This window comes from Microplitis mediator, chromosome 1, assembly GCF_029852145.1.
Source record: "Microplitis mediator isolate UGA2020A chromosome 1, iyMicMedi2.1, whole genome shotgun sequence".
NCBI lineage: Eukaryota > Metazoa > Arthropoda > Insecta > Hymenoptera > Braconidae > Microplitis > Microplitis mediator.
In genome coordinates this window covers 12179552-12240499 of record NC_079969.1, presented here as the reverse complement: position 1 = coordinate 12240499, position 60948 = coordinate 12179552, and the positions used below count along the sequence as shown (strand labels likewise).

General features: G+C 31.7%; 2 protein-coding genes across 4 annotated transcripts in view; both read right to left on the bottom strand.

Annotated features, from left to right (window-relative positions):
- Positions 1–660: 660 nt before the first annotated feature.
- Positions 661–36494, bottom strand: LOC130665793 (AFG3-like protein 2). The gene is made up of 11 exons (XM_057466385.1): positions 36302–36494; positions 36024–36150; positions 35606–35942; positions 35429–35522; positions 23539–23704; positions 18448–18583; positions 16995–17113; positions 16643–16918; positions 7295–7749; positions 3883–4278; positions 661–1087 (listed from the first exon to the last, which is right to left on the bottom strand). Exons 1-11 carry the CDS (start codon positions 36383–36385, stop codon positions 824–826), a joined length of 2454 nt encoding a protein of 817 aa, XP_057322368.1. The 5' UTR covers positions 36386–36494; the 3' UTR covers positions 661–823.
- A 13609-nt stretch (positions 36495–50103) lies between these two features.
- The window catches only part of LOC130665802 (protocadherin Fat 4), a 25995-nt gene continuing 15150 nt past the window's right edge, over positions 50104–60948 (bottom strand). For 2 of the 3 annotated variants that reach the window (XM_057466397.1, XM_057466413.1), the window contains 8 exons: positions 60604–60750; positions 60191–60305; positions 60047–60116; positions 57046–57156; positions 56795–56968; positions 54468–54685; positions 52223–52491; positions 50104–50268 (listed from right to left, as the gene is read on the bottom strand). In XM_057466397.1, the coding sequence (XP_057322380.1) occupies positions 50176–50268; positions 52223–52491; positions 54468–54685; positions 56795–56968; positions 57046–57156; positions 60047–60116; positions 60191–60305; positions 60604–60750 (1197 nt within the window). In that variant the 3' untranslated portion in view covers positions 50104–50175. The remainder of the gene's footprint in view (positions 50269–52222; positions 52492–54467; positions 54686–56794; positions 56969–57045; positions 57157–60046; positions 60117–60190; positions 60306–60603; positions 60751–60948) is intronic. The other variant, XM_057466405.1, reaches the window with a different exon arrangement.

Genomic DNA, 60948 nt, shown 5'->3' with positions numbered 1-60948 from the left:
TAATTTTGATCAGGAAATAGGAAAAAGGAATGTTATATTTTTAAAATGTGTGAGTGTAAAAGGTATAATTATGGAAATTGTCGATAAGTAAATAAGTTGTAATCACGTAGAGGGTCCATGGGATCACGTGAATTAAATATAAGGTTTTATCACATAGAGGGTTAAGGTGACCGCGTGAAATAAGTGTTTTAGTCGCGTAGAGGGTCCAGGGAACCACGTGACCTAGGTATTAGGCTTAAGCCACGTAGAGGGTCTTGTTGACCGCGTGCAGATTAGGTTAATGAAAGTCGCGTGTGTATAAAATAGTCCAGGAGACTTAGAAGTGTGTTTGTGCGTGTGATAGTCAAATGTAGTTGACTTAACCAGTGTATAAGGGTTAAGATTGTTAAAGGTAATTGCCGTAAATTTAATAAAGGTTAAAATTGTTATTTTAAATAAAGTTAAATTAATTTTAAATTATCCTTCCTCATCCTTCTCTTACGAATAAATTTTACAACGACCCTATAATGCATTAAGACCCGGTTCTGGAAGACCGTTAATACTTCCAGGGGCGCCCTGAAAAAGGACGACCAAGGTAGCAGTAACCATGTTATAAGTGAACCACCTTAAACTTATTTCATTCACAAACTCAATTGTAAATGAAGAAACTTAAACTACATTTGTAGCTGACAACTTAAAATATTTATTAGTAGCTTTGTATATTTCAAACTATTGTATAAAATAAGGATATTCATAAGAAGACCACAAATTACTATAAAAAAAAAAAATAATAATAAATACAAACAATAATTACATTCATCATTGACTGGTATTTTATAAAATATTATACATTAGATGAAGGTTTAGTTGAACTTTCTGAAACTGGCTGTTTATTTCCATCATCACTTGTATCTTTCATTGGTTTAGTTCGTTCTTTTTCAACATTCCAATCTTTAAGACCTTCAGGGAGCGTTGTATCTTCCTCAAAAGAGCCAGTGCCTTCAACGAACTGTTCGTACGATGACTTTTCAGGGAATGGTCTCGGACCAAGTAATTCAATCATATCATCTCTACTTAAAATTTCTTTTGCTAATAATCGCTCTGCAACCTAGAAGAAACGGAATATTTCGTTTTAAATAATTATATAACAAAATATTACTTATAATATCCAAAAGTATATTAAAAATCAAACGACTATCCATTTATCAATGAGTATCCCAACAAACGAAAAAGAACTGAAACATGAATCTGAACAATTCAATTCAATCCGGTTTCTCAATTCTTTTTTTTTCGAATTAAAAACACCTAATGCACGGATTCAATCGGATTAATGCGAATTCAAAATCATATTAGGCGTTTTTGAATTTTAAGAATTTTTTAATTCAAAAAATTATTTTCATTTTTAAACAACGGATTCTTCTATTTTATACTAATTAAAAAATTATTCTTTTTCATTAAATGTTTAAGTCTTATGCAATATTGTGAACTTATGTAATCTTATAATGGCAAGTTAAAAGAATTTAAAAATTATCCTCCCCTTCCCAATATCTTAAAATAAATAAAAAATACGTGTATGAAATATTTAAAAAATATATTTCAAGTCCATAAAAAATATGTAATTTTGTTGTATTCTTTTTCTTATGTTGTTGGTTAAATAAACAATATTTTTGTATAATTATATTTTTTATATATTTGAAATATATCGTTCATATAATTTTTTAATATTTTCAAATATGTATTTTTTATATATTCTAAGATATATTTAAATATAATTGAATTACAATTAAAATATGTACAAGAATCGGTCAAAAGATAGCTATTAAAAATATATTTTTTTATACATATTTAATAAACATTAACGCAAAAAATAAAAGGAACAGAAAAATTTTTGAAATTTTTTAGTGATTTTTGCAAGGCTGTAACTTTGTGAAAAATAATCGTATCGAGATTTTAAAAGAAGCATTGAAAAGCTTGAAATGTCTGGTTCCAATATCTTTTGGTCAAAATTTTTTTAGAGCTACAGTTATTGCGCAATCACTAGAAATATCGTGAGACAAAAATTTTCGAAATTTTTTTATTTTCTTTTAAAAGGTCTACGGGCAAAGGAAAATTTTCAACTAAGCCAATGCATAAGTCAATTAGCAAATTTCTTCATCTTTACTTGCTTTTTAACTTCCCGCTAGGAAAATCGACGATTTTCGAAAAATTGGGAAGTTATTGTTTTCACCCCGATTTGCGAAAGTCGAGTTTTCATCAGATGTCGACGTTTTGAGGTCCTAGGAAGCTATTCTGACTATTTTTAGAATGATGTCCGAGTGTATGTATGTGTGTGTGTGTGTGTTTTACTTTAACTTTTTAACTAATGAATCGATTTGGATGGTTGAGGTGGCAATCGAAAGAGCTTGTTGGCCCTCAACTTTCCTGAAAATTTCAGATCATTTGATCAAGTAGACTCGAAAATATTGGCGAATTACGAAAAAAAAAAAATTTTTTTTTTAGTTTTTTAGTGATTTCTCAGAAACGACTTAAACGATCGACTTCAAAATCTAATCAGCTCTAGAACTTTATAACCCGCGTCGAATGCCACCTCAACCATCTCAATCGGTTAATTTGTTTGAGATATCGTTGGCGAAAGAAATGATAAAAAACGGTTTTTTTCGATTATTCTTGAAGTGACTGATCTGATCAATTTAAAAATCTAATCAGCTCTAGAACTCAATAAAACGCGCCGATTGCCACCTTAAACGTCAAAATCGGTTCATTAGTTCAAAAGATATCGGCGCTGAAAAGTTAAAAAAATAACATTTTATGTTATTTTTTCCAGATCAATATATAATGTGCTAAAATGTGTCTGAAATCATACCAACTCTTTCTCAATATAGTCTCTTTCGATCATCAGATAATGTCATGTAACTTTTTCCTTAGTTTTAAACATATTGTCAGCAAAAAATTGAAAAAACCCAGTCTTTAATGTTTTTCTCGGATATTCCATATACTATTGCTCTGACCTAAGTCAAAACTCATTCAAATCTTGATTTTGATCACTGACATTGATTTCTGCCTGAATACATGTACTTCAGAGAACATGATCGAAAATAAAAATTTAAAAGCCGCTTCTTCATTAATGATTTTCGATTCTTAACTTTTAAACTCTAGCATAAAACGTTACTTGTTAGATCTTGAAAAGCTCATAAAAAAATGATTGCATGTAATAGCATTTTCGAGCTCGAAGGGCTCGAAAATATATTCACAGTGATGTTTTCAAGCTCCTTGAGCTCGAAAACAGCGGCAAGTTTTGGGGCTGGCCCGCAGGGCCAACCGACGCCCAGATTTTTTTATTAGCCTTGTACGACAATTTGTCGCAGAGATATCAGCCTTCAAACGAAAAAGGATTCGTGTGGAAGTAGGAAAAAATCATAGTCTGACACCCAACACAAATCACTTTTTTTGTGGGCCTGTGTTATTTATAATTTTATATATCATCACATATTACATGTTGAAGATGCAGTAATACACACACATACAGACCCTTACGCATGCACACACACATGAACAAACACCGGAAGTCCCCTACTACCAGAGACTGACACGTCATACCATATACCGATGTACAGGTTCGCCGCTTACCGGCTATCTTAACTAATTAGCTATCAACACATAGATACATTGTATTGAGTGCTGTGAATAAATCAAACTCTTTAAGTAATCAATTATGCATTAATTGTATCACCCCAAAACTGCCCAACTCCTACATTACATATGATCAGATAGTTTTTTTTGTCTCGGGCCAATAATTTCCAACAGCAAAGAATACATTTCCTAAACATTCTCATCGCAAAGAATTAGATTCTAATGCTCGAACGAATAGCATTAATTTATATTTCATTATATAAAGAAATTTACCTTCACAATATCTTCCTTACGTTCCATCAATAATTTGTGTGTACGGTCGTACGCTCTTTTAACAAGATCTCTTGCTTCTTGATCAATCAACTGTGCCGTCAATTCAGAATAAGGTTTGTCCACTACCATATCACCTGGCTGCGGTTGTTCATAGCTCAGATTGCCTACTTTGGAGCTCATTCCATAAGATGTAATCTGCGAATAGGCCATCTTTGTAATTTTTTGCAAATCATCCTGGGCGCCAGTAGTTATTCTGTTGAAAAATATTTCTTCAGATACACGTCCACCAAGCGCCATACATATTCGATCGAATAACTGTTCTGTTGAGTAAAGGTACTGTTCACGCGGCAAGTATTGTGCGTAACCAAGGCCTTTACCACGAGGAATTATGGATACCTGTTTTAATAAAATGAATTTTGATATTTCATCAATTAATTTAATACCGAACACAACTAAAAGAGAATTGCGATCCCTGATCAAGAAAAGTGATAAAAAAAGATTTGAAAAAACTCGAATATTTTTCAATCTATCTGAATTCTAAATAAAAATTAAAAAGTATTTGAAACGATTCAAAATATTTTTTAGTGATTAAAAACTATTTGGAAGTATTCAAAAAACTTGAGTACTTTCAAATCGTTCTAAGTCTTTCAGGGAATCAAAATTTCACTATCATTTAACGTTAAGAAGAAATTTTGAAGTATTAAAAACGTTAATAATTTCAAATCATTCCATATCTTCCTAAAAAATGGAGCTCAGATATTTTTTAGTGATTGAAAAGTATTTGGAAGTATTTAAAAAAATTTAGTATTTTTGAAATTTCTCTAAATCTATCTATGAATTGAAATTTCAGTATTATTTAGCGATTGAAAAAAAGTTTATAAGTATTCGAAAATTGTAATATTTTCGAATTCTTCTAAATCTACGTGTAAAATGAAATGCAACTATTATTAAGTGATTAATAGTACATTATATGACAACCCGGGTAAAAAAATTATATATAATTATAAATAATTATGTACAATTGTATATGGAAAATGGCCCTATATAATTATATATTAGGGTATTCGTTATTTTCCAAATCGATTTTTATTTATCGATCGCCCCCTGAATCTTTAGTTTATAATCTAAAAAAAAAATATCCAACACAAACAGGCTCTTAATTTTCACATTAAACCGTGCCGAAATCATTTTATATTTCCCATTTAAATAACATGGGATTTTTAGACTTTTAGGATTGAAATTAAATCCGAATTCACTCCGCCACTCGGAGTTCCGGAGTTTTAAAAAAATCACTCCGCATGCGGAGTGAATTGGGAGTTTTTTTTTGCGAAGTGATCTCGGAGTGACGCGGATTTTATTTCACTCCCAATTCACTCCGGTCCAGAGTTTTAATACTTAAATAAATTTATATTAATTTATATTAAACTGTTAAACAGTGTGTATGTGCGAGTGCGTGTGTGCGAGTTTGCGTTTTTTCGTGTGTGTGCGAATGTGTGCGTGTGCGTGTTCTGGTGTGTGCGAATGTGTGCGTGCGTGTGTGCAAATGTGTGCGCGCGTGGGGTCATGTGTGTGCGAAGGTGTGCGTGTGTGTGTCCGAAGATGTGTGTGCAAATGTGTGCGCGCGTGGGGTCATGTGTGTGCGAAGGTGTGCGTGTGTGTGTCCGAAGATGTGTGTGCAAATGTGTGTGCGCGTGGGGTCGTGTGTGCGAAGGTGTGCGTGTGTGTGTCCGAAGATGTGTGTGCATGTGTGTGCGCGTATCAGTTAATCAGCAATGTAATACACGAGTTTTTACTTCGATTTTATTTAGTAGAGTTATTTTTCATTAATAATATCTCCAAAACTCCCCTCCGGAGTGAATTTCACTCTGGGGGAATTAAATTAATAAAAAATTATCTACTCCGCGAAAACTCCCCTGCGGAGTGAGTTTCACTCCGAGGGGAGTGAATAATTAAAAATTCATTCACTCCGGATTTAGTCCGCATTCACTCCGCGAATTTTTTACAGTGTATAGTCATAAATTATTGCTAATTTTTCTCTACAAGTCCCTTCTCGATTTGAAGTATGAGTCCACCGTCTTAACTGACCCACAGATTACACTCTTTCAAATTTGTCACTGCCAAAATGCATGAAAAAATAATTCTCGACGAATTAAAACCAAAGCTAATAAAAATATTGATGTTTTCTTTTTAGTCAATGTAGATAGATTTAGGGGTTGTTCACCCCCTAAACTTGATTTTTCGGAAAAACCGGAAAAGACGTATCCTCTACTTTTTTTTTCTCTTTCGATCACCGTTGGTTTCATTAAAATCCATTGGATAGTTTTTTTTCAATAAAAGTTTTGTGAATTCTAACCCTTAGAACTTTTGTTCAACATATTATTTTATTATAATACCAATGGCACTTTTCATCATTTTTCAACCCGGAAATGATGCTATTGATCCTATTCCATTATTCAAACTGCGAGTATGCAAAACTTGCAAAACACCTCTTTGGAGCCTAGGCTTTGACGGGTGATGTCACCCCATAGATATGTTTTTCCGCCAATAAAAAAACAATACGTGTCTCTTTGGTTTCGAGGAAGAATAACATATCTTAGTTATATCGAAATCGGAAAGAGACACCTGGGAATGTTTTCTTGTCAGTCTGAAATCGTGTTTCATCCTGTTATACAATTTATTTTTCATGATTACCTGCATCGGAACGTCAAGTTTTAGTATCAGCAGCCAGTAAGAGACAAGTTTATTTCAAGTCGTTGATGCAAAGGACTGTTAGAAAATGAGAAATCTGAGTTACATTCACATATTAGATAGTAAATAAGACAAAAATATTATTTTCACTAATTTTTTAGTAATTTTATTTGGTTAATTAAAACTGTCACTTCAAAAATGAAATGAGTAAACTGACGTGACAAAAAAACAAATGAGAGTGTTAAGGCTGCAAATGAACATTAAATACAACTAACACCGGGCAGAAACAATTTTGTTTCTTCTCAAGGGAAAACATACGCATGTTTCTGCCCGCCGTATGCAGGTAATTGTGAATTACGAATTGGCTAGTAGTTGTTTGCAGCATCTGCTTAAAATTAGCTTGTATCGACTGGCTGTAGAGACACTGAAACTTTAAGCTTCGATGCTGGAATCATGAAAAAAATATTTTATAGTGTCGAATTGTCTCAAGTTTTTCATCAATCAGAAATTCCTAGTGTTATTTAGTGATTCAAAAATATAGCGAAGTATTTAGAAAATTGAATATCTTGATATGTCCCGAAATTATTGAATTGCGGATGATTTGAAACTTTTCAAAAGGATTTAATGCTTAAAAATTAGAAGGATTTAAAACTCACGGAAAAATTAAAAAGTATTAAAAATCGCAATTTCTTAATCAGAATATATAAGCTGTTTTAATGAATACCTTTAATATTGGATCTGCATGTTGTAAATACCAACCAGATACTGCATGGCCAGCCTCGTGATACGCGACTATTTTTTTTTCTTCAGGTTGTAATACGTTAGTTTTTTTTTCCATACCTGCAACTACTCGATCTATGGCAGCTTCGAAATTTTTCCATTCAATGTTGTTCGACATATCTCTTGCTGCTATTAGAGCTGCTTCATTACAAACATTTGCTATTTCAGCGCCTGTAAATCCAGGAGTTAACGAAGCCATTTTCCGGGCTAAAGCTTCTTTGTCTAACGTTGTTTTTAAAGGCTGCAGATGAATCTTAAATATTGACGCACGGCCTTTAATATCTGGAGCCGGGACAAATATTTGTCTATCAAATCTGCCAGGACGTAGCAAAGCTTTATCTAAAATGTCGATTCTATTTGTTGCTGCCAATACTACCACATTAGTTGTTGTATTGAATCCTTGATAAAGAAGAAAAAAAAAAATATGTAAAACAAATTTATAAAACTTTAATTATATTATTTTCTTTTTAAAGATATAAGTAAAACATTTCTCTCCAAAAATACTGGACGCAACATAACCGAGTTATGTACAGTAAATTTTAGAAACATATCCTAGAATTAGATTATATTTTTAATATTGAGTAAAATAATTAATTTCTAAACTAACAATTGCGCCGTTTTTGTTAGAAATTTCAAGCATTCAATTTTTCAACTTCCCGCTATGAAAATTGAAAATTTAATAAAAAAAAGGAAGTTATTGGCTTCGATCCGATTTTTGAAAACCGAGTTTTGAACAGCTTTGTTTTGAACACATCGGTTAGTTAATTTGAAGAATATCATCATCAGAAATTTTGAAAAATCATTATTTCTGATGTTCTATTCCGGATGTTTCATATATTAACTCAATGGTTTAATTCAAAGTTCACGTTCATCATTTTGATCATTGCTATTAATTTCTGTCCAAGAACAATGACTTTATTAAGCATAATCGTGAGCAAAACTAAAAAAAAAAATTCTTATTGATTATTTTTAATTTCTTGAATTTTTAGAGATTGAGCTCGAAAGCAGTTGGAAGTTTTAGGGCTAGCTCGCAGGATCAACCGATAGACAGATTTGATTTTTTTGAGCTCGAAGATAGAGTGAAAGAAGTTTTGAATTAAGTCATAACCCCGAAGTATGAAATAACTGAAAAAAATTCAGAGAACAGTAATTATTTATTCTTCATGCCCGGACGAAAGTAAGTACTTTCAGCCTCGAGTTTACGGCCGTACTGGGATTACTCGCGCGCCATCTATAACAGCGGGCGAAAAGAAATAGCGGGACGAAAGTGTTTTTTGTGCGCGCTGTTACCGGTTATACCTATAACTACTGTCACTTCGACAAGATTTGCTGACACTCTCGCTCATATTCATAACCTCAAAATTTGTTTACAATTAATTCAAAATTTTAGATGTCTGTATTTTTAAAAAAGTAAAATTTACTAAAGATTAATAAAAACTAAAAAATTATTTTTGATAAATTTAATAATTTAAAAAAAATTAGGAATTGTTTATGATGCATAAGCTAGCCAACGATTAGTAATTTTTTTTTTTTTTTAGAACGATAAATTTAAAAAAAAAAAAATTCTTTAAAAAGTTGCGCCTACAGGCTTCGCCTCAGACATCATGACGCGCAATGCAGGAATCTCCAATTCTCTGGCCTTATAGCGTAATGTACGAATAAATACCGCGCTGACGATATTTTTCAAACAAACGAACCGATTACAATAAATTATGCAGTGATCAAAAGAGACCGTAAAGATAATGATAGGGATTAATTTTTAAAACATTTAGTAAATTATATTATGAGGTATATCGAAAAAATAACCTAAATTGATATTTTTCAAATGTTTCGGCATTGATATCTCTGGAACAAATGAACCAATTTTCATGTTTAATACAGCGATCGATGTGTTTTATCGAGTTATAGATCTGATAGGATTTAAAAAATGATCGGTTCATACTTTTTAATAGCGCTGTATAATTTGGCCGACTAAACCGGTCAAAAAGTTTAACCAGCCCTCGCAGATTTGAATCACGGTGGAAACACGGTGGGTTTGTTCCATTTTACCACTGTGATTACACGGCGTTTCCACTGTGAATACGCGGTGGATACACCGTGGAACCACGGTGGTGAAATAGCACAAAGCCACCGTGGAATCACAGTAGATACACCGCGTAATCACAGTGGAAACACCGTGTATACACAGTGGTCAAGCCACCGTAGAATCACGGTGGATACACCGCGTAATCACAGTGGATACACTGTGTATACCCGGTGGTGAAATGGAACAAACCCACCGTGAAACCACGGTGGATCCACGGTGTTTACACTTCTACGGTGTTTCCTACGTGATTCAAATTTGCGAGGGAGGTTAATTAGTTCTTCAGCCAACTAGCTAATTTAAATTAATCGGTTAATTTAGTTAACCGGTTAAATTAGTTAACTGGTTAACCGATTAAACGGTCAAACAGTGAAATAGATATTTTGCTATTTCCAAGCTAGGAATTATGAGTAAATCACATATCATAAGGAAAAGGACAATATTTATCAAGTGATTAAATTGACTTAAATTATTTAATTAAAACTTTTTATTATAGATGAATACTTCAACAGAAGGTAACAATTCTATTGATTATTTACTTCTAAAAAATGTTGTTTTTAAGTTTTTATACTGAAGAGTTAACTACTATACTTTGCGGTTATTCGATTCTGATATAAAAATATAAGTAAATTAGCTGAATTCGATGATAGACAACTTCTTTTTGCTGTAATAATGTTTCCTGCTGTATAGAAGACGCGCTCAGACGGAGTACTTAATGAGGGAATGCATAAATATTTTTTTGCTAATCTCGCCAGTGATGTAAATTTATGTTTTTATGAACCACACCAAACAAGATGATTATCATTTCTGGAAATGATTGGTTCAGCTTGATAATCATCTACTTCTTTCCGAAATCTGTTCTCAGTATCATCTTCAAAACTAAAACTTCTTTCAAAACTTTGAGAAAGTGATTCGAGGTTAAAACGATAACCTAAATCTCTTTCTCTCTTATCTTTTTTCGAGAATGATTAGCTGTTAGCTTGAATACCTTCCTTACTTATCATGTCCACTATTGTCGATTTAATTTCCAAACGATACTCAGTAGTTTCTTCTTTCATATCTTTATATCTTTAATTTAAATATAAAATATGAATTAAAAAATGTTAAATTTTAAGCTTTACTCTCTAAAAGGGGAATAATGAGAAGTACTGTGAAGTAGTGAATATTCACTATTTCCTTTTCAGAGAGTATAAATATTAATTAACTCAGATCTGAGAAACAAGCGATTCCAAACAGTTGCTGTGGTTGTTCATTTAAAAATCGTGTTCGTAATTGTTCTTCAAGAGTTTCTTTCAGCAATAAAATTATCTCAGAATCGCGATCATTTAATTTCAAGAAATTAGAAATAATTGAATGTATAACTGGTCGCACCATTGCAATGGTTGAATTTGTTTCACTGCTCATTACATTTGTAGCCCTATCAAACGATTTCCAAACTTTTACAATAGCTTCTAAAAATTTCCAATCTGACATTTTTAAGGATAAATTTGTCTGCATTTCTAAATTTGTAACTGATCTATTATTTAATACCAATTGAATTGCTTTACACTGCTCTATTACTCGTTCTATCATGGCAAATGCAGAATTCCAACGAGTTACGCAATAAGTTATTAATCGATGTTTAGGTAAGTTTAGTTGAGTTTGAGCAGCCTTAAGAGCATCAGTAGCTATATTGGAGTGCTTGGAGTGTCCTACGATAGCATTAACTTTATGGAGACATTCACTAATAATTTTTTCTTTTAAAGCTGTCTCAATCGCACATTGCAACGTATGAGAAAAGCAACGAACATTATCTCCAATTTTTGCATTAACTGAAGAGTCAAACTTCATAGCAGCAACCATATTAGGCGCATTATCATGAACAACACCAGATACTTTATCAAAAATATTCCATTGTTTTAATGACGTAGATAGATGATTGTGTATATTAATTGCTGAATGGCGTTCAGGCATTTCTAAAGTATCTAAGGTGAAAGAGCGCAAATTAAATAAATCATCAACTGCATGTACGGTGATTGTTAGAAATGATTTCGTTGCAAGTGATGACGAAGCATCAGTTGTTATCGATACAAAAGGGAAATGTCTTAAAATAGAAACTATTTCTCCTTTTACAAAATCATATAAGATACTTAAACGATTTTGAATCACTGTTCTACTTGGTAGAATGGTATGATGCAATAATCATTTCGAATTTCGGATTCTACAAAAAATTTATTTTATTAAAATAAATATTTCATATTTCAAATATATACTAATGTGAAAAATTCTATAAAATATCAAAACTAGACAAGTTTTTAAAAGTTAGTGAATTAAAAAAATATAATGAGTGTGTAAACTTTATTTAAAGTATACTCCTTTTTTACTCTCATTAAATATAAACTTTAATTTATTTAATGAATTTTCGTGGTAAAAAAAAAAATTTATTCATTAAATTATGTATTCACCAATATTCACTTTTTAAAATTCTTGTCTTATATAAACTTTATAGTCACTTTTCATAGAGGATTTTGAGTAGGATTAATAATATTTTTAATATTTATAAGAAAAAAATTTAATAATTGCGTACTCTCTTGTTGTAATATGGCTTTTTGGGCACTCGGGCTTGTTTTCTTTGCAACGGGGTGGAATCCTTCCACATTAAATTTTAAATTAAATTTCGACTCGCGCCAAAAGATCCCTCCTTCTTCAACAACTGTAAAAAATGGAGGAAATACAGTCACTGAAGCGCCGGGGTCGCTACGGTCGAGTCCCGACTTTTGGTTTTAGGGGTTGGCCAACCTGAGTGGAGAGGTACGAGGGCCAGAGACGACGAGCTATCGGTCTCTTGGCTCGCAGCAACCGCCGTGGACGGACGTGCCTTGCTACAACTACCACTAACATCTTGGTTTCCACAAATTTCTATCTACTACTACTACTACTACTACTACACGTGCTGCTAGTCAGCATTCAAAATGGGCCAAGAGCATATAAACCCACGACTCGTGGAAGCTTATTCCTTTTATTAAGTTTTATTAAGTTTATTTAAACCGGTATTTATATAATATTTATTTTGGATTGGACCTGGTTGATTGGAAAGGATTGGAATGGTTTGGTGGACTTGGAAGGAAGGACTGGTTATGGTTTTGGTCTAGGAGGAAAAGGATCGTTGGAGTGAAGGACTGGTTGAGATTGGAGATCGTTGGAGTAAGTGAACTCGTTTGTTTTATTGTCGGGTTAACTATTTATTTGTTAAATAATATTTTATTAATTGAGGAGTCGTTATTTGTTAAAGTAGTCGAGTCGTTATAAAAGTAGTCGAGTCAAATTTGTTATTTATAAAATTAGTCGAGTCAGTTTCATCATTCATTTTGGTTATTGTTCATCTTTCATTGATTATCTGTAAAGCGGCTTCGTTTCAATAAATGCCACTGTTTTATATTTAAATTTAGTATATTAAACTAATTTATCAAAACCTTCTTGACAAGTTTAGGTATAAGAATTCTCTCTTCATATTTTAATACTGTGTGGTCCAGTACGGGGCTTACCCTCACCTGGAGATACTGAGTTCAGCTAGACAGGTTTGCAAGACACCTTAAGTTTTGCACATGTGTGGGACACTTATTGTATTGAGAATGTCAAAATAATTAACACAATATTCTAATAATATTAAATTATGAATCAAAAAGTATTATCCGAATTGATTTAAAGAATTTCATCGTATTCAATTTAAACAATATAAAATCAATTATACCTGGAATCAGAATCACCGGAGTCAAAATCTTCAGTTTGATTACTTGATTCTAATTTATCTGCATGCTTACTTTTTAAATGGTATCGCAATGCTGAAGTTGTTTTTCTTGTATTATAACGATTTGGACAGTATTTACATTCAGCTTCAAAACTACTGATCAGAGTAAAATGATTCCAAATATATAACATATTTTTTTGATTCATTATATTAACAAAAAATAATTATGAACCATCTACTTCGAATATGTACACATAATCTATATCTAAGTAAATTGGAAAATGATGCTAGCGCATTCTGCTGTCAGAAGAGTTCATTTTTTTATTTAAAAAAAGCGCGCGTAATTAAAACAAGAAAATTAAAATATTTAATATAGGTTTTAGAATAATGAATTAATTAAAACTATATAAATATTTCCATTGTGATGACATATTATGAAAAGAAAACTTTAATTTAATAATTTAAGTAATTTTAATCACCTGATAAATATTGTACTTTTCAACATACGTTGATGATATGTGATTTAATCATAATCCCTGGCTTGTAAATAGGAAAATATCAACTTCACTGGTTAATCGGTTAACCAGTTAACTAATTTAACCGGTTAACTAAGTTAACCGATTTATTTTAATTAGCTAACTGGCTGATAAACTAATTAACCTGGTCAAACTTTATGGCCGGTTTATTCGAAAAATATCCTCATTATCATTTTTCCCAACAAAGATATCTCTCGAAAAAATAATACGATTTTGATGGTTAATGTGGCAATCGACGCGTTTTGTTCAATTCTGGAGTTGAATAAATTTTGGAATCGCTTGATTCAATCACTTCAAAGATATTAGCAAAAAAAAAAAAAAACAATTTTGACTATTTCTTTCTCCCGCGATATTTCCCGAACGAATAATCTAATTAAGACGGCTCAAGCGACAATCGGCATGTTTTATTGACTTATAGAGCTGATTCGATTTTGAAATCGATCGATTGAGTCATTTTGAGAAATTTTGAAAAAACAAAAAAAAAATTATTTTTTGTAATTCTTATATATTTCAAAGTCTATTAGATTGATTGATATAAAATTCACAGGAAAGTTGATGGCTGAAAAACTCTTTCAATTGCTGCCGAAACCATTCATCAATTAGGTTTCAAGTTGATATTAGTCCGAATAATTTCCTAGGACCTCACTTCGACATCTGATGAAAACTAGATTTTCGAAAATTGGGGGGAAAACAATAACTTCCCGAATTTCTTTGAGAACTCAAGTCAAATTTAGAGGCTACATTCATCCGTCTAGCCCAAAATAGAACCGATTTAGAGCACTGTAAGCCGCCTTAGTTTCTGCGTTGAACCTCAGGATCCTACCATTTACTATGAGGGACTATTTTGAACTGCTAAGTCCGACATTAAAAATTAAGACCGACTATTGTCCCCTTGAAACCCGTAATAAATTTATAAGTAGAAAAATTAAATCCTTTAGTAATTAATCTCAATATTAATAAATTATCCAAATATTATATTGAATTCTTGCTTACTACAGACTCTAGTTCTATAAGTGACGTCGAAAAACGTCATCCAACGCTTTTATGAATTATCGACCAGTGGCATCTGTCGAATGAGACAACCATATCATTTTATATGCTCATTGTTCGATTAAGGAAATCAATATCATGATACTTATTATATTACTTTTAATTTAAATTATTTCCGATCATTCCAGAATAATTTTTATTATTTCAAATATTTAAGATTATTTTTTTAACTTTTAAATTTCAATCAGCAATCACTCTTTCTGAGTAGTATATATGATAAGAAGTAATTATAATATACGGATGTTTCATACCAACTTGAATTTAATTCGCGTTTACAATGATTGGAACACTTTTAATTTAAATTTTAAAAATATATAGCTGCGGCTTAATTATTTTGTGATAAAAAATTTTACAATAAGAATAATAGTAATAATAGCAATGGTAGTTATAATTATGATAATAATTATAATAACTATTTTTAAAATAATATTTATAATTATTAATTACAGTGCCCCCCCCCCCCCCCCTAAGATATCAAACTCAGGGCTCTGGTTCCAGAAAAAATATCTTAGAGAGGTACCCCTTCCACTCTTAAAAGGTGGAGCTATTAAAAATAGAAGCATGCGCAAGTAAATCCCACTGAGTGTAGTGGGGAAACTGAATTGAGGGGAAATAGTAGTGAAATGAGGGGAAACGATCTTACAGAGGGATATCTTAGGGGAGGAGCACTGCATTGGGAACCTTATAATGGACGTGGCTTAGATATTAGTCATCTGGTGGCCAAAACATAAATTAATCAAAGTAGGCTGCTCTGAATGTTTACTATATAAAATCAACTGGCTCATTTGTGTTTTGATAATTAATTTAGCTTATTATAAGAGTTAAAGATTATTACAGTAAATAATGCGTGTTTCAATTCAAGACATTTGTAAATTTGTTAGTGGAACACCTCAAAGTAAAAATTTTACCGGCGATGAAAATATAATAAATCACGGACACTTGTTGAACTTTGGTAAAGTAAGTGAGGACAATAATTGTTTAAAAATGATTACTGTTTGTCATCAATCATCAAGTATTCGAGATGATCCGGATAAAATAAATGGTCAAGTTCTCAAAGGTGGAAGGATCGTGGATATGAGTTTTTCTTGTTAAGTTGGTTTGATGGTTCATGTAAGCACGTGGTAGCGAAGCTGTTTTATTTATGTCAACAATCATCAAAATGGTCGAATTTATCTTCTTGATCCGGTCTATTTTCCAAAGTAACCACGTTTGCAATTATTCGACGAACATTAAAAAATGAACACTGTCATTTTTAGAAGCACGACTTTTACAACCATGCAAACAATATATGTTACTTTTACTTGTTTTTGATGGAAATTCCATGTTTATAAATTCAAAATTTTTTTTTTAATTAAACGAAAACAATTTTTGAATTTATAGAAACACAATAATTTTAGAGACAATTAAGTATTTCTTATTTATATTACCTGATAGACGTATAGACACATATAAACATTCATGATTTAGCCTACTTTGAGTAGTTATAGCTTTAGCTACCGGTTGGCGGATCAGAATTCTAAGTTTCCCAATACTAACGACGTCATTGCAAAAAATGTTTTTAAGTATGACTAATTATTTATATTAAGATTAATTACTGAAATTCTTCTACGGACAAATTAGATCCATACGAAATGACACACACAGAGACTCCTCTGAGTGTAGCTATTCACCCGAAAATCAAACTTTTGCAGCGGGTATTATTACAAAAATTATAATTACTAAAAAATTCACCATAAAAATTTGCTATCTTCATAATTTCGTGCCTTGTATTGTTATATCAATCGTTATTTTGATTAATTTGTTTGTCTTTAAAGTTAAAAATATAACTGAGAAGAGTTTATTACAAAACCGTATTTCAAGTGGTAATTTTGTTGTTTAAACTAAATTTATACGTACCATCCATTTCGACTAGAAGCTGATTTAAAGTATTCTCTTGTTCTGAATGGCCCCCGAAATTTCTTCCGCCTCGTTTTCTTCCCACAGCATCAATTTCATCGATAAATAATATACATGGGGCATGTTTACGTGCCATCGCAAACATATCTCTTACTCTAGATGGACCAACACCAACGAACATTTCCAAAAATTCTGATCCAGACACCGTAATAAATGGAACATTAGCTTCTCCTGCCGTTGCTTTTGCTAGAAGTGTTTTTCCGGTTCCAGGAGGTCCTGAGATTTTTAAATTTAATTGTATTATGAGAACTATAAAACTATAGAATTGATTTAATAATAAACTCATCATAACCTGTAAGTATTGCGCCTTTGGGGATTTTTGCTCCTAGATCAATATACTGCTGGGTATTTTTTAGAAAATTCACAAATTCCATGATTTCGATCTTCGCTTCTTCACAACCAGCTACATCCCTAACATCAAATAATATTTTAATTCAGAAAAATGCCATCTGGCAGTCAGAATGGAAAGTAGATTTTTCGAAAATTTTTAGCACCTCCCTGACTTTTCGGTAGCTCGCGGTTAGTTTAAAACGAAAGCGGCCCTTGTTCATTTCTACTAAGATGGATGCCAATTTTTGAAGGTCAGTTTTTCAATTCTAGATTCTTAATCCGAAATTTAAATATTGTCAGAATACTTATATATTTATTTATAAATGTACTAGCAATACTAATTTAATTGCGTATTACTAAAATCTCAGATTGACAACCTAGCTTTGAGTTAATGGGGTTAGAAACGAAAATATACGTACGTAACAAAATATGTATTGATGAAAACTTACACAATTCATCAAGAATTCGAGATTTATAAATTCATTAAAATTATCAAAAACAGCGCAAGCAAATATTTAGATATTTAAAAATGACAAATTAAATATTAAGCTCAAAGATTTCTCATGGAAGTGGTAGAAAATGATGATAGATTAATAAACAACTAGGTAAAAACCAGTTATAAGTTATATTTATTCATTATTAATAAGTTTAAATACGAGAGAGGTTAAAAAGACATTAGACACTGGTATGGAGACACGGTTGACTAGCACCGCCCCCGTCAAGCTGATACAAAAAATAGTCTTCTGATCGATTTTAAGAGCTTGACATTGAAATAAAAATAACTAGAAAACAATGCGGAATTCGAAAAAACTTTCTTGATAATGTCCAAACTTTCAAGACTATCAAATTATTGGAAGAAATAGTCAAAATACAAAGTTGAAGGTAGAAAATTAAAGCTTACTTAACAAGCTTTAAGATACTTTTTACGGAAATTATCTATCAGATTTAGTTTTATAGTTATACGAACTTAAACAGTGAATAAAAACTCATTTTTTCGAAAAATCATGAAAATTCTAAACAGCGATAACTTCTGAACTAATCGACCGATTCAACCCATCTTCGATCAAGATAATCGCTCATAGAATACGTATGGAAATTTTCATTAAGATCCGATAAGCATTGTAGGCGCAATCGTGTCCTCAAAGTCGGTGCTATATATATATATATATATATATATATATATATATATATATATATATATATATATATATATATATATATATATATATATATATATATATATATATATATATATAAATTATTCAACGAATGGTATCTTCGAAATCTACTCAACCAATTATGATAGGTTATGACAAAATTCCTTGAAAAATCTACCCTGAGGACGAATACAATACCAAGATTTTTAAAAAAATCTACCTGAAAATGAGGAACGTTATTTTTCGTCGATAACTTACTTGAATCTTATTCCTATTTCATTTGGGTTTATTAATTTTGCCGTAGATTCCATTACGTTACCGAATATTCCACCACGTTTTCCTCCTCTTGCACCCATAAATGCAGCTGATCGACGAAAGCCTTGGATCAGCACCGCTGCAAAATATTTTCATTTAATTAAAATAATTTACATAAGTTAAGGACTCAGTTATTGACCGTGGCCCAGTTTCTGACCTTTTCAACTTTAACCGAAATTTTTAAAAGAAATTTTTTACTCAAATAATGAAATAAATTATAAAAGAACATAAAGTACTATATATATTCTACGCTTAATTACCAATTAAAATTTTATCAAATATATTAGATAGAAAAAAAAAGTCTTAAAGATTAAAGGAACTGCGAGAGTGATTTTTCAATTACAGTCTAAATATTTCGTGTAAGAGTGTACGAAGATTCAATCGAAAGTTTTTTTGTTATATACATATAAAAATGCACTAATAATCACATGGACAGGCTAATAATTAGTTAAACTATAATTAACGGGTAAAATAAAAAAATTTATTTTCAATTTTGTTCTTCATTCCGCCTCAAGCTGTCGGGAGAGACGGACGTGTTAGCTTGACGCGTAACTTTACTGTTAAAAGAGTTTTATATTGTAATCGAATAGACTTTAGTCTTATTATGTAGTGGTAGTAATCTGAATTACCAGATCACGGTGTCAGAGTGATGTCAGAAACTAGTGGTGGTATACTTCAAGGTCCAGTGGACATGGAACTGGAGAAAGATAATAGTCTTTTGGAAACCAACAACGGTGTCAACACTGAAAACAACCCTGGGAGTCTTAATGGCAAGGCCAATCAAACCGAAAAAATTGTGATGGTCTTGAGACAAACTATATCAACCTCAAATGGACCTAAGTGACAGGTTGTCCGAGGCACAAAACGCATGAGAAAAAACGACAGTGATAATGAATGCCATGCAAAATCAAGAACCAGAACAAAGTTCAACGCAAAATGCAGAAACAGAAAAAGACAAAAGAGAACCAAAGCCTCCTCCTATCTTTGTCCCCGATGTAAATTCCATCGAAGAATTAGCAACAACACTCAACCGAGCTGTTAATACTGAGGATTATCGCTATAAGACTGTTGATAGCAATGGGCAGCTTAAAATCATGGCCAACAATGCTGACGCATACAGGAAAATTGTACGCACACTTGACAGTGTAAGTGCTTCGTACCACACGTACTAACTCAAACAACAAAGAGCCTATAGAGTGGTATTTAAGTCACTGCATCCGTCTACACCTTTAAACCTAATAAAGCAAGAAATTGAAAAGAGGGGACATTCAGTTCGGGAAGTGTCCAACATAAAGAGTAGGAAAACTAAGATGCCGCTTCCGTTATTTTTCCTGGATTTAGAACCCAACCATAACAATAAAGATATTTACAAAATCGATCTACTGATCAGCTAAAGTGCAAATTGAGCCTCCCCGTAAGAAAAACGAAGTGGTACCATGCACCAGATGCCAAAGGTATGGACACACGAAGACATACTATCGTAGACAGTACAGATGCGTCAAATGTGGTGAGGAACACAACACAAACCTATGCATTAAAACTAAAGACACTCCTGCCGTATGTGTATTATGTGAAGGAGATCACACAGCCAACTACAAAGGATTCCCAGTTTACAAAGACAATTGAAAAAAAAGAGGCTAGCGTGCAGAGACCTCACTAGCACAGGACTGACAGGATAGACAGGATGCAGAACACAAACACCATGCAGAATACAAGCTCTATGAATTACAGAACCAGACAAGCTACTGAGAATGTAGCAACCAGCTCAAGCTTACCAGCTACAGGCAAAACATTTACAACGAGTCAGGCAACACCAATAACAGCAACAACAACGCCGAGATCACACAGGTCCTAGAAAATTCACTTAACGAATTCAAGGAAGTACTACATCAACAAAATAACCTACTCCACACTATGCTAAAACTACTGACTACAGTGGTACAAAGTCTACCACCCCGCAATGTGTAACTTCTACCATATAGCACTCTGGAATGCTAACGGTCTAACGCAACATAGACAAGAATTAGCCACGTACTTCCACTCTAATAAAATAGACATCATGCTTGTCTCAGAAACACATTTCACCAACCGAAGTTACTTATATCTACCTGACTATATTGTCTTTGACACGAAGCATTCAGATGATACTGCCCACGGTGGTACGGCATTAATAGTGAAAAAATCGATCAGGCATCACGAATTAACTAAGTTCGAAACAGACTAACTCCAAGCAACGTCTATTGAAATAGAAGACTGGAAACATGGGCCATTAGCTCTATCGGCAGTATACTGTCCGCCCAAACACAAAATTAAGCAAAACCAATTTAGCGATTACTTAAATTCTCTTGGCACCAAATTCATCGCAGGAGAAGATTACAACGCCAAAAGCACTCACTGGGGAGCGGGGCTAGACACCACTAGAGGCAAAGAACTGCGCAAAGCTATATCATCAACTAGCTGTGATACACTTTCAACAGGAGAACCAACCTACTGGCCATCGAATCTCAATAAAAGCATTCGACAAGGTCTGGCATCCAGGCTTTTTATACAAAATAAGAAAGGACCTACCGCAGTTTTATTAAATACTAAAATCATACCTGAGTGATAGAAAGTTCCAAGTGCGGCAAGGACAAGCTAAATCCACACTCTAGATAGCACAAGCTGGAGTTCCACAAGGAAGTGTTCTCTAATCATTCCTTTTCACGGCAGATCTTCCCACGGACGAGAATACCACCATAGCAACCTTCGCTGATGACATAGCAGTTATAGCGACACACACTGACCCAGTGATAGCCTCAGCACAACTTCAAAAAGAACTCGACCATGTACAATCATGGATGAATAAATGGCGTCTAAAAGCAAGTCCAATCAAATCAGTCCAAATTACCTTCTCCACCAGAAGAGGTGACTGTCCGCAAGTCACGCTTTACGATGAGCCTCTTCCTTCTACAAAAGAGGTGAAATATCTAGGACTTTACCTTGACAGACGACTAACCTGGGCCAAACACATCAAAACAAAAAGAAAGAAGATCGAACTCAAAGTACGACGCCTATACTGGCTAATAGGAAAAAAATCTAAGCTTTCGCTAAGTAATAAATTAAACATCTACAAAATAATCATCAAAACAATTTCGACGTACGGCATTCAACTCTGGTGGACAGCCAGTTACTCTAACTTGGAAACACTCCAAAGACTCGAGAATAAAACCATCAGGAATATAGTGAACGCTTCCTGGTTTGTCTCCAACGCCACAATACACAGAGACCTAGGCATACCGACTGTCAAATAAGAGATTACGAAGCTAAGCACACGATATGAACATAGAATAGAAAATCACCCCAACTCAATGGCAACAGAACTACTCAACAACGCGATAAACGGAAGACTAAAAAAATCTAAGCCAACAGACCTCAAAAATCGTTTTCAATAAAATAGTGGATACTGTCTACTAATACCTGCCCTACACACACATCCTAAAAATTATTTATTGTTATGTAATAACAGATTGTAATTCAAATAAATATATAAAAAAAAAAATTTTTGTTCTTAAAATAAGGAAGTCAATTACTGGACTTAAGTTTTTCCACCTGTAGCAGTTGTTGATCCCAAGATTCTAATTTATTATAAATAAGGTTATCCTGGAATTAATATGTCGATGAAACGCCAAAAAATGAAAATTTATTGTATTATTTGTTGTGTTTTTTTTTCTTTTTTTTTTTATTTTTATTTTCCATCATAAATATTTATTATAATGGGCCAATTTTATATTTGTAATTAAAAAAAAATTATTTTGAGTGTGATGAGATAATAATTATTGAATAAATTCAAACTTTGTTAGAATTTAAATGTTTATTGCAGTAATAATTAATATATTTCACTGAATTTATAAATATATCACGTTTTAGTATTTTTATTGAATAGTTCAATTAGTTCAAAATTAGATTGGAAAAATTGTCAAGAATAAAAAAATAATTTAAAAAAATAACATCTGGCAGCCAGAATGGAAGGTAGATTTTTCGAAAATTTTCAGCACTGCCCTGATTTTTCACTAGCATGCTCTTAGTTTAAAACGAAGGCAACCCTTGTTCATTTTTACTAGGGTTGAAACAACTTTTTAAAGTCAGTTTTTCAATCCGAGATTCTTAATCCGCGATTTAAATATTGTTAGTATATTTATATATACATGTACAAAATAGAAACAAAGTTGATGTTGTTGCTGCCTCTCTGTGTATTTTTTGAGTCTATTTATAAGCAGCAACAAAATTAACGACTCTTTCTAGCATATAAAAATCGCCTGTTCATATAGCAGGGTCGTTAGATTTTAGTTGCTGATCAGTATGGCCTACCGATCTTTTGATTCCAATTTGTTGGTGACTCTCTGAGTATCTCTGAGTTAATTAATGAGCAGCAACAAAACTAATGACTGTCCCTTGTTAGTTAAAATCGCGCGTTAAGTTAGCAGGGACATTAATTATTTGTTGCCGGTGGTTAAGCTCCGCCGATTCTCAATTTTTTGATGCGTTTTTCGCGGCGTTCTTCAGCAACAAATTAGCAACAAATTCTCACGCATCAGCTGCTTTATTTAACACCGATTCTGCGAGTTTACTGCTAGCTTATGTGTAAGATAGCATCAACTCGATATCTCTGGAATCGGTTCGAGCAACAAAATCGGGTTTGCACCAACTAATTAACAACAAATTTTGGTGCTAATTTCGGTCGATTCTGCTGACTATTTATTGCCAGTTTAACGGAGCCCGTAATTATAAAAATTATACGATTTATATTATTTAGAACATCCTAAACTTGCCCATAAAATCATCAGTTTTTTTTCTAAGTTAAGTTTTTTAATAACTATTTAAATGTAATTTCAACTGTTACTCTTAAGAGATCAGAAACTGTCACTTTACTTGACATATGCTTAACATTTCAATATAATTTGATTTTAGATCATGTAATTTATGAAATTTTTTAAAGCTGTGTTAAAACTTCGAACGGTTTTATAATTGACAAATAATATTAATAATGTCACCTACCTAAAATTAATAGTGTCGGTAAGTATGAAGCTACTGTTGATGTCTCAATTTCTGATTTATACACAACTGGAAGATGATTTTGGGGCTCAATATTTAACTCCAGTTGAGCGTTTTGTAGATTCCTTTCGAAGGTATCGGCACTTCCGATATTGAACCATAAAGTATTCTGTGAAATTAATCAAATGATTAATAAATATTAAATCCGATTGAAAATCAATCAGATAAGTGAAACACTTCTGAGCAATTCTGATTAAATGTTTCTTCCTAATTCCATCTAATAAAAATCCGATTGAGTTTCATTCAGATTCGATCGGAGTTCTTCATGGTAACCAAAGATTCTTTAAACTGAAATTCCCTGACTTTTCCAGGTATTCCAGTCAAATAATAAAAGAATTCTATGACCATATATAATAATAATAATAATCAAGCTTTATTTAAATTAATTCCATGCATAGAACATAACAAACTGTAACAATTGGTAACTTAATAACCTACAAAAGTTCAATTACATTTAATTCACTTATTGCTAGATGAATTTGATTTCTAATTATAAATTCTATTTTGTTATTAATTTCACTATTGTTTGCTTTAATTTCAAGTACTTAATTAATCAATGCATGGACCCCGTTCGGGTAAAAGCCTCCCCCAAGGAATGCCATCCTTCTCTATCATTAGCTCTGTCCAGCCAACTTCCGCCCGCGCACGCTGCAATTTCGTCTGCCCATCTGGCCCTTGGTCTACCTCTTGATCTGGTGCCTTTTGGCCCAGACCACTACTGACCGTAGAGTCCATCTGTCGTCCTTGTAACGGGCCACGTGACCCGCCCACTTCCATTTAGCCTTCATTGCAAAAGTTAGGGCATCACATACTTTTGTCTTCTTTCGAATGTCAACGTTCTTTACCTTATCCTTCAGTTTTATACCTAGGCAACTTCTTTCCATTCTTCTCTGGGTAGTCTGAATTTTGTTCCTGGTTTTGAGATCGAAGGTCCAAGTTTGGCATCCATAGGTGAGGCACGGTAGAAGTCCTGTATCCATGACTATTTTCTTGGTCGGTAGCGGAAGTTGCGATTTTAATATTTCCTTATGGTGCCAGAACTTGTTCCAGGTAATCGCCACTCTTCGGTTAAGTTCCTCAGTGTTTCTTTCCTTACTAAAAGAGATTTGTTTTCCTAAGTAAATGTAGTTGTTGACAAACTCGAGAGGTGTGTTATTTGTTAAGATAGGCGTTGCACTGCGGTTAGACATAATTTTAGTTTTGTCCAGTTTCATTTCCAAACCAGTTTTTATACTAGCCTGGTTTAATTCATTTACCATTGTGTTTAATTGGTGAGGGGTTTCCGAAAATAAAATTATGTCATCGGCAAATCTTAGATGACTTAAAAAATTCCCATTTATATTAATACCTTGATTGGACCATGGCAGCTCTCCCATTGCGTGTTGTAAAACGGCTATGAATAATTTTGGTGAGATCGGGTCTCCTTGCCGGACACCTCTCTTTATGTTGATTACTTCGCCTACTCTATCCAGTTTGACTCTACTTGTGCTGTTAGAGTAAATATTTTTTAGGATATTGATATACTTTTCATTTGTGTTTAGTGCTTTCAGCGATCCCCAGATGCACTCGTGTGAAATTGAATCAAAAGCTTTTTTGTAGTCGATGAAAGCTAAATACAGGGGTTTATTAAATTCTAAATATTTTTCTATCACCTAGTTAACCACTTGGATATGATCCATCATACTGAAACCGCTTCTGAAACCAGCTTGTTCGATCGGTTGGTGAGCATCGATGACTGGGGCTATCCTTTCAAGTAGACAGGAGGCAAAAAGTTTATAAAAGCAAGGCATTAGGCTTATAGGGCGGTAATTGCCTATATCAGCTGGGTCACCTTTTTTATATAGTAGTATAATTTCCGATGTCATCCATTGATGTGGCACCGCTTCTTCATCAAGTATTTTGTTCCATAGGATAGTGATTGGTGTCAGTAGTAGAGTCTTCGCAACCTTGATACATTCGTTGGTGATTCCATCAGGTCCAGGGCTTTTTTTCTGGTTTAAGTCTCATTATTTGTTTCCATATTTCATTTTCTGTAAACTGGTGTGTTGGAGAGATATCTGTGTAGCTATAGGAAACCATGTTTTGACTTTGTGTGTCTGATTGTCGATATAGATTAGCGTAGAAGTTAGTAGCAGCATTTATGATTTCTGTGCGAGATTTGCATTTGTTGTTGCCAGACTTGAGAAAAGGAACCCATGTTTTGGCTTGATTTAACTCTTTGTAAGCTTTTTTGGCAGATCTAGTATTATCGAGGTGTCTTAGTATAGTTGTTGTTCTGTAGGTAACGTAGCACCTTTTTATTTCTTTATTGGTAAGTTTATACAAAGATTTTAGTTTTTCTTTGTCAGTTACGCTTAATTTGGGCTTATTTTGTAGTTCGCTTCTTTCTTTCATGAGTTCTAGCGCTTTCGCGGATAGGATTTTGTTCTTATGTGTTCCTTTAATGCTTTTTGGACTTATCTTGATGTAGTGCATGATTTTTTGGTAGTATTCCTCCACATTGTAGTTGTTTTGATTCTCTATAAGTTCTGGTATAAAGCTGTAGAGGTTTGTCAGGTACATTTCCTGCTCCGCTAGAGTTTTTAACTTAGTGGATGTGTTAGAGAAATTGCGCCTACTTTTCTTTGTTGAGTTTAGATGTATTGTTGCTCTTATTAGTCTGTGGTCCGACCCAAAGGAGAAAAATGGTAGTACTTCATACTGAGAGATCATGTGGTGCTTCGTGGTCATGATATAATCGATTTCATTTCTTGTGTTTTTATCTGGAGAGATCCATGTCCAGCGGTTTTTTGGTTTTAGTTTAAACATTGTATTTATAATTTTTAGGTTGTACTCTTGCGCGTATTGAATTAGTCTCGTGCCTCGACCGCTTCTGATGCCGTAACCATACTCTCCTGTGGCGGAACGTTCGTACTTTTTTGGAATTCCGATTTGAGCATTAAAATCGCCTATAGAGAAAACGTACTCAGTAGATGTGGAATCATGGGCTTTAGCTAGGTCCTCGTAAAAACTGTCTATTTCTTCCTGTGATGAATTTTCAGTGGGAGCGTGCGCTTGAATTACTGCAAAACACAGGTTTTCCATTTTGACTTCCAGTACGCACACTCTTTCAGATATTCCAGTAAATTTTATGATGTTATCTTTGTGTTTCTTCCTTACTAGAAAACCTACTCCATATAGTCCTTTTGTTTGGCCAATGTGGTAAAAGATGTATTCGTCGTCTTCGAATGTTTTTTCTCCTAGGCGGCGAACTTCGCTCAAACCTATTATATCATGCTTAATATTTTCTAGTGCGGCTTTAAGCTCAATATATTTTTGATTAGAAGATAATGATCTTACGTTGAGGGTGCAAATGTAGACGGTCTTTTTCGTTTTGATAATTGTTCTTGGGGGGTTTTGGTCGAACTCTCCCGCGGTGACCGGCCGTACTGGGAGATTAGGGGTTGGAAGAGGGTCCGATTTTGATTGCTATGCTGTGCTGTGGTCTGATGTCTTCGATTGGCGTTGAGTTGATACTGGCTGAGCGAGAATTAGTTTGGGCTTTTGTATTATATAGTTCTTCATGTCCCCTTTATTTTTCTTAGGTGGTTGTTTATTATTTTGTTGAACATTTTGGTTTTCAGGATGGACGATCTCCGGGGACACTGATAGGTTTCTTTTGCTTGAATGTTTCTGTGGGGATTTTTTGTTGCTCAGTATAATAGATTTATCGTATTTTATAAAAGCGGTGTTTCCTGCATCTTTTTCTTTCTGTAGTTGGATTTGTAGCTCTTTGCGCTTAATTAACTTAATTGACTTCGATTGGGTAGTCTTCTTTTAAGTAATAGGAAGTATTTTGAAGGTTATATTTATTTTTTTGTATTTTTAATTTAAAACCTTAAGTGTTGAATGTTATTACTATTGGTCGAACTTTTTCGTCCTTTTTCCCCAACCTTCTAACAGCTTCTATATTGTAAGTGTCGCATGAAATTTTTATGTATGTATTTATTATATTTATTACCATTTTTTCCAGTTCATCGTACGACTTTTCTGTCTCTTCTACGCCAAAAAAGATCAGATTTTTGCGCCTGCACTGTCTTTCTAGGTTATTTGATTGTTCTTCTATTTTTTTCTCCGAAAGCTCATTTTTCAGTTCTAAGTTGTTAAACTTCTCGTTGAAGCTGTTGATTATTGTGCCTTTAATATCTTCTTTCATCTCTAGCATGTCTTGCTTTTGCTGCTTTATATCTTGCTGCTTGCTAATTAGCATATTTTTTATTTCATCCATATTTGGTTATAATTCGCTTAGCTTAGCGCCCTCTATGGGAACAGGTAAGTACTTCTTGGCTTAGTGGTGATCGAGTTGTCTAAGCGCATTAAGCGATGCCCTAAATGATGCGAGATATCAGAGTGTGCGTCGGACTAGGACCCGGCAAGAAAGTTCTGGTGGATCGTAATAGATGGCGCTGATAGATGCTTTGATCGATGATTTAGAAACGGAGATATTATTATGATTACTTAGCACTTTTGAGGTTATAGTTTCTGATGCTTTTGGTTTACGCAATGTTTTAATGTAATTCAGGTTCCAGTTTTGTCGTACACATGCTACACTAATATTTTGCACTTGAATAATGATATGTTCTTGGTATCATAGCGAATTTCTAGTGTCATTTGACGGAACGATTTCATACACTTTTTAATAAAGTTTGTTGTTGTTGCACTATGTTTTATATATTGTTCGAAGTAGTTTATGCACTGGTTTTATATTTTTTATATTTTTTTATTGAATCACTTTGTTTTGGAATACTTTAATAATTTTAAAACTTATTTAGTAACGAGTACGATTTTGACAGTGTCGCAGTGGCGCCCTCTCATGACCATATATAGTAGTATTAAATCATTGGAAATATTGATTTAATTCAAAACGAGCCACCTACAGTCACTACGTGGCTGTCCAAGTATTACTGCCAAATTTATTAAATATAATTTGAATTCAACTGTTTATTAAAATCTCTACTCTGAAATTTACTGTAGAATCTTTTGTTCATATTTATTGTCATTGAAATTTAATAAGACAAATCTCATCATTAATTTGCAAACTTATTGATTTCAATGATTGTATAATCATAGGATTCTTGAAAAAAAATCTACACAAGGTCAATTTTTTTTTTATTAGTTATCTAATATATATTTATTCAACTCATGCGCGCTATTCACGTTTTATAATGCCTAAAATGCGAACCCTAAGTGGCCGTTTACCGACTGGTGAAAAATTATTTGTCAAAACGCAATAAAGATGTCTACTATCCCGGCCATTGTGACGTAATGAAAATAAACGTAACTATCTTTCGAACTCTTACTGAATATGGGGTAATTACAATTCCCTGTTGTTACCCATTGAGTAGCTAAGATTGTGATGCCGAATGATTTTTTTCACCATGTCACTAAACAGCTATTGAGACTTCGCTTTTTAGGTGATTAATGAAACGTTGTAACGGGGTGACCTGGTGTTCGACTGCCAGGTCAGCAAAAATTAAATTTCGCGCCTTTTAATTTGCGCACCCGCCCTTGCGTCGAATTTGGTTTAACGGCGCGACGGTAGGGGTAGGTTGGACACCTCGTCGCCAGACGACACAACCAAAAATTAATTCACATCAACTTGCTGAACTGAGCGGTCGCTCAAAATTTCTTTTGTGCTGATAACAAAGTCTATTATTCAGGCAGACGCCATAAATTATAAGTACAGTTTTTCTAAGAGTCGTTACGTCTACGTTCCACCTCGAATTACACCAGAAGGAGGATCCTGTCGATTTACGTTTGAGATGACTACTACGGCTAAACACTTAGGACAGGTCGATGTAAGTTCCTCGGAATAAAGGTTTTGGGAATTTTATAATATTACAGTTTGTCAAACACGTGGAGGACCCAGTGAACACATGACCTTATTTTGACGTCATACGTAGGTCATAGCAATGTCAGGACATCTGATGTAAATTTAATGTCAATCTGACGTTCTACATGACTTTAATATGATGTAAAGCTTGTGACATCATATTGATGTAACCATGACTCTTGTACGACGTCACCGTTATGACTTATGTATTACGTACGTTTGACATAGAATCTACATCACATTGTTGTATAGTAATAAAGTCATTATCCGTATATCATAATGACGTTATTTTAAAATCATACATTTATGTCAGTAGCAAAGTCACGGTTATACGTAATGTGGATGTCACTCTTAAATCATATCTTTACATCAGTGACAAGTCAGTATTTTACGCAATGCTGATGTAATGTCCGAGTCATAGTTTTTTATCATCTATTTATTGAAATAAAACAATCATAGAATGAATTTTCAAACATGTGTAAATGTGTAAAAATAACAACTAAACGTCGAACATTTTTGGGGTCAAAGTAATCGATAAACTCGATAATAGATCATTCAGACGTTTTAGATTAAAACATTAGCGTGAGCATAAAAAAATTAACTTTATTTTTTCAAGTGATATATCGAAAATATCATTTAGGATGAGAAAGAAAATATAACAACAGTTTGAACTCTTTTGCTGTTATGATTTTAAAGTTTAGTATCACAATTTTTCAATCGATTGAATTTCATACGATTTTGTGAAATTATTTAATGTTTCGCAAAATTTTATAGAAGATTTTTTAAATTTCATATCACAACAAAAAATTAAAAAATTTGATGAAACTTAATGAAATTTTATACAATTATCATCGAGGTCGACAAATATTGCTTCTATAAAATTTCATATAAGTTCATGGAGTTTTTAAAATTTTGTAAAAATCTATCACGAAAACTTATTAACTCTGTCTTTTCCGGCATTTCACTCTAAATACATCAATTAAGCACGAGATTTGAACTCTCGTGATGTGGACCAGTGAGCAACGTTCAGGACTACCAGCCAAGAGGAGCCGTGTTCGAACCCAGCCGACGCCCAGGATTTTTTCATCATTTAACGTTATCTAATCTTGTTTCAGAATTTACAATGCGTTCGCGCGGTAATAATCAAATCAAAAATTCGGTATTTCATTTTATTTTTTTCTTTTTCAAAATATTTTTTCCGAATTGATAATTTTGACATCACCCATATGTCATATTGACGTCATAGAAGGTCACACAGACATCACATTTACATCATGCATACGTCATTAGTTTTACATCATAATCTTACGTAAAAAAGTGGGAAATAATGAGTCACACCTGACTCATTCGTGACTTATATCTTACGTAAATGATGACATAGCGTAACGTCACTGACGTCAAATTTACGTCAATGTGTTTACTGGGGAGATTCCCTCATTAATTTTATCGTCTTTTCATTCTAAATTCTTTTTATTAAATTTATTCAAATTATTTCTATCCCTGTGCATGCGGAAATTTATCATCGGTTAATTTTATTTGTCAGGATTTTCCTTTGACATTGTCGAATTTCTTTACTAGTTTAAATTAAATAAAAGACTCGTAAATTATTGTTATAATTAAATTTATTGAGAAAATTTATACTAATGAAGTTGGAACTCGTATCCCGGTGAAACGGAAGTGGCGCATGCGCAGTGGAACTATATCGTGAAACTTCTAATTTATTAATTATTAATTACGAATAAATTAAACATTAAGTGTACATATGTAACTATTAATTATTTATTAATAATAAAAGAGCTAGAGTTATATTTAGAATCATCCCTGATTAAAAAAAATGATTAAAAATGATTTCACACGTTAAATGTCCATAAGAGACAGGATTAGAAATGATTTGAAGGATTAAAAAGTATTTAAAATGATTAAAAAACAAATCATTTTAAATACTTTTTAATCGTTTTTTTTAATCAGGGATGTGTTATATTATTTTAACAACCTTTCCCCTATTCTAAATCGAGCTGCGTACTCAGCTGCGTCAGACATTTCAGAACCCAAAAACTTCAAATACCCAAGTTACTACCGGAGGATTGTCCGAACTTCCTAGTACGGGGAGGCAAGGGCAAACCCTTACAACGTGAATAGCGCATATGAATTGAATAAAATTATGGGCGCAACATGTAGGCTAAGTCATAATTCGTCACTCGCGATGTGTTTAGCACTCGTCTCCGGTGCGCAATATGCACTCGCTTCGCTCGTGCCTGCGCACCTGCGACTCGTGCTAAACGCATCGCGCTGACACATTATGAATCACTTGGCCTACTACCCAGACAGCATTCAAGCCAGAATGACTGCTTTACGACGTATTTTTGAAGGAGTCTTCAAGAAGTCTTATAATGACTTCTTAAAGGTGTCATTTTTAAGAACTCCTAATTAAGAGTTCTTGAAGACTTCATAAATAAGACGTCAATTTTGTGACGTCTTAATGTATTCATTTTTTAACTTTTTTGAAGTCAAAATGAAGTCAAAATTAGGAACTCCTTAAGAAGTCATGGTAAGTTGATTCTGAAGTCTTATTTGCGGAGTCAGAAAAATTAACTCTTTGAGAAATCTTTTTAAAGACGTCTTACTGAGTTCGCTAGGTGGCGCATTCGACATCTTGAGAACTTCTTAAAGACTCCTTTAACATGTTTTTAAGACGTCCAAATCATAAATAGGAACTCATTCAGAACTCATCAAGACGTCATTTTGCTATCTGGGTAGTTACGCCAATAACTATTTTATCACTCATACCAAATTAAATTTATTCAATTTGTATTATCATAGAAGGCATGACATGGCAAAAAAAGTTTAAACCATGAAAAGGCACAAATTCAATTCAAGACCTCTTTTTAACGATACCAAATTTAATAACATTAACCAATTCTATCATATAAATATGACTAGAACAAAATTTTCCTTATTCTCTTAATAATATAGATAAAATGGTGTAAGTCAGTTCAATAAATAATCAACCAATGTCGTTAAATGAACCTTTATTTTTGTATTTGTCAATAAACATAAGTTTTTGTTTACTTATTAACAGGGGTTAGTAGATGTTTTCGGCTGGGTTTTTTTCGAAAATAAAATATCTAAACATAAACTACCGATTGCAGATTGATGCATTACTGTCTAATTTAGTGAAGTGCGCTTTAATTTTTTGATAATACTCGTTTGTTTAAGAGAAAAATTCGACCAAAGTTACCATTTACTGCGCAAGTGCAACAAAGATAGTACCGTTCGTGGACGATTGTAATAGAGTAAAAAGTGCAAACCCCTTCCTGCACAGAAGATCAAGATGATACTGGCTACCATCTCAGATTATACTCAGTTACATCTGAGGTAAAAAAAAATTTCAGATAGTACCCAAGATAATCTAGATTATACTGAGTTGCATCTAGATTATTGGCAGGGAGCGCAACGAAAACGACATCTGATGGTTACAAATAATCATGCTCGAGAATTATAAAAGATATATAAAATCAGTGTAAGAAATAAAAATTCGTTATAAAATCAAAATATAAAAATTTATAATGATATAAATAAAAAAGTGCAATTGTATTTTTGATAAAGAAAATTAAATTAAATATATTTCGATAAAAAAATTAAGTATGGAAAATTTTAATAAATAATAAATGCTATTATTTTAGAATAGAATAAAAGGTTAACCGATAAAATCAAAATAAATAATACGTGACAGCTACAATGATAAGTTGAAAAAATAGCAAAATAGTAAATTGGGTTTTTTAACAAAATTGAAAAAAATAATTTTATTTTAAATCATGATAATTTGCTTATGAATCGTAACTAAGAAAGTACTTGATTGTAATGTTTTTTTAACTTTCCGTTACACGCGCTTTCTCTAATGTCTCACTCGTATTCACGCCAACTCTATTGGGTTGAATAGTGTTGTGCGAGGAATTTAAAATTTGAAAAATTACTTTTTATTTTCTAGCTGAAAGACATTTATATTTTATTTAACGAAAAAATTAAATAGTAATTAAATTTTTATTCCTATAAAAAATAATTGAATGGTTCAATTCTTAGCTTAAATGTTTTTAAACAATATTAAAAACTAAAAATATGTTCTTTTCCGTAATTTATTTTATTTTTTATTAAAATCGATTGTCTTATTATTATAATATCTTAAAATTATAAATGAAAGTTAGCTTATAGTTAAATATATACATATTATACTTTAGAACATAATTTAAAATATTTCCATAAAATTATTTATTTCAACAAAAGTATTAATGTAATATAATTTGGCATGAAAGGACGATTGTGCATAAGCAAATAAATAAATAAATAGTTGCAATGAAAATATATCAATATTTTTTTATTTATAATTTTAAGAAATTAAAATAATTAGGCAATCGATTGTGATAAAAAATAGAATAAATTACGGAAAAGAACATATTTTTAATTTATAATATTGTTTAAAAACATTTAAGCTAAGAATTGAACCATTTAATTATTTTTAATAGGAATAAAAATTTAATTAATTTTTTCGTTAAATAAAATATAAATGACTTTCAGCTAAAAAATAAAAAGTAATTTTTCAAATTTTAAATTTCCCGAACGAGCGCGCGAGCAGCTTCGTCATGCATCGTCACGTTTCAGCAAGTTTCGGCGTCGAGACAGCTGATATATAAAAAATAACATAGAGTTGACGAGAAAATTAATTAACATTTAAATAATTTACAAATTACAGCTCGTAGGAACTTAAATAAGGGCTCATTTTATTCATTATTTTTTTTTTTCTCTAAGTTTTATTGAGGGTTTTTTTATCTATGTGCTATAGTTTGTTATATCTTTGTGTTAAGCCGGAATTTTGACCATTTTATTATAAAAAAACATATTTGCGACGCACTTTTTGTTGGTTTTTGCGGTTGTCGTAGTTTTAGCATATTCTGAATCATTCTGTAAAAAATTAGTCGGCCAGGAATTTTCACCAGCACAAATCCTTATCTCGACTAGACTAAGATGTTACTGAGTAACATCTGGGATGAAACTGAGTATAATCTAGATGCAACTCAGTATAATCTAGATTCAACTGGGTACTATCTGAATTTTTTTTTCACCTTAGATGTAACTGAGTATAATCTAAGATGGTGGCCAGTATCATCTTGTTCTTTCCGTGTGGTGGAAATTTTTCGGACTTTTCTCTGAGAAACTCTGAAAAAGTCTTTAGAACTTTAGAACTGAGTTATTCAGAGAAAATTCTGAAAAATTCCCACCGGGGCTCTTGAATGAATAATTTTTTACTTTCGATTTTGAATCTATTTTTATATAACTTATTCTATTATAAAATATAAATGAATTTTTTATTTTCACCAGAATAAGTTTCATAAATCAGAACGTTTTATAGAATATTAATAAAATATGAATGAAGTACGTGAATAATAAATATAGTGAAACTTATTAGTTCAATACTTATGTATACTTTTAATGTTTTTGGCCTTTTAACTTGTCTATATGCAAGTTAATAGCTTGAAGATCCTCACGATTGGTATCTCCTAAGACCTTTTTTTTCTAACAGCCTTTTTATCTCTAACTGCTTCATTTTTTCGCTATTGGAATCGACTTCTACTAATTTTTTTTCAAAATAGTATTACAATCACATTCGGGCGTAGCCACTTTTTCAACAGTTTTGACAGAAAAAAAAATCATCGGATTTTTTCAGTCAAAAAAAAAAGAAAGTAGAAATTTTTCCCTTTGTGACGAAAATCCCTGATTTTCTAGTATATTTATATAATTCCCTGACACTTCCAGGTTTTCCAAAAATGTGGCCACCATGTATGGCCACCTCTATGAGCTCAGTCAGCGAGAAATTTCGCGATTGGCCCTCGTAATGAAACGCCTTTGAGATTCTTTTCATAAAAATTATCTCCAGAGTGGGAAGTTAAAAAGTTTTTAAATACTTACTGATCCATCAACTATATGTCCTGGTAATAATCTCACTCGAACCCATTTTTTGTTAACAACTTCTAACTTTTCAACTATGCCCTTGTTTAAATAACTAAAAAATATAAAATAGTTAAAGACCACTGACTTAAATTATTTATTCATTAACTAAATAAAAGATTAAAATAATTCTAGTACCTATATTCGAATTCATGCCATGTAATTTCTTTAGCACCAACATCAAAAAAAACCATGGAGCCAATTATTCCTACGGCACCAATAATACCAGCAAGTATCCATTTGTCGCGATCATTATTAAATGGTTTCCCGCCTCCACCGCTGCCCCCACTTTTTGCAGTTGGCCTGAATATTCCTGACAGATACTGATTTACTGGTCTCTCACTTGATGATGATGATGGTGGTGGTGGTGGTGGTGGAGGTGATGGTCGTGAATTCGATGATTTTTGGTGTTGACTTTCTGAAGGTTCAGTTTTTGTACCAACTGATTCACTGGATTTTGAGGGCGTTTTTCCATCTTGATTGATAATTGAATAAATAATTAATAGTCGCACTGTCTCATAAAACATTAAAATTACAAATATTGTTATATAATTACTTGGTTTGAAAAATTTTTCAAATCCTTTAGGTGGTCTCGCAGTTAATAATACCCACTGCTGCTTTATGTTTTTTTCAAGATGTGATAATTTCATACTATTCCTTAACAATAGTAAAGTTTGACATAGCTATAAAAATAAATTAAAATTCATTTCGTTTTTGTTATTGTTAATTACTCTGAAGATTCCTCAACTTACTAATGATTGCGTTTATTGACTCAATATATTTGCGTTATAACGCAACATAAGTTGTAGGTTAGAAAAAAAAGTTCATACTTACTTTAAATCGATTACGATCATTATTTAGAGATTTAAATAATAGTTTTTCCAGTTTATTAGCTGATGACAATAACTGGTGAGCCATTGTTCATTAATTAATGTTAATACTATCATGTGAAATTTAATAAAATACCAATTGTATAGCGGCTTTTAAAGGTTCTATTGAATTAATCTCACCATTATTTTATTTGAAATTCATAGGGACCCAATAAACGTCGGCTGATCGTCTGATGAAATTACTAGACTCAGATTGTCATGTCCTGAGAGGTTACTAGGGTCAGAGCTGACGCCATCTCCTGGACAGTGGGCAATCCATTGTCGCGCAGGACAAATTTTAAATTTAAAATAATGAATAAATTCATTGATGGCTATAATGATGATGATGATTATTATAATGATTAGTATGATGATAACTATTTAATTAAGAGGGGGTCAGAGTCTCGCACATTTGAAAAATCGATTTTTTTTGTCATTTCCGATAGTTGAACATTTCAAGAACATATTCCCAAAATTTCAAGTCAATCAAAGCAACCCTTGCCTCACCCTCCCCTACGTAGGAAAAAAAATATGTCTATTTCCTAATAACACAGTTTGCTTTAGCAAAAGTTTACTTACAAAAGTTTCGTTAAATTTTTCGTCAAATTTCCGTCAACTTCAGACTTTTCCGTTTTTTACTACAATTTGTTTGCAACTTACTATTCAATTTGACGTAAAATTACTACCTGCATGAGAATGCAAATTCACTTCAAAAGTTAACTAGAAAAAAGTTGTCGTCAATTTCCAGGCAAATTTTATGTCTATTTAGTGTTAATTTGACTTGGAAAATTGTGAGTATTTATTTACCGTCAAATTGTAGACATTTTTATGTATAAAGTTGCTTACCTTCTGAAATGGTAAGAATGAGCATTACTGAATTTATTTTATCGTAAAAAGTTACCTCTAAATTGAAGAAAAATTAACTGCAAATTTTTCTTTCCAACTTTTGCTGTACAATTGTCGGCAAATTCGAGCAGTAGATTTCAGGTAATTTCAACATCAAATTAGTGTCAATTTCAAGCTAAAGTAGCTATTAGGGTATTAGGTGGTGAACTATATATGACTAATTTGGAAACCCAATCAGTGGCTCGACCATGTTAAAACTGCGATCAAGATGGTAAAGAAGTATAAAATATGAATATCAAAAAGTGGTACTCAACCACTGAAATTACTTTTTACTTATTTATTTATTTATTTTTAACTTCCCGCTAAGAAAATCAACGATTTTTGAAAAATTTGAGAAGTTTTTGTTTTCACCCCGATTTGCGAAAATCGAAATTTCATCAGAAGTCGACGTTTTGAGATCCTAGGAAGCTATTGGCAAGGTGCGCGACGAAAACGACATCTGTCGACCGCATTAAATCATCCTCAAAAAGCACAGAGAGAATACGGAAAGTTTTTATAAACAAATAATTAAAATTTTTAAAGATTGCGAAATATATGTGTGATACCACATTTGAAAGGTGGAAAAATATAGAGTAGATTGTACTGAAAAAAATAAGTATAAAAAATTTTAATAAATACAAAATAAATAATATTTTGAACGACATAAGGTTAGCTTGTAATAATAATAATAACAACAATAATAGTCATAATAACAAATGAGTTAAAATAATTATAATTATAATTTTTTCAAAGTTAAAATTATTAATTTGCATTAAGTAAAGAAATTGAAGTGATTTAAATTATTCGTAATTTTAAATTTTAAAACTCAACAATTAAAAATACTTTGGGTTAAAAATTTGTAATTTAAAAAATTCCCCGTAATAATTTTTAGCCAAAGATGAATATCATGGATGGAAATGTATAAAACTTGCAATTACTATTTCTGTCAGTATTTTTGCAATTAACAACACAACAACTACTTGTTCTTATTTTTTAACATTGCTTTCATTTAACTATTCACAAGACAAGTGCGATTTAACGCGTATTTCGTCCACTGCAGGCGCTACAATCGATTCGATTGTCCCCACCTTATACTCCACACCCTGCCAATTCTGACTATTTTCAGAATGATGTTCGAGTGTCTGTATGTATGTGTGTTAGGGTGGGCCGAAAATCCGCTTTTTTTGAATTTTTATTATTAATACCAAAAATATTTTTCTTTGTACAAAAAAGAAATTTTTCGGAAAACAAAAAAAAATTTTAGGTCGATATCTTAGGCTAGCCAAATCCTGCTAAAGTTACAAGTTGTTTAAAATTTTGTTTCTAACTTATTTTGATCGGAAATTTAATTCTCTACAAAAAAAAATAATTTAATAAAATTACGTAAAGTTGATAGTTACTGAGATCATTGCAATTTTGTTCTAAAAAATATAATTTTTCAAGATATTATCACTTTTTCAGGGTAAAATATGAATTTTATCATATAAATTTCATAGAAAATTAAATTTCTTACAAAATTGGCCTTCTGGTAAAAACTTGAAATTTATAGTTATTCAGAAACTGGCAGTTTTATGTTGAGACAGTCACATTTCTCGTTATTTGGTGGCTTTCACCAAGAATCGCTATTATCTTTGTAACTACCAACTTTGAATAAACTTTGATTAGGTCTGTTTTGTAGAAAATAGAATTTCCTATGAAATTTTTATGATAAAATTTATTTTTTACCCTGAAAAAGTGATAATATTTTGAAAAATTATATTTTTTAGAACAAAATTGCAATGATCTCAGTAACTATCAACTTTACGTAATTTTATTAAATTACCTTTTTTGTAGAGAATTAAATTTCCGATCAAAATAAGTTGGAAAAAAAATTTTAAACAACTTCTATATTTAGCGGGATTAGACGAGCCTAAGATATCGACCTAAAATTTTTTTTGTTTTCCGAAAATTTTTTTTTTTGTACAAAGAAAAATATTTTTGGTATTAATAATAAAAATTCAAAAAAAGCGGATTTTCGGCCCCCTCCCCCAATGTGTGTGTGTGTGTATTAGACTGGGCCAAAAAAACAACAGTTTTTTTTTTTTTAATGATATTGTGAAAATATTAATCATATGATGGCCAAAAAAAAATTATCATGCAAGTTTAAGCGCTTACTATTAATATTAAGACGTGCATCATCGCAATTTTTTATTTTCTTATAATGAGCGGGTTTTTATCTCATAACTTTCAAACAATCGACCAGATGAAAAAAGATTTTGTCTAATCATATATGATCATGCATAATTGTTTATATATGATCAGATCCAAAAATTGGCCAGGTCTGATCATACATAACTTGATCTATTTATATATGAACAGACATGATTATATATAATCATGCATGAACGAATATAGTCATTTATAGAATCTCATTTAGAATATCTGTAAATTATTAATTAAGTAATTTAATTAGGATTTATTGTCTTCATGAATATAAATGTCGGTTAAAATTAAATAATAAAAAAAAAAAAATTATTATCCGTTGACTACTATTTTACTATGCGGTCACCCGTCCAATTAATGTCCCACGCCGATGCTGCTTAACTTTGGTTATCGATGGATTGTAGTCTGATCCTCTAGTTTGTGTACACTTATAATTAAGAAAAGTTTATGGTATTACTTAACTCAAATAATCAAATTAATACTTTATACTTTTAAATTGCTGCCGAAACCTTTGAACATTTTTTAAGTATTGGGGATTTAAGTTTGATTGATAGTTGACAGAATAAAAGTTTAATAACTTTAATATTAAAAAATTCTCATATTATTTAATATATATATATATATATATATATATATATATATATATATTAGGGTGCTTCATTTCAGAGCAACATTTTTTTTTTAAGTGCTTGTGGAAAAAATCATAGTTCAACACAAAAAAAAAATTTTCACGGAAGAAAAAAAAATTCTATGTCGATTACAGACCTAGCTCATCGAAAAATTCGATTTTCCCATTTAAATAACACGGGAAAAATTTTTTTTTAGCTTTAAGTATTGTTAACTCATTAAGCAAATCAATAGATTGAATAGACTAATATATATTTTTGTAGGAAATTGAACGCTCTACAAAAAAGGTCTCTTATCATTTTTTGATAAATCCATCTGTTCAAAAGTTATTAGAGCTCGAAGTAAAGTTGGAGATCTTTTTACTTTTTTGGCGAAACTATCAGAGTTATCACAAAATGTTGTAGAATCTTTTTTGTTGACAATTTTATTCTCTACAAATTACTATCAGTAAAATTTTTTCAAATTCCGCATTATTTTCTATTTATTTTCATTTTAATTTCAAGCTCTTAAAAAAGTGGTTCTGGTCGATTTCAAGAGCTCGACATTAAAATGGAAATAACTAGAAAACGATGCTGGATATATATTTATGGGAATATACATAATTAAATATTTATAGGTTTCATATCAATAAAGTCTGAGCAGATTTAATCATACATATACATATACCCATGTAAAAATTTCCATTACAAGTTGCTGGTCAAGATACTTTCCATAAGAACCTTTTGATAGATTTTACATAGGCTTGTTCAAGACGACGTACATAAGACAATCCTGTATAAGTCCTGCGCAAGCCTGGTCTCAAATCTCCTAGTTGTCTATGTCTTTATATGACCCTGTATCTTGCTACAGACACTGGTGCAAAGATTTATATTTCAAGTCTTGCGCAAGACTTGTTAGAAAACTTTGTGTAATGTTAGACTCCAAGAATTGTACAAGAATCTCGAACATATCTTGCCCAAGATCTATTGATTAAGTTAACTTCGGCAAATCTTGCACCAGAAGCTATCTGCAGATGCTTGGGCATATCTTGCGCCAGATCTGCTCAAGGCGTGTCATATTACACTGTCTATCTCACTCCTGTCTCTCTCACTTTATCTCCTCTATTGGCACACGTTACCAAAGCTCAGCGGTACTCAATTGAAATTATAATTTGACGAAAAAACTTTTTTAATACGGAGTTTATTTTTTAAATAATAAGTGCCGTAAGTAATCTCAAGATCGATTTGCATATTTATAAGCTCATAATCAAATTATCCATAACATTGATAATATTGGTCTTTTAAATATATATTCGAGTGCATTTAAAAAAAAAATTATTTTAATTACTAATTAGGGGTATAACACTTTCACGAAATTACTGAACATTAGTGTTTAATTCTTCAACTAAAGAATTAATCGTTAAAATAGAAATAATTTTTGTCTGCGTGTCAAAAAAAAAAAAACTGACTGAATGTTGTAAGTATAAAAGTTTTATTTGAACTAATTTTCATTAACGATATAGTATGATTTATTAAATTTAAAAATAATAAATCTTTAATTAATGAACCTAAATTTCTATTTTTTAAACAGTAATTGAGATTTAAAGATAGTTTTCTTTTTAAAATTAATTGAAAATTTAAATATTTTTGTTTATTTTACAATCAATAATAAATTTTATTAACTAATCGAAAAGTACGCCTTGCAAAAAAATATTTTATTAACAAATATATAATTCAATCAATACAAAAATATTGGATCTCTCCGTTTTAAAACTATATATAGTTTTCAATATATATATAATTTCAATTGAGTACCGCTGAGCTTTGGTAACGTGTGCCAATAGAGGGGATAATGTGAGAGAGACAGTGTAATATGACACGTCTTAAGCAGATCTGGCGCAAGATATGCCCAAGCATCTGCAGATAGCTTCTGGTGTAAGATTTGCCGAAGTTAACTTGATCAATAGATCTTGGGCAAGATCTGTTCAAGATTCTTGCATAACTCTTGGAGTATAACATTACACAAAGTTTTTTAACAAGTCTTGCGCAAGACTTGAAATATAAATCTTTAGACCAGTGTCTGCAGCAAGATACAGGGTCATATAAAGACAAAGACAACTAGGAGATTTGAGACCAGGCTTGCGCCAGACTTTTACAAGACTGTTATATGGGTATATAACTACACATAAGTTTATATCAGTCATTTCTGATCAGATCCAATCATATATAAACTTATGCACGACTATACATGAATTTATATTAGCCATGTCTGATCAGATCTAATTATATGTAGGTCTATATCTAATTATATATAGGTTCGTACCAGTCATGTCTAATCAGATCTAATCATGTATAGACTTATATATAATTATATATGGGGTCATAACAGCCAGGTATGATCAGATTTAACTATATATAGACTTAGATATAAATAGATCTGATCATATATAGACTTATGTATGATTATATACGGAGTTATAACAGCCAGGTATGATCATATCTAATTATACATTGACTCATATATAATAAGATCTGATCAGATCTAATTATATATATACTTATATATAATTAGATTTGATCATATATAGACTTATATATGGGCTTATAACAGCCAGGTATGATCAGATCTAATTGTGTATGGGGTCATATATAATTATCTATAATTATAAATGACCCCATATATAATCATGTATGATTATACATAACTTCACATATGATTATATATAATCATATATGATCATATATATGAACATATATAATCATATATAATTAGACAAAATCTTTTTTTATCGGGACATTATTGTCTGACTCAGGTGCCAATACAACTATGCTTAAACAACTAGGTGGTTGGAAATCAATAGCTATAGCCCAAGGTTATTATATTTTAATTATTCTATTTTACTAATTTATTCCTTTACTAATTTACAGGCTATGTTGAGAATTCATTAATAACTAGGGAAAGAATTTTTAATAGAATTACTGGTACAGTTGGTCCTGAAGTTAATAATAATTTAAAACCATCAACTAGCTCAAGCAACTCGACAATGACAAATCATGGAAATTTACAATATGCTGACACTGCTGACCAAGATTTTGGAGATGATTTTGTATTTGATGCTGAAGACTTAGTTAATATTGATAATTTAAATATACCCGAAAAAACGATATCACCACCGCCATCAACAACAATAACGACAGCACGAACACCAACAACCGCGTTTACAACACATGCTCGAAGATCACCATTAGTAACTCAGCCTACACACTTTACTACGAAATCACCCATCAACATTTTTTCCAAAGAGCAGAAAAATGAACCACCAGCAAAGAGATTTAAATCTAACTCCCGAAGAACTCTTTCGAAAGAAAAGAAATTAAATTTAGCTTCGTACGCAGATACTTGCAACACTTTTAATAACTGCACTTTCAATGGCAACATTATTAATAATTTTTATTGTTCATGTATGCCTAATAATTCTGATGAATGTGATGTAAAATGAAATATGTTATAATTAATTAAAAATATTCAATTACTTTTATTTAATTTTAAAAAGTTATTATTATTTTTGTCTATTAGATGCACTTGATGCCTGCCTCCGACCAGCCGCACTCGCTTCGCTCTTGCTGCAAATGTCGGCCCTCGCGGATTCGGAATTACTTCGAAATCATGGTGAAATTTCGGTGAGATTATAGTGGAAAGATAGTGAACCCATGGTGAAATGACAGTGAAATCACTGTGATTTTGTGCCATTTGCTTACTGTGATTTTATTACCATCCGATGGTAATTTTATGATGATTTCACCATGATTCATAGTAGAATCACAATAGCATTACAGTTCATTTACAGTAGTATAGCTGTAAGTTGACAGTGGTATTACTGTGTATTTACAGTGATTTCACTATCAGTTTATGCTGGATCTGCAGTGCTTCAGTCATGCTTTCTCGGTAATAATACCGTCATCATATAGTGATTTCACAGCAGTCTTACTATAGATTCTTCGTGAAATCACAACAATATCGCTGTGAATTGACAGTAATATTACTGTGATTTCTTAATCATGTAATCCTGGATCTGCTTAGTTTTCATCGAGATTTAGGGGCAATATTGAGATCCTATATTTATTGATTCAAAGATAATAATAATAAAATTAATAATAATATTATAATAGCAACAATAATCCTAATCTTGGTTTTTCAATAAATAATTTTTCTTGTTTAAAAAATTATTTATTATCCCTTTGTACGACTTCATGTAATTTCTCTGGAGGATTAAATGCTATTTTTTTACCCTCGGTAAAGAAGGAATTTTATTTTTTTTTAACGCATGATGGGACTCGAACTGCCGACCATTCGATTGAGAGCAGCGTAAGTCATATACTTTAGCCCGCTCGGCCACCACACGCATTCGGAATTGAATAATTAATCTGTTACTTCATGCTATTCAATACTATATATACTCAAGACTAAGCTATAAGAAAAATTATTTTATTAAATACTATAAAATTAAAAGAATTCGATATTTATAAAAAAAAAAATTTTTGCCTTCATTTGTAAATCATCAAGTTTTCTTAATTTAAGAATATTTTATTTTAAATTATGATAAATAATAAATATTTACTATTGAAATATTAATCTAAATGATGTTCTCTTTATTTTTTGCAGTAGTTTAAATTCAATTTATACAGTTTTGAAAAAAAAGTTATTCAATTTTTTTATTTATTTATTTTTTTTCATAATTCTGAAGAATTTTACCGTCTTAAGCTTTCATAAAATTAACTAAATTAGATAATTACAGATAAAGTTTCGCTCAGAAATTCCTAAAATAGCTAAATTTATAATAAATAAAATACATATGTGCCCAAATATTTGCTAAACTTACAAATTTTATGAAATAATTGATATTATTTTTTTTTTTAATTCCATTTCTATCGATTAATGACATTAAAAATTCAAATTTTGATTTCGAAATAGGATTAGTGATAGATGTACCGTATCGGATCACTATCAAAGTAGAGTTGAATCATGGAGAAAACGCTAATAATTTGCTGTGAAAATATCATAAAGTCACAGTGCTAATACTACTAGGTTATGAGGGATCACGGTAAATTCATGGTTAAACCACTATAAAATGACTGTGAAACTATTGTAAAGTCACCGAGTTAACACTATCAGATTACTATGGAATCACAGTGAATTCGTAGTGAAATCACGATAAACTGACTGTGAACCCATGATGAAGCCTCAGTGTTACCATTGTTGGGTAACCATAAATCGATAGCTGATCGACAGTAAAATTATCATGAAAGTATGGCAATTTAATTGTTACCTACAAAAGAATCACAAGTGAAATCACTATGGAACTACCATAAAATTACTGTAATATTACTATATAACCAGAGTGACGAAATGGCACAAAACGACTGTGAATTCACTATGAAATTACCATCAATACACAGTAAATTTACGGTAAAATTGATTTCACTGTGATTTCACAGTAACCCCGAATCCGCAAGAGGGGCAGGCATCCAGACATACCAAGACACATTTGTAAGCAAGAAAACCGATATTAATTAACGTACTTTCGACTGCAGATAAAGAATAATAGTATACACTACACGGGCAGAAGTTTGAGAACCCTGAACTGCGCGCCATGATGCCCGAGGCGAAGCCGAGATTTCTGCGGTGCAGAAATCTCAAACTTTCTGCCCTTGTAGTGTAATATACTATTTCTTAACATATTTTGTCGTTTACATAGATAATTGCCTATAGTAAACTACAAACTTCATATAATACTCTGTTTTATAATTTTTACACAGAACAAAAAAAATCTTGACTCAAGAAAATTTTTCTTCAACCAAGAAATTTTTCAGCGAGTGGATTGAAAACCGGAAATTTCTTGAACGAAGTGAAATAATTTCTTGAATTTTAAATGTTGAATTAAGAAAAAAATTCTTAAGCCAATACATATTTCATACTTAGTCCAATAATAAAATTATTTGTTTTGAAAACTTGCATTTCTTATTATAATAAACATTTTTCTTAACCTGAGTATGTTACTTACTTAAACCAAGAAATAAAAATATTTAGTTCAAAAGAGCCATACACTTAAGTAAAGAACTATGATGTTTTGAAACAATAAACGGTACGAACTCGAAATAAAAATAAAGGGAGTTGGTTTAAAAAATCTCAACTCTTGACTTGAGTATAGTGTACTTTCTCTGACCAATCACACGAAAAATCTCAAACCAAGATTACTAGAGTCTCAAGCCAAGAAAGTTTTCTCTTGGATTCACTCATAGGTGCTCCCTCCTTCGCATCCTAAGGAATGAATACTCCCCACTCTCTCTCTTTCTCACACGAGCGCAGCGAATGGATTTTGAGTCTACATTTTTATTTTATATAAATTAAAAATTAAATAACTAAATTATATTATTATAATAAATAAATTAATTAATGTAATTAAACAATATTGAATAATTTCTCAATTTATTTTGTAATTAAATTTGTGTTTTTTAAAAACTTTTTTATTTTTATGTCGAAAATCATTTATAAACGATTCATATGATCCGTTCAGTATTTTGGGAAAATGTCGGAACTAACATTTTTCTAAATTATTGGCGATAATATTTGTAATACTAATTCTGTGTTTAGGATTTACAAATGTAACTGACCATAAGGCCTGTGTGGCTCAGTATATGTGGGCAAAGTAAACGCGTGACGCCGAATCGATCTAGGTATTGTATTAAATGTTTAACTTATTGGAAACGTGCCTATCTTATAAATGCTTCTGATAAAGGATTTATTTGCTTCACAGCATTGTTTGTAATATTTAAACAAAAAAAATAAATTATTCAACAAAAGAATGAAAAAAAAAAAAAATTTTTTAGCTCGATAAATTTATTTGCTTAATTAAAGAAATTAATTTCTTGGCTGAAAAATTTTTTTTGTTTCCGACAGAAAAAAATTGGTCTATCAGTTGACCTTGCGGGCCAGCCCCAAAACTTCCCACTGTATTCGGGTCCTTCAGCTCGAAAAATTGTTGTGAATTCATTGTCGAGCTCTTCTAGCTCGAAAATACTTTTTTGTGCCGTTCTTTTCGAAAAAAAACGTTTTTCACCATTTTTTCTCCAACGATATCTCTCAAACGAATAAACCGATTGAGACGGTTGAGGTGGCAATCGACGCGTTTTATCAAGTTCTAAAGCTAATCAAAGTTTGAATTCGATTTATCGAGTCGTTTTTGAGATATTTCAGAAAAAATAAAAAAAAAAATTTCTTTTTTAATTCTTTCGACAACGGTTTCTCTTGAACGAATGAACCGATTTTGATGGTTGAGGTGGCATTCGACGCGGCTTATAAATCTCTAGAGCCCAGTCCATTTTGAATCAATCCAGGGAGCACGTTAAAAGTTATCCAAAAAAACCACTTTTGAAAAAATTTTATTTTTGGAATATCTCTGAACGAGCCCTACCGATCAAGCTCAATTTTCTTACAGCTTCAAGATATTGACAAGCCGCCTTGAATGACACCTTAAAGTTCGAAATCGGTTCATCCCTTCAAAAGATACAGGTATTTACATACGTACGTACGTACATACATACATACATACACTCGGACATCATCGTGAAATTAGTCAGAATAGCTTCCTAGGACTTCAAAACGTCGACATCTGATGAAAATTCGATTTTCGTAAGTCGGACCGAAACCAATAACTTCCCGAATTTTTGAAAATTTACAATTTTCTTAGCGGGAAGTTAAAAATTGCAAGGGTTATAAAAATTATCACTCCATAACTTAATTTATCTGAACAAATATTTATTTAAGTAAAAAACCAAATTTCTTTATTTAATTTTGATCGAATCTTAATATTAAGTTGGTTGTAATTTTTTTAATTCAACAATTAATGTAAAAAATATGTATAATTCGAAAATCAAAAAAATGCATTTAAAAAATTCTATGAGTGCAGTGAAATTTGATTTAACCAAATTAAAAAAATGTACTTTTAGATTTTTTAATTTTTCAAAGGTGCATTTTTTCCATTTTTCAATCAAGGTTTCATTTTCTATTTTCAGTTTTTTTTTTTTTTTCATCGGTATTATCAAAGTCCAATTTTCAGCGATGATAATAGTTTATAAATTTTTTTGTTATTATCAAGTTACGTTCTAAAAAAAATTAAAAAATCTTTTTTTTTATAATCTTAGGTACAGACGATCCTGACGATGGCGATGGCATAAGACTAATACCCTGATGAATTTATTTTTTCTTCATTTTTCATTCGTTTTTTCACTTAAGTAAATATTTGTTCATATAAATTAAATTGTGGAGTGATAATTTTTATTGGAGTGGCAATTTTTTTTCTTACTCTGACCTATAACTGATACTAAATCGATAAAACAGGATACGCCCTTATGACTTTAAAAAAATTTTTTCTTAAAACGAAAAGGGCGTATAACAAAAAAAAATTTTTTTTTTTCGTTTTTTCCATAGATTTTAATGTTTTCAACATTTTTACATTGATTGGAGCAACAAATTTTTTTTCTCCTCGACGGGCGGAAAGCGTCAACTTTCGTCCCGCTGTGCAAAACGAAGTTGCCGCTTTCCGCCTCCGTCGAGGAGAAAAATAGCATACACTCCTCGGGAAGTAAACAAGAAAGCCTCAGATCACATGTTTGTTGACCTCGGCTTCGCCTCGGCCAACAATTACATGTGATCTGAGACATTTCTTACTTTACTTCCCTCGATGTGTAATATACTATTTATACGCCCTTTTGGTTCTGCAGAACTACGAATTTTTAAACTACGAATATGTTCTTTTGTGAGCTGGCCGAAAAAAAATGATACGCCCTTTCACCTTTAGATCACCAAAATTTCGAATTCTTAAAAGTAAAAGGGCATATAATTAAAGACATACGTCCTTTTACCTTTCAATTTTTTTTTTTTTCAATTTTAAGCGTAGAATGTGTCTACTACTCGATTGGCAATAAAGAAGGGTGACTTCGTAGTAAAATAGTAGTCAACGGATTATAATTTTTTTTTTATATTATTTAATTTTAACCGACATTTATATTGATGAAGACAATAAATCCTAATTAAATTACTTAATTAATAATTTACAGATATTCTAAATGAGATTCTAAAAATGACTATATTCGTTCATGCATAGTTATATATAATCATATCTGTTCATATATAAACAGATCAAGTTATGTATGATCAGACCTGGCCAATTTTTGGATCTGATCATATGTAGACAATTGTGCATGATCATATATGATTAGACAAAATCTTTTTTCATCGGGTATTTATAGCGAACATTGAAAAACAAACGACGATCAAACGAATTGTTAAAAAACCATTGCAAAAACTCGAATTTCCCCCGCCAACTTATGGGAGCTCATATAACATTATGCTAATAAATTCAATATTATTGTAGCTAATCAAAAAAGTATTTCAAATGAACGCCTAGTCAACTTGAGCCAGAGATCGACTGTCTTTACACGGTTCATACGGGTAAAATATCACAAAAACCATTTGGACCCCACAATTATTTGGGGGTGAAAAATTTGAGCAGTTCCTCAAATGGTACTCAAGTTGATAAAGCTAATATTTTTAAAGCCTTAAAATTATTTGCGGGGGACAATCTTTAGCAGCATATTATGTATACTAATAATTAGTTTCGAATTATATCAGAAACTTAAAATAAAATACTTCATTTTACCCACTTAACTGACACCTCTAGCCAGCTAAGACTTCGAACAGTTCATACGGTTCATTTATATGAATAAGCCTTGAAATCACATGCGGGAGACAATCATTAGTACCATATAATGTACTAGAAATTAATTTTAAATTATATTAGCGAAATCAATAGACTTTTTTTTAACTTTTGACGGGGATCTCTGGTGGGCTAAGACCTGGCACGGTTCGTACGGTTTATCTTATATGAATAAGCGCTTGAGCCTTGATATAATTTGCGGGGAAGAACCTTGAGTAGCATATTATGTACAAATAATTTAGAGGATTTAATTTTAAATAAAATTATTGACAGAGGCTTAATAATATAGAAGGCAGAAGTAAGTAGGTAATTTTATTCTTGAATCGCTTGGTCAAAAAAAAAAATTTATTTTTGATTATAACAAAATTATTTCAAAAATAAACAGTCAGATTTAATTTATCAGGTCCTTGATAATTATTTTCATTTTGCTGCTCTATTTTATCGTCTGTAACATTATCTACAATCTGTAAAAAAATCATTTTTAGAATATTATATATAGGCAGATCCATTACTTTTCGACAAAAATGTGCGCGCGTGGATCATTGATTTGGACGCCGATTTTTATCTCAAAAGTAGGTTTGAAACCATGTTTGAAAATTTATAACTCGGATCTAAGTTTGATACCAAAGTTGACATTTTCAGGGCTTTTTAGGGATATTACAAAGCAAATTTCCTGAAAATTTGAAGTCAATAGAAGTTCCGAGAAAAAAGTAATAGCTATCTGAAAATAGCGATTCTTGAAAAATTGATCGGCTTTGGATGGCCGTATATAAATGAAATCGAAGCAATTAAGGAAAAATACGGTAGGGATCAACAGAATACTCCTACACAAAAAATTTCAGCTGTTATTTATTATTCTACTCTGAAAACTATAGATTTGAGAGGATTTAAAAAAAAAAAAGGAAAATTTTGCTAATTCAATGGTTTAGTTGGAAGCTCCCAATTAAGCCGGATATTAGTTTAGAGCCAATATATATTTTTTTCTTGAAAGTAGAGTGTACATAGAGAAAAATGCCGCCGAGAAAGTCTCTGTAAATTATATAGAAGCTGAGATACAAATTTTTAAAAATACACGGAAAAAAAATTCTACAAAATTTACGATGTTAACATCGTAATCGTGGACTATACTTTTATTAGTGTCAATTTTTAAATGTCTTATTTCAAAATTTACTATGTGGGTTATATTTTTTACTATTTAACATCGTAATTTTAACAAAGACATTTAGGATTAGAAATTACTTCAAGAATTACAATTTAACATCGTAAAAAAAAAAATAAATAAAAATTACACTTTAAAAACTATATTTATTCGTATATTTAATATTTCTATTTACTTTTTAATAAAATAAATATTGCAGTGCGGCCTCTGTTATAATACGATGAAAGCTATAAAAAGTAAGATGTTACATCGTAATTTTTAAATAGTCACTGCGTCCTCCGCAAGAGGCGCTCTCGTGAGTTATGACTGTTTATTCAAATCGTTTATATGGATTTTAAAAACAATCTAAAGAGTAGGCCCTTTGGTGGCCGAGTGGTCCAAGGCGTCTACGAGAATTAATAACGGCGTTTTTTTTTATCTACGAGAATTAATAACGGTGTTTTTTTTATGATTATTTTTCACCGCTAATATAAAAAACGACAGATGTTATTCTTATCAGATACAACAGATTTTACCACATATTCAATCAGAAATTATTAACAGAATCATTTTTTTTTTTTCAAAGACTTTATGAATGTAAGTAGCTCCAAACTAGGAGACCAACATTAAAACACATCTATATAATACTACTATGTAACAGGCATAATGTTTAAGTTTTGCTTGCAGCCTTGCTATAAGTATACAGATGTATTTTTTTCATGATAATGCAAATAAACTTCATTAAAAAAAAAAAAAAAAAAGTGGTCCAAGGCGTCGGACACTTAGCACTCGAAAGGACTCGGGTTCGAATCCGACTGCCGAACAATTATTATTTTATTCTTTTATTTAAGATTTCTCTTCAAATTTTACGATGTTCACATCGTAATTTATATTAAAGACCTTAAGACTTCGTATTATTTGTCTGAAGTCTTATTTCTTAAATGAAATTTCCAATGCTACATCGTAAAAATTACGATGTTAAAAGTCTAGTCCACTACTACAATAATCAACAGGATAAATTACGATCTTAACATTGTAAATTTAACTAGAATTTTTTTTCCGTGTAAACAATAAATAGACTTTGCTCAAATTTCAAAAAATTCTCCAATGTTTGGATTTAGGAGCATTGAGCTCAAATTTTCAGAATCACTTTCTTTTCCAACCTACTTTCGAGAAAAAAATCGGCGTCCAAATCGATGATCCACACGCGCACACTTTTGTCGAAAAGTAATGGATCTGCCCATACATATATTAATATTTAATTGAAAATAAATAGTTACTCTGTCATCATTCCAAGACAGTTTTTTTACATGTCTCGAAGAATCCTCTGCTGGCCAGACAGGAATTAATGAGTCGGGCGGATCAACTGAATAATTTGAAGAATCTTGTGATACAGTATCAATATTAGCTCTTGTACTTAAATCATTCATATTTTGTACCAAACCGCCGATGTTTGGTATATTCGAAGTTGCTGATAATGAAGGTGGAATCGGTAATGGAGCAACTTTATGTCGATTATATCCCGGGATATGTCGTGTCGATAATGCTCCTATAATACAAATAATTTATATAATAGTACATTGCGTAACAAGTGGACTAAGTGAGTCATTATTCATCAAGCGCAATGGCTTTAGCATGAGTCGTAGGCTACTTCTTAGTCCACACCAAAGACGAGTACTAAAGACCACGTATTTTGCAATGTACGTTATTCATCTTCTGTTTAGTTATCCTGATTTATCAAACCTGTAAAATGAAGTCACAGTCGCCGTTTAGCGATACGGTGTCAATTTAAAAATATTTCGTGAAAATTATAAAATATGAACAACTAATAAAAATTTTATAAATATGCTGGTATATGTTATTATAAAACTCTTTGGCGTCAACACTTTGTAATACAAGAGTGCATTTGAGAAAAGTTTTCAATAATGACTCCAAGAGAGGGTCATTTTGAGCTCAATATGTCACGCTGGTGGAAAATGTAGAAATCTGCATTACTTTCTCGTTAGTTACAGTACATCTGTCGATAAACCGCCCTGATAGCCAAGTTGCCCACCACTTGCCGACAATCTACTGCCGCAACCTGTCACCAAGTTGGCCGCAAAAGTCAGCATTTCCATAAATTGACGGCAACTTTCCGAGCAACTTGTCGACAACTTTCAGCTCGTGTAACTGTTGCCGACAACTTGGCTACAAGTTGCTCAGAAACTTGGTGACAGGTGGCGGCAGTAGATTGTCGCCCAGTTGCTGAGCAACTAGTAGCCAAGTTGTCGGCAACAGTTACACAAGCTGAAAGTTGTCGACAACTTGTCGTCAAGTTGGTCGCAACTCAGGTACACCAACTTTCTGATCGGAAACTCTGGCTACCAGGGCGCCACTTACGGTTCGCTTTACAGCTATGATAAAACAGGATAACTGTACATTAGACTGATTCAAAAAAATCGACTAATTTTTTTTTTCTTCATTATATCGAAAATATTGTTGGAAATGACGAAAAAAAAGTACTGTGAAAGTTTGAGCTCTTAATATTGATATTAACAACTGCCTCATCGCAATTTTCTATTTCCCATTTAAATAACATGGGAAAATTTATTCTTTAAGCTTTGGAATTTTGTAGCTCTCGGTGGGACCAATACTTTTGAATGTTCAAGACATATTCTTATGGAGAATTTGACGCTCTATAAAAAAGGTCTCTTATAATTTTTCGATATTTTTATTTCTTCAAAAGTTATTCAAAGTTAAAGTTAGATTGACGATAAATTTCTACATTTTTTTAATTTTTTGACGCAACCATCATCTTTATCGGAAAATTTTATAGGACATTTTTTATAGAGCATTTTATTTCCTACAACTTATCTTAGAGAAAATTTTTGATATTTCTCACAAGTCGTAAGTTATTTGCAATTAACTGGAAATTTTCTTAAATAATCTAAATTTTGTTGCTTAAAATTAATTATATTAAATTTTCAGTTAATTGCGAATAACTTACGACTTGTGAGAAATATCAAAAATTTTCTCTGAGATAAGTTGTAGGAAATAAAATGCTCTATAAAAAATGTCCTATAAAATTTTCTGATAAAGATGATGGTTGCGTCAAAAAATTAAAAAAATGGAGAAATTTATCGTCAATCTAACTTTAACTTTGAATAACTTTTGAAGAAATAAAAATATCGAAAAATTATAAGAGACCTTTTTTATAGAGCGTCAAATTCCCCATAAGAATATGTCTTGAACATTCGAAAGTATTGGTCCCACCGAGAGCTACAAAATTCCAAAGCTTAAAGAATAAATTTTCCCATGTTATTTAAATGGGAAATAGAAAATTGCGATGAGGCAGTTGTTAATATCAATATTAAGAGCTCAAACTTTCACAGTACTTTTTTTTCGTCATTTCCAACAATATTTTCGATATAATGAAGAAAAAAAAATTAGTCGATTTTTTTGAATCAGTCTACTGTACATGCATTAAATAGATAATTATATAGAGCAAATAAAGCTGTACGTATAAGCTTAAAAAGTGACTTTTACCCGCAGCATTGTATAAACTTTGATTATCTTTTCCAAACACTGGATTGTTTATATTTTTATTTCTAGATCGTGAGTTTTTTTTTGTATCTTCTGATATATCGTTAATAACATTTGCACCCAAAATTTGAGGGCTTGGATTCAATGCGGAAGGTACTGGTGATTTACCTCTATATCCTGTTCCAATTGAGTTTACCAATCCTTCATTTTTTGGTCGTTTTCTACAATTTGAAATATTTTAGTTATTTTTCACCAGACCTGCACCAAAATTCCTGTCCTGCTTAGAGAGAAGAAAGACGTTCTTTTATTTTATGAGAAAACAAATGATAAAATTTAGGGCATACGCCATTCTTCCCGCAAACAGATACAAAAATCCAAACTTTTAGGTGAAAATCTGGTGAAAAATCGTATACACACCACGGAGAAAAGCAGGACGTCCCAATCCGCGTCTTTGCCACGGGCGATTGCACTCGCGGGTTAGACCCTGATTAAGAAAAGTGATTAGAAAAGCTTTCGAAAAAATTAAATGTTTGCTAATCTTTCTGAATTCTTAATAAAATTTAAAAAGTATTTGAAGCGATTAAAAAAATTTTTTAGTGATTGAAAACTACTTGGGTTTTCAAAAAAATAAGAACTTCTGAATCGTTCCAAATCTCTTCAAGAATCTAAATTTTACTATTATTTAGCGGTAAAAAAAAATTTGTAAGTATTTGAAAACATTAATGATTTTAAATCGTTCCAAATCTTACTATCAAATGAGATTCAGATATGTCAGTTATTTAAAAGTATTTGGAAGTATTCAACAAAATTTATTACTTTTGAATCTTTATAAATCACTCCGTGAATCGAAATTTCAATATTATCTAGTGATTGAAAAAAGTTTGAAAGTATTTCACAACTTTAACAATTTTAAATCTCCCTAAAAAATGGAGTTCAGGTATTTTTTAGTAATTGAAAAGTAATTAAAAGTATTTAAAAAAATTGCGAACTTTGACCCACTATAAATCGCTCAAATTCGAAAATATTCGAAAACTGCAGTATTTTTTTTTTAATTCTTTTAAGTCTTTGTATAAAATATAATGCAATCATTATTAACAAGGGTTATCAGATATTTTCGGCTGAGTTTCTTTCGGAAACAAAATCTCTAAATACAAAATACAGACCGCACATTGATACACTACTGTCTAATCTAGCGAAGTGCGCTTAAATTGTTTGACAATATTCGTTTGTTTAAGTGAAAAACTCACCCAAAGTTACCATTTACTGCACAAGTGCAATAAAGATAGTACCGTTCGTGGACTTGAGTGTAATAGAGAGAGAAGTACGAACCCCTGTTAAGTGATTCAAAAGTATTTAAGAGTATTTAAAAAAAATTTATATTTTCGAATCGTCCCAAGTCTATCAACGATTAGAAAATTCGACTATTATTTAGTGATTAAAACTTATTGTGAAGTATTTAGAAAATTGACCCAAGTAACACGTACTTGTGTAGCAACCCTGCTTAAAAAATCCGATAGATTCTTATAGCTATATATAAGGCCCTATATTAAACTATATCACTTCTCATAGAACTCATTCATTCTTATAAAATCTCTATAGAAATGTATGAGAATTTATTGGATTCTAGGAGATTTTCTAAGCAGGAAAGGAACTGACTTAAAAATTGTGCATGATTTGCTCATGATATCGTGGGCAAGAATATTGAAGATATTTCTAACATGGTGCAGCCAAAATTTTCTGACGGATTTCTTGCCCAAGAAACTTGCAGCAGATACTTGCGCATGACTTACTCAAGATCTGCGCAAGACGCGCGATACTCCCAATACGATTCCTTCCCCCACCAGATTTAACTTGAGCAGATCTTGAGCAAGCCATGAGCAAGGTAGATTCAACATGCTCCTGGCGCCGATTTTCCCCTAGAATTGAATAATAACTTCACCAAAATTCTTGTGTAAAGCTAGCATAAGACTTGCGATTCAAAACTGCCCCGAATATCTGGATCAAGACCCATAGGTAAATGATGACACTAGCAACTATCGAACTTGAAAGCAGGCTTGTGTAAGCCTGGAAAAAAACTGCTATATAGGTAATAACTTCAAATCTCCATAAATTATTGAAGAACGGGTAATTTGGTACTTTTCAAAAGGATTTATTGCTTGAAAATTAGGATTTAACGTTTATGGAAGAATTAAAAAAGATTAAAAAATTTTTTTTTAATTCTTCCAAATCGCTTTTCTCAATCAGAGGAATGTCATACTTATCTCCCTTGGTATGTAATATACTATCATATGTAAATATAGATATAACGAAAAATATATATTTTTACTCACTGCTTGTAAATATATAAAATTAGAATTAATATAACGATCCCAAGTAGACCAAGTACAACTCCAAACCCAGCTACAAGAAAAATGCTCCCACTAAGCCAAGCTGGGGCTGCACGTGCTGCGATCGGATTGGACCGTGTACTTGGTAAATGTACAATTAATGGAATCATACTAGTCCTATGAGTTAATATAAATTAAGCTTATAAAATTTTGTTGAAATTATATAATTAACATAGTAATCAAAATAGTGATACCGTGGTGGTTTTCCGGAATCAGTAGCCACAGCTACTAAACGGGCTAATGTACTATTGAATGGTCCTGAAGATGTTAAAATGAGCTCACCGTTGTCTCTTATTTGAAAATTACTAAAAAAACAATTAGATTTAAATTATCACTTAGACAATAGTAAAAGTCATTTATTAAAATTACAGTAAAATCTCGATTTTCTTCCAGTCGCCTCTTTTTTTATTTCGTTTATAGCTTCGACTGCCTATTAGATCCATTTCAAAAATCTTTCATGTACCAATATACTCGACGATACGCAAGTGTTAGGGCACAGGAAAATTTTCATTTAAGAATAACTTTTGTTGAAGCACTCATAACCAGCGAACTAAGTACTAAACAGATACATTTAAAACATGAAAATGTTTCTTATTTAAGGTACTACTGTCGGTTTCAAAATTAACGCTCAGAAATTAATCAAATTTGACAGACACTCGTTTAGTTCCGTTTACTCGAACAACATCCTATCAGAGATCTTTTATAATTACGGGTAGCAATTTTTTAAATTTACGTTCACTTGAACTTACTTCAGCCGAGCCGTTAGATGAATCTAGAAACTAATGCTATTTGCATCTAATGCAATCAGAATAATTTGTTATAATAGTATGTGTGTGAATATTTGAATGTTTTATAACTTGTCTGAAAAATTATTGTAATTTTACTCAACAACAAGTCTTTATGTACTTCTTTTGATTTGTGATCACGGGGAACAGCAGCTAATTATTTTCCAGTTGAATCTAATTAAATCCAATTGTAATTTTGTAATTAGATCAATCGAAAAATAATAATTTTTATTCATATAGGGTAGGGAGGGGCTAGTTGATAATTTTTTGGTTTGACCTTCCATAAATTTAAGACGATGCATCGGATTTAATCAATTCATGTGCTGTTAGGTTCGTAATTTAGTCTTCTTCAAAAGGTCTAGCGACACAAAAACGATCCGAGTGTAAATTTACAAGTTATTCCCAGAAATGCGCGAGCTCTTCAAATTGCTCAACGTGCCCCACTAGTGAATTTTTCGATTTATCTATTAATTTTTCGATTAAATCAGATTGAGATTTTTTCATCGGATTCAAATTAATTTAATTAATCTGATAAGTTATATCTGATTGAAATTTAATCAGCTAATCGGAACGCCCAAGCGTATCTCAAACGCTACCGATGTACTGATTGAATCTGATACACGGAAAAAAAATAACTGTTGCTGCAACAGGATTTTCCTGTTGTGTATGTGTGTGAGTACGTGTGTGTGTCTGAGCATGTGTTGCGCGTGTGTGTGCGTGCGTGTGTGTGTGTGTGTGTGTGTGTGCGTACGCCTGTGTACGTGCGTGTGCGTGTAGAAAAAAATATATATCACCTTCGTTGATTCTCAATTCCACTAATACACATTATTATACTTATTACGAATCTGAGATTATTCCTGTGTGTTGCGTAAATATCAAATGTTCGCGCCAGAACATTTGATAACTCGACGCTCTACCATACCAGAGGTGCTGCTATCGACGCGCCCTCATCATTCTTATTGTAACTCGCTGATTCACCATGTATTTGTTATCATCTATATTCTTCAATTATATCTGTTTTTTCATATATAAACTCTGTGCTCATTGCTGTGGTGACCGCGTGTTAAACTAACGTGCGGGCTATATCTATTCACATACTCGCCATCATGTGACTTTGCAGCCACAAATAACTATTCAATTTACAATTTACTTTATTACTCATCGCTTAATATTTACTCGTACTCGATGTCAACTGGTGTGACTGATGTCATCATTCAGTCATCCAGTCATACTTAATCTCAAAAATCAATATCAAATTTTATTTGTGACTGCAAAGTAATTATTATAGGTTCAGACTCGGCTCGTTACGCTTCTTATATTTTTTCTCTTTTTACTCATACTCTGTGTCGCGAATTAAGATTAATTGTGACTAAAATTTATACTCGAACTATTGATGATAGTTGTAAATCATTAATTGTTAATAATTTATTCCTTATTGCGCTCTTTTGTGTAAATTAATTCACGTGTATGGTGCCGTGTAAATTTATAAACTCGTATTCATTAAACTCAACAAACTCGATCTTCAACTACGCTCTATGTATATAATATAATGTTCATGTGTACGGTGCCATGCAATTTATATTAACTAAATTCAACTCAAATGCACTCGAATAATGTTTAAGAAGTGCTCCTATATAAACTCGTGATCGACTCTTGTACTCTTGCTATTATCTGTGATTTATTTTTATTAAATATGGACAATACACCAAATTAGTGAATTATTATTTCTTTCACCATCCCGATCCAGCAAATAAATATTTAATGTAGTTTTTAAGTTAATATTTTACACTGTGACTGCAACAGGAATGGACCTGTGGATCCAACAGGAATAGACCTCCAACTGCAACAGGAATATCCTGTTGCAGCCACAAACTTATGCTACAGGAATGTTCCTGTTGCAGCAACATTTCTTTTTTTTCGTGTAGGAATCCTATTAAATTTCAATCGGATTTATTCAGAGTTTTTAATCAGGCTAAGAGCTGTATCAAATTTAATCGGAAGTTTCCGATTTATTTGCAATCGGTATTAATCGGATTTAATTGGAGATTGCCGATTAACTTTCAATCGGATTCATTTGAAATCATCCAAATAAGTCCGATTAGACATTTTTAATCGGATTTGATCGGAGTTTTCAATCAAGAATTGCTCTTAAGAAATTTGATTAAGCTTCTTCTTACTATTGTCGACTAATATGTCAAATTTTATTTAACTCTGAGCAGTAATTCTAAAACCGACAGTGTACTGCCTTCACAAAACGAAAATTTAGTTTCCCGAAAATGAGTCATCATGTACTGAAACATTTTCTAAAATACAGGTACTTATGTTTCCGGTTCACACAAATCTTTTTCATAGACAACAGCCCATGTTGGAAAAAATTCCAGATTTTAGTATGTTTTTGATGTTTAAATACCGAGCGTCAGGTCCTCTTAATGATAATGTAACTCTATCGCCTCTATCACCATCGGCTGCTTCAACTTTTCCTGTATTATATATTAAAAAAATTATAGTTTTGTGATTTAATGTTTAAATAATGATTATATCTAATGAAACTCGCCGACAATAGATCCTTCTCGTATAGTATGAGCATGAAATTCATATCTTGGATGACGAAATCTTGGTTCCCACTCATTAATATCTTCTACTGCCACGTGCACACGTGCTGTATCATTCTATAATTTTCATTAAAATATTCATTATAATTTTTAATTATTCAATTTTACACAGAAAAAAAAAGGATTTCTTGGCGCAAAAAATTTTGACTCGCCCCAAGAAAATTATTACTTGCACTACGTATATTTTGGGGCGAGAAATAATTTCTTGCTTCAAGAAATTTTTTCTAGTTCTATGAAAATAAAAATTTTCATTTCCTAATGAATAATTTTTCTTGCGCCAATAAACCTTTTTTTTGTGCGTAAGTCGATTATCATTTATCATTAAGTATACATATATATATATATAAATACACACATTAATACCATCTGTAACATGAATTAAAAAATTATGTATAATTTTTTTTTCATAATCCAATGGTTCCTTGAGAATAATTTCTCCGACAGACGAAACAGAAAATTTCTCATTTTCATCTGCTGTATTTTCAAGCCAATATTTTAAATTCTGCAATTAATAAATAAACCATAAATTATTTTCTAACACCGAAATTATAGGCAGACATTAAGATATACTGAGAGAAAAAAATGAGTATTGTCATAAAAAAATGATTGATTTTAGTACTTTAGTTATTTAAATAGTGCCAAGCCATTACCCAAACAATATTATTCAAGGCTTGAGTAAGCCTGGTCTCAAGTTCGAAAG

Excerpts from the sequence above, each read along its gene's own strand:
- LOC130665793 (XM_057466385.1), bottom strand. The coding sequence starts at position 36,385 with ATGGCTCACCAGTTATTGTCATCAGCTAATAAACTGGAAAAACTATTA. Across the intron at positions 17,114-18,447 it reads GAAATAGGAATAAGATTCAA|GGATGTAGCTGGTTGTGAAG; the intron begins GTAAGTTATCGA and ends ATTTGATGTTAG. Across the intron at positions 4,279-7,294 it reads ATGCAGATCCAATATTAAAG|GTATCCATAATTCCTCGTGG; the intron begins GTATTCATTAAA and ends TTATTAAAACAG.